The 72,089-nt window shown below is 47.8% G+C and overlaps 1 protein-coding gene across 1 annotated transcript; it reads left to right on the top strand.

Moving 5' to 3' along the window:
- Window positions 1-28,917: 28,917 nt before the first annotated feature.
- On the top strand, window positions 28,918-52,073 carry LOC134983488 (gastrula zinc finger protein XlCGF26.1-like). Its single transcript, XM_063949158.1, has 2 exons — window positions 28,918-29,048; window positions 50,251-52,073. Exon 2 carries the CDS (start codon window positions 50,292-50,294, stop codon window positions 51,993-51,995), a length of 1,704 nt encoding a protein of 567 aa, XP_063805228.1. The 5' UTR covers window positions 28,918-29,048; window positions 50,251-50,291; the 3' UTR covers window positions 51,996-52,073.
- Window positions 52,074-72,089: the final 20,016 nt, after the last annotated feature.

Below are 72,089 nucleotides of genomic sequence, written 5' to 3'. Positions count from 1 at the left end.
CACAAATCATGTTCCTTTTATAGTTTTTTCTTGCTGGCTTGTGCAGCGTGTATGCGTCTTGTTCTTGTAACCACTTTCTTACGTCGGATCTTTTAAATTTATTTTTAACCGACCCATAATATTTATCAATGCCGCTAAAACTACCTGGTTTTAACACTGTGTAATATGCATCTTTCATCCGCCTGATTTGACGCGCCGCGTTGCGTGACATTCTGCGACTGGTGCTGCTTGACACTCTGTGACTGGTGTTACGCGAAAATTTTTAATACGGTTTAATATCGAACACTATAAATTTATATAAAATGTAATATAAAATTTTATATTAAGCGATATAAAACACCATCATTTAATATTAAAAGGGGGCGGGTCCTAGGAGAAGTGGGTGTGGTACCTGTCATGTTTGACAGAAAGGTTGACTTTATCTACTCGTAGATGGTACAGGCCTATCTGTATATGAATAGCAGTCTCACTACGTATTCCGCAGATACCGTAGATGGTGCCGGCCTATCTGTATATGAATAGCAGTCTCACTACGGGTTCCGCAGATACCGTAGAGGGTGCCGGCCTATCTGTACGTGAATAGCAGTCTCACTACGTATTCCGCAGATACCGTAGATGGTGCCGGCCTATCTGTATATGAATAGCAGTCTCACTACGTGTTCCGCAGATACCGTAGAGGGTGCCGGCCTATCTGTACGTGAATAGCAGTCTCACTACGTATTCCGCAGATACCGTAGATGGTGCCGGCCTATCTGTATATGAATAGCAGTCTCACTACAGGTTCCGCAGATACCGTAGATGGTGCAGGCCTATCTGTATATGAATAGTCTCACTACAGGTTCCGCAGATACCGTAGATGGTGCAGGCCTATCTGTATATGAATAGCAGTCTCACTACGGGTTCCGCAGATACCGTAGATGGTGCCGGCCTATCTGTATATGAATAGCAGTCTCACTACGTGTTCCGCAGGTACCGTAGATGGTGCCGGCCTATCTGTATATGAATAGCAGTCTCACTACGTGTTCCGCAGATACCGTAGATGGTGCAGGCCTATCTGTATATGAATAGCAGTCTCAATACAGGTTCCGCAGATACCGTAGATGGTGCAGGCCTATCTGTATATGAATAGCAGTCTCACTACGGGTTCCGCAGGTACCGTAGATGGTGCAGGCCTATCTGTATATGAATAGCAGTCTCACTACGGGTTCCGCAGATACCGTAGATGGTACAGGCCTATCTGTATATGAATAGCAGTCTCACTAAGGGTTCCGCAGATACCGTAGATGGTGCAGGCCTACCTGTATATGAATAGCTGTCTCAATAAGGGTTCCGTAGATACCGTAGATGGTGCCGGCCTATCTGTATATGAATAGCAGTCTCACTAAGGGTTCCGCAGATACCGTAGATGGTGCAGGCCTACCTGTATATGAATAGCTGTCTCAATAAGGGTTCCGCAGATACCGTAGATGGTGCAGGCCTATCTGTATATGAATAGCAGTCTCACTACGGGTTCCGCAGATACCGTAGATGGTACAGGCCTATCTGTATATGAATAGCAGTCTCACTACGGGTTCCGCAGATACCGTAGATGGTGCAGGCCTACCTGTATATGAATAGCTGTCTCAATAAGGGTTCCGCAGATACCGTAGATGGTGCAGGCCTATCTGTATATGAATAGCAGTCTCACTACGGGTTCCGCAGATACCGTAGATGGTGCCGGCCTATCTGTATATGAATAGCAGTCTCACTACGGGTTCCGCTGATACCGTAGATGGTGCAGGCCTATCTGCATATGAATAGCAGTCTCACTAAGGGTTCCGCAGATACCGTAGATGGTGCCGGCCTATCTGTATATGAATAGCAGTCTCACTACGGGTTCCGCAGATACCGTAGATGGTGCCGGCCTATCTGTATATGAATAGCAGTCTCACTACGGGTTCCGCAGATACCGTAGATGGTGCCGGCCTATATGTATATGAATAGCAGTCTCACTACGGGTTCCGCAGATACCGTAGATGGTGCAGGCCTATCTGTATATGAATCGCAGTCTCACTACGTGTTCCGCAGGTACCGTAGATGGTGCAGGCCTATCTGTATAGGAATAGCAGTCTCACTACGGGTTCCGCAGATACCGTAGATGGTGCAGGCCTATCTGTATATGAATAGCAGTCTCACTACGGGTTCCGCAGGTACCGTAGATGGTGGCAGCCTATCTGTATATGAATAGCAGTCTCACTACGGGTTCCGCAGATACCGTAGATGGTGCCGGCCTATATGTATTGTAAAGATATAGGGGAACTAATACTGTATTTGTGGTGTTTCAATCTGTACAGCGTTTAATGTACTTTTTATTCCTTCTGTTCCCATGTCTCTCTGGCTTGTGTCACTATTACCCCATGTGTGTGTTCATCCATTAGCCTATATATTCTGTACTATAATCTTACCCAGGTAAATACAGGTTGGCTGTGACCTGGCACCTAGTGCTGCCATGTTATGTTATTGTAGGAGGATGCCAGTCTGGTATGAGGTTATTACAGGTTATCATTGCCATGCCTATTGAGTCCATCTATGATCCTTATATGGTCACCCAGGAAATACATTTGAGGACCAGGTAATGTCTCTTTGAAGCTTCTCCTCCACAGGGGACAATCAGGACTTAAACCAATTTCCCTGTCATTGTTCCTTCTGTTTACTGTCCCCTGTTCCATCCTGGTCTCTGACAGACAACTCGGAGCCTGACCCAGCATGTGGTCAGCAGGAGAAGGCCAGCTGTGGGAGGGAGTAGGGAAATACCTGAGGTGGGATACCACCAATCAGGAACCTGCGTCTCCTCCCCAGGTGAGCGCTGCATGATGGGCATTTGGAAGGTTTTAAAAGAGGTTGCGCAGGTCAGCCCGGCATGTTAGTCGCAGGACTCTGGCTAAGGGGTGATTCTCTGCCAGGGAACCTTGTGGAACGCATCACCAGTGCTGTGTGGAGTTATATGTACTTACTACTGCATGGACTAATCTGCTATCACTGCTGTGTGGACTCAGTGATAGTTCTGCTGTATGGACTTGTTTATCTGGAACTTCTGCACGGAATTGCTGTGGACCTAAATCCTCTACTGGGACTTACTATCTGGACTGCTACCTGTATACTGTTTCTGGGCTATATTTACGTCTGTTTCCTGTGAAATATCTATTCCTGTGTGCAGTGAGAAATAAACCATCACTTTGGTTTCATCTGCTCTGTGTCTGAGTGATTAGAGGAACCCCGTATCCTCACATTTGGCGGCAGCGGTGGGATCATTCAGACACCAACCAATGAGCCCAGAAAGCAGCATTGGAGTGAAAATTAACTATCCGCTAAGAAGGCCAGTCTTGCAAGGAGTATGGAAGTTGCCCAAGTCGGGACATATGTAGCAGAGATCCAGGAAGCAAGGAAGTTGGGTGTGGACCAGGAGCAACCCCGTATATTGGTGCTGAGTGATGGGGGCATGCTATTTGCAAAACCATCTGAGGTGGACTTTATTAAGGAAAGTCAGGAGAACTTCCCAGATGTGGTAGGAGAATGGTCCAAGGAAACTGGGGTGAGTTACTATACCACTTCACTGCCTGAGCAGCAGACATTACAGGAACCCTCAGACCTTGCTGTACTGTTCCAGGAGCAGCCAATAGGGCTTCCTGAGAATGCAATGACTGTACGGAACACCCACACCGCAGGCCAGTCAGCAGGGCACAGTGTAAGCTATGACTCTGACCCGCTTTGTCAAGAATTGCAGGAAGTCCTTGGTCGGTGGATCCAAAAGAAAGGGCTAGAGCCAGTAAAAGCAAGGATGCTTGAGATTTTACCCAGCCTTCAAGAGTGGGTGTCCAAGTGGAAGCCACCACCGCAGAGAAAGCCAGAAAGTGTGCTGAATCAGGGGCCAAGGAGACCCAGCCATCGAGGATCAGATATACCACACTTCAGACAAATCTGGAAGCGGCGCCACCGATGTGGACAAGGGGGGCATCTCCGTCGGGAGTGTCCCAGGAAGAAAGGTCAATCCGACCATTCATCACCCATGGGGGTTGTTGGCAGGAGCCACCCCCGGGAAAACAAACACTACCACCCTGATGCGCCAGAGGCGAGGAGGGTATGTGCCACTTGCAATGTTGTAGCCAGTGGAAGGGAGAGCAACAGGCAGAGGAAGGACTTCCACCCCTGCACACCAGCGACAACCAGGTACCAGCAGCCTATTTTTTCTATTTCCGGGCCTCTGAGGGTGAGTAACCAAAACCATCCTGAGGGTGGGTTAGTCCTGGTGGGGGAAGAAAAGTTTAGACTTCAGGAAGCTCAGTTGCAAGATCCAGAACTAGAAGGCATGCAGCGTTTAGCAGATATGTCAGTTGAGAGAGGGGTGGTAGAGGATTGTGCGTGGGTGGATGGATTACTGTATACAGTGTCCAGCACAAATCATAAGTACAGGCTGGTAGTCCCACCTGAATATCGGGGTCGGTTCCTAGCTCAAGCCCATGGGTCAGGTGGTACCAATCACCGGGGAAAAGGGAGAACACTAGCCCTGCTCAGGCAGCATTTCATGTGGTTAGGATTAGCAAGGGATGTAGACCGCTACATAGCCAACTGTGCAGACTGCCAGAATAAGTTAGGACAGGGATACATCAGCAACAGTCAGACACAAGTAGAAGGTAGGCAGCATAGACAGCAGGACTGGGAAGACTGCGCACTGGTACTGTCAGTAGCCCCAGTAGTGGATAGGGAGCTGCAGGATTCCCGCAAGAAGCCGATCCATAAGTGGATGCAGACCAGGAAAATGGTCAACTCCAGAGCAGAAGAGAACTGGGGGAGATGGAGGCAGAGGCAGGTAGGACCCCAGGTAACCATGGAAAAGCAGTGGGGAGGTCACTCAGGCAGTAGGGCTCAGAGTAGCTGCTGGAGAAAGAAACCAGGACTTCCCACAGAGGTTCAGGGAATTGACCGGTGCTGGAGGCTGCGAGAATATAACACAGTGCCACAAGTGAATGCTGGAGGCTGCACACAGCCCAGCAGGAAATCGGTTCAACTTGCGGGGGACTACATAATACCTACCACAGTGTCTGCTGAAAGTACTGAGGCTCAGGTTTTAAAAGGTGATCGATGGGCAGCCTTGTACACAGGTGTTCTGGGCCCAAAGACAATTGCTACCAGGAACCCCTAACTGGGAATCTGGTGGAGTACTCAAAAACTGTGAACTGCTACTCATAATTCCACTAGATCCAAATGGCTGCACTAAACTCTTCCGGTAGCATGGCCCTCAGCACTTGTGATCCAGGTGAGATACTGGCTTTTGAGGGGGGAGCGCTGGCACAGGACCAGCCTGTGCTGGTGACTCCCCTGCAGCCACCAGCTGAATTGTTTCTGATGAAGGGTCCATCCTCAGCACTGGGTATTGAGACCACGTGCTGTACGGAGATTTGCCCGCCCCCTAGTTGGGGTTTGAGGAAGGAAGGACTGGACAGAGTTGCAGAAGTGCTGGGGGCAGAACCCCAACATTGGCCTGCCTTTAGGCAGCTGTTCCTTGTGCAAGGGGGGGAAGTGGAAAGTACTCCATGCCCCGTTGTGCCAGAGGCACAGGTTTTAGTACACCCACTACGTGTGCCGGGTGTAAAAGTTTGCAATGTTGCGGAGTGGGGATACCCAACACCTGAATTGCTAAATCCCCTGCTGGTGAAAATGAATGTGTCATATTGTAATATTGTCCTTGCTGGTTGTTTAACACTACTGCCTCTTACCACATGGGTCTGGTGTGACATCACCCTGTGGGACTCAGGTGGTACACACATGCATGATATTCTCTCCCCTGCACCCACCGCTCCTGGGTGGTAATGCTTCCTCAACACTTAAGAACAGAAATAAAAAGTAGAGGAAGGAATGTAAAGATATAGGGGAACTAATACTGTATTTGTGGTGTTTCAATCTGTACAGCGTTTAATGTACTTTTTATTCCTTCTGTTCCCATGTCTCTCTGGCTTGTGTCACTATTACCCCATGTGTGTGTTCATCCATTAGCCTATATATTCTGTACTATAATCTTACCCAGGTAAATACAGGTTGGCTGTGACCTGGCACCTAGTGCTGCCATGTTATGTTATTGTAGGAGGATGCCAGTCTGGTATGAGGTTATTACAGGTTATCATTGCCATGCCTATTGAGTCCATCTATGATCCTTATATGGTCACCCAGGAAATACATTTGAGGACCAGGTAATGTCTCTTTGAAGCTTCTCCTCCACAGGGGACAATCAGGACTTAAACCAATTTCCCTGTCATTGTTCCTTCTGTTTACTGTCCCCTGTTCCATCCTGGTCTCTGACAGACAACTCGGAGCCTGACCCAGCATGTGGTCAGCAGGAGAAGGCCAGCTGTGGGAGGGAGTAGGGAAATACCTGAGGTGGGATACCACCAATCAGGAACCTGCGTCTCCTCCCCAGGTGAGCGCTGCATGATGGGCATTTGGAAGGTTTTAAAAGAGGTTGCGCAGGTCAGCCCGGCATGTTAGTCGCAGGACTCTGGCTAAGGGGTGATTCTCTGCCAGGGAACCTTGTGGAACGCATCACCAGTGCTGTGTGGAGTTATATGTACTTACTACTGCATGGACTAATCTGCTATCACTGCTGTGTGGACTCAGTGATAGTTCTGCTGTATGGACTTGTTTATCTGGAACTTCTGCACGGAATTGCTGTGGACCTAAATCCTCTACTGGGACTTACTATCTGGACTGCTACCTGTATACTGTTTCTGGGCTATATTTACGTCTGTTTCCTGTGAAATATCTATTCCTGTGTGCAGTGAGAAATAAACCATCACTTTGGTTTCATCTGCTCTGTGTCTGAGTGATTAGAGGAACCCCGTATCCTCACATGTATATGAATAGCAGTCTCACTACGGGTTCCGCAGATACCGTAGATGGTGCCGGCCTATCTGTATATGAATCGCAGTCTCACTACGTGTTCCGCAGATAGCGTAGATGGTGCAGGTCTGTCTGTATATGAATAGCAGTCTCACTAAGGGTTCCGCAGATACCGTAGATGGTGCAGGCCTACCTGTATATGAATAGCTGTCTCAATAAGGGTTCCGCAGATACCGTAGATGGTGCAGGCCTATCTGTATATGAATAGCAGTCTCACTACGGGTTCCGCAGATACCGTAGATGGTACAGGCCTATCTGTATATGAATAGCAGTCTCACTACGGGTTCCGCAGATACCGTAGATGGTGCAGGCCTACCTGTATATGAATAGCTGTCTCAATAAGGGTTCCGCAGATACCGTAGATGGTGCAGGCCTATCTGTATATGAATAGCAGTCTCACTACGGGTTCCGCAGATACCGTAGATGGTGCCGGCCTATCTGTATATGAATAGCAGTCTCACTACGGGTTCCGCAGATACCGTAGATGGTGCAGGCCTATCTGCATATGAATAGCAGTCTCACTAAGGGTTCCGCAGATACCGTAGATGGTGCCGGCCTATCTGTATATGAATAGCAGTCTCACTACGGGTTCCGCAGATACCGTAGATGGTGCCGGCCTATCTGTATATGAATAGCAGTCTCACTACGGGTTCCGCAGATACCGTAGATGGTGCCGGCCTATATGTATATGAATAGCAGTCTCACTACGGGTTCCGCAGATACCGTAGATGGTGCAGGCCTATCTGTATATGAATCGCAGTCTCACTACGTGTTCCGCAGGTACCGTAGATGGTGCAGGCCTATCTGTATAGGAATAGCAGTCTCACTACGGGTTCCGCAGATACCGTAGATGGTGCAGGCCTATCTGTATATGAATAGCAGTCTCACTACGGGTTCCGCAGGTACCGTAGATGGTGGCAGCCTATCTGTATATGAATAGCAGTCTCACTACGGGTTCCGCAGATACCGTAGATGGTGCCGGCCTATATGTATATGAATAGCAGTCTCACTACGGGTTCCGCAGATACCGTAGATGGTGCCGGCCTATCTGTATATGAATCGCAGTCTCACTACGTGTTCCGCAGATAGCGTAGATGGTGCAGGTCTGTCTGTATATGAATAGCAGTCTCACTACGGGTTCCGCAGATACCGTAGATGGTGCAGGCCTATCTGTATATGAATAGCAGTCTCACTACGGGTTCGGCAGATACCGTAGATGGTGCAGGCCTATCTGTATATGAATAGCAGTCTCACTACGGGTTCCGCAGATACCGTAGATGGTGCCGGCCTATCTGTATATGAATAGCAGTCTCACTACGGGTTCCGCAGATACCGTAGATGGTGCCGGCCTATCTGTATATGAATAGCACTCTCACTACGGGTTCCGCAGATACCGTAGATGGTGCCGGCCTATCTGTATATGAATAGCAGTCTCACTACGGGTTCCGCAGGTACCGTAGATGGTGCCGGCCTATCTGTATATGAATAGCAGTCTCACTACGGGTTCCGCAGGTACCGTAGATGGTGCCGGCCTATCTGTATATGAATAGCAGTCTCACTACAGGTTCCGCAGATACCGTAGATGGTGCAGGCCTATCTGTATATGAATAGCAGTCTCACTACGTGTTCCGCAGATACCGTAGATGGTGCAGGCCTATCTGTATATGAATAGCAGTCTCACTACAGGTTCCGCAGATACCGTAGATGGTGCAGGCCTATCTGTATATGAATAGCAGTCTCACTACGTGTTCCGCAGATACCGTAGATGGTGCAGGCCTATCTGTATATGAATAGCAGTCTCACTACGTGTTCCTCAGATACCGTAGATGGTGCCGGCCTATCTGTATATGAATAGCAGTCTCACTACGGGTTCCGCAGATACCGTAGATGGTGCAGGCCTATCTGTATATGAATAGCAGTCTCACTACGGGTTCCGCAGATACCGTAGATGGTGCAGGCCTATCTGTATATGAATAGTCTCACTACGTGTTCCGCAGGTACCGTATATGGTGCAGGCCTATCTGTATATGAATAGCAGTGTCACTACGCATTACGCAGATACCGTAGATGGTGCACGCCTATCTGTATATGAATAGCAGTCTCACTACGTGTTCCGCAGGTACCGTAGAGGGTGCCGGCCTATCTGTACGTGAATAGCAGTCTCACTACGTGTTCCGCAGATACCGTAGATGGTGGCAGCCTATCTGTATATGAATAGCAGTCTCACTACGGGTTCCGCAGATACCGTAGATGGTGCCGACCTATCTGTATATGAATAGCAGTCTCACTACGTGTTCCGCAGATACCGTAGATGGTGCAGGCCTATCTGTATATGAATAGCAGTCTCACTAAGGCTTCCGCAGATACCGTAGATGGTGCCGGCCTATCTGTATATGAATAGCAGTCTCACTACGTGTTCCGCAGGTACCGTAGATGGTGCAGGCCTCTCTGTATATGAATAGCAGTCTCACTAAGGCTTCCGCAGATACCGTAGATGGTGCCGGCCTATCTGTATATGAATAGCAGTCTCACTACGTGTTCCGCAGATACCGTAGATGGTGCCGGCCTATCTGTATATGAATAGCAGTCTCACTACGTGTTCCGCAGATACCGTAGATGGTGCAGGCCTATCTGTATATGAATAGCAGTCTCACTACGGGTTCCGCAGATACCGTAGAGGGTGCCGGCCTATCTCTATATGAATAGCAGTCTCACTACGTGTTCCGCAGATACCGTAGATGGTGCCGGCCTATCTGTATATGAATAGCAGTCTCACTACGTGTTCCGCAGATACCGTAGATGGTGCCGGCCTATCTGTATATGAATAGCAGTCTCACTACGTGTTCCGCAGATACCGTAGATGGTGCAGGCCTATCTGTATATGAATAGCAGTCTCACTACGGGTTCCGCAGATACCGTAGAGGGTGCCGGCCTATCTGTATATGAATAGCAGTCTCACTACGTGTTCCGTAGATACCGTAGATGGTGGCAGCCTATCTGTATATGAATAGCAGTCTCACTACGGGTTCCACAGATACCGTAGATGGTGCCGGCCTATCTGTATATGAATAGCAGTCTCACTACGGGTTCCGCAGATACCGTAGATGGTGCCGGCCTATCTGTATATGAATAGCAGTCTCACTACGGGTTCCGCAGATACCGTAGATGGTGCCGGCCTATCTGTATATGAATAGCTGTCTCAATAAGGGTTCCGCAGATACCATAGATGGTGCCGGCCTATCTGTATATGAATAGCAGTCTCACTACGGGTTCCGCAGATACCGTAGATGGTGCCGGCCTATCTGTATATGAATAGCAGTCTCACTACGGGTTCCGCAGATACCGTAGATGGTGCAGGCCTATCTGTATATGAATAGCAGTCTCACTACGTGTTCCGCAGGTACCGTAGATGGTGCCGGCCTATCTGTATAGGAATAGCAGTCTCACTACGGGTTCCGCAGATACCGTAGATGGTGCAGGCCTTTCTGTATATGAATAGCAGTCTCACTACGTATTCCGCAGATACCGTAGAGGGTGCCGGCCTATCTGTACATGAATAGCAGTCTCACTACGTGTTCCGCAGATACCGTAGATGGTGCAGGCCTATCTGTATATGAATAGCAGTCTCACTACTGGTTCCGCAGGTACCGTAGATGGTGCCGACCTATCTGTATATGAATATCAGTCTCGCTACGGGTTCCGCAGATACCGTAGATGGTGCCGGCCTATCTGTATATGAATAGCAGTCTCACTACGGGTTCCGCAGGTACCGTAGATGGTGTCGGCCTATCTGTATATGAATAGCAGTCTCACTACAGGTTCCGCAGATACCGTAGATGGGGCCGGCCTATCTGTATAGGAATAGCAGTCTCACTACGGGTTCCGCAGATACCGTAGAGGGTGCCGGCCTATCTGTATATGAATAGCAGTCTCACTACGTGTTCCGCAGATACCGTAGATGGTGTCAGCCTATCTGTATATGAATAGCAGTCTCACTACGGGTTCCGCAGATACCGTAGATGGTGCAGGCCTATCTGTATATGAATAGCAGTCTCACTACGGGTTCCGCAGATACCGTAGATGGTGCAGGCCTACCTGTATATGAATAGCTGTCTCAATAAGGGTTCCGCAGATACCGTAGATGGTGCCGGCCTATCTGTATATGAATAGCAGTCTCACTACGGGTTCCGCAGATACCGTAGATGGGGCCGGCCTATCTGTATAGGAATAGCAGTCTCACTACGGGTTCCGCAGATACCGTAGATGGTGCAGGCCTATCTGTATATGAATAGCAGTCTCACTACGGGTTCCGCAGATACCGTAGATGGTGCAGGCCTACCTGTATATGAATAGCTGTCTCAATAAGGGTTCCGCAGATACCGTAGATGGTGCCGGCCTATCTGTATATGAATAGCAGTCTCACTACAGGTTCCGCAGATACCGTAGATGGGGCCGGCCTATCTGTATAGGAATAGCAGTCTCACTACGGGTTCCGCAGATACCGTAGAGGGTGCCGGCCTATCTGTATATGAATAGCAGTCTCACTACGTGTTCCGCAGATACCGTAGATGGTGTCAGCCTATCTGTATATGAATAGCAGTCTCACTACGGGTTCCGCAGATACCGTAGATGGTGTCGGCCTATCTGTATATGAATAGCAGTCTCACTACGGGTTCCGCAGATACCGTAGATGGTGCAGGCCTACCTGTATATGAATAGCTGTCTCAATAAGGGTTCCGCAGATACCGTAGATGGTGCCGGCCTATCTGTATATGAATAGCAGTCTCACTACGGGTTCCGCAGATACCGTAGATGGTGTCGGCCTATCTGTATATGAATAGCAGTCTCACTACGGGTTCCGCAGATACCGTAGATGGTGCAGGCCTACCTGTATATGAATAGCTGTCTCAATAAGGGTTCCGCAGATACCGTAGATGGTGCCGGCCTATCTATATATGAATAGCAGTCTCACTACGGGTTCCGCAGATACCGTAGATGGTGCCGGCCTATCTGTATATGAATAGCAGTCTCACTACGGGTTCCGCAGATACCGTAGATGGTGTCGGCCTATCTGTATATGAATAGCAGTCTCACTACGGGTTCCGCAGATACCGTAGATGGTGCAGGCCTATCTGTATAGGAATAGCAGTCTCACTACGGGTTCCGCAGATACCGTAGATGGTGCCGGCCTATCTGTATATGAATAGCAGTCTCACTACGGGTTCCGCAGATACCGTAGATGGTGCAGGCCTATCTGTATATGAATAGCAGTCTCACTACGTGTTCCGCAGATACCGTAGATGGTGTCAGCCTATCTGTATATGAATAGCAGTCTCACTACGGGTTCCGCAGATACCGTAGATGGTTCCGGCCTATCTGTATATGAATAGCAGTCTCACTACGTGTTCCGCAGATACCGTAGATGGTGTCAGCCTATCTGTATATGAATAGCAGTCTCACTACGGGTTCCGCAGATACCGTAGATGGTGCAGGCCTATCTGTATATGAATAGCAGTCTCACTACGTGTTCCGCAGGTACCGTAGATGGTGCCGGCCTTTCTGTATATGAATAGCAGTCTCACTACGTGTTCCGCAGATAACGTAGATGGTGCAGCTCTATCTGTATATGAATAGCAGTCTCACTACGTATTCCGCAGATACCGTAGATGGTGCCGGCCTATCTGTATATGAATAGCAGTCTCACTACGGGTTCCGTAGATACCGTAGATGGCGGCTACCTATCTGTATATGAATAGCAGTCTCACTACGGGTTCCGCAGATACCGTAGATGGTGCCGGCCTATCTGTATATGAATAGCAGTCTCACTACGGGTTCGGCAGATACCGTAGATGGTGCCGGCCTATCTGTATATGAATAGCAGTCTCACTACGGGTTCCGCAGATACCGTAGATGGTGTCGGCCTATCTGTATATGAATAGCAGTCTCACTACGGGTTCCGCAGATACCGTAGATGGTGCAGGCCTACCTGTATATGAATAGCTGTCTCAATAAGGGTTCCGCAGATACCGTAGATGGTGCCGGCCTATCTGTATATGAATAGCAGTCTCACTACGGGTTCCGCAGATACCGTAGATGGTGTTTGCCTATCTGTATATGAATAGCAGTCTCACTACGGGTTCCGCAGATACCGTAGATGGTGCAGGCCTACCTGTATATGAATAGCTGTCTCAATAAGGGTTCCGCAGATACCGTAGATGGTGCCGGCCTATCTGTATATGAATAGCAGTCTCACTACGGGTTCCGCAGATACCGTAGATGGTGCCGGCCTATCTGCATATGAATAGCAGTCTCACTAAGGGTTCCGCAGATACCGTAGATGGTGCCGGCCTATCTGTATATGAATAGCAGTCTCACTACAGGTTCCGCAGGTACCGTAGAGGGTGCAGGCCTATCTGTATATGAATAGCAGTCTCACTACGGGTTCCGCAGATACCGTAGATGGTGGCAGCCTATCTGTATATGAATAGCAGTCTCACTACGGGTTCCGCAGATACCGTAGAGGGTGCCGGCCTATCTGTACATGAATAGCAGTCTCACTACGTGTTCCGCAGATACCGTAGATGGTGCAGGCCTATCTGTATATGAATAGCAGTCTCACTACTGGTTCCGCAGGTACCGTAGATGGTGCCGGCCTATCTGTATATGAATAGCAGTCTCACTACGGGTTCCGCAGGTACCGTAGATGGTGCAGGCCTATCTGTATATGAATAGCAGTCTCACTACGGGTTCCGCAGATACCGTAGATGGTGCAGGTCTGTCTGTATATGAATAGCTGTCTCAATAAGGGTTCCGCAGATACCGTAGATGGTGCAGGTCTGTCTGTTTATGAATAGCAGTCTCACTACGGGTTCCGCAGATACCGTAGAGGGTGCCGGCCTATCTGTATATGAATAGCAGTCTCACTACGTGTTCCGCAGATACCGTAGATGGTGCAGGCCTATCTGTATATGAATAGCAGTCTCACTACGGGTTCCGCAGATACCGTAGATGGTACAGGCCTATCTGTATATGAATAGCAGTCTCACTACGGGTTCCGCAGATACCGTAGATGGTGCAGGTCTGTCTGTATATGAATAGCTGTCTCAATAAGGGTTCCGCAGATACCGTAGATGGTGCAGGTCTGTCTGTTTATGAATAGCAGTCTCACTACGGGTTCCGCAGATACCGTAGAGGGTGCCGGCCTATCTGTATATGAATAGCAGTCTCACTACGTGTTCCGCAGATACCGTAGATGGTGCAGGCCTATCTGTATATGAATAGCAGTCTCACTACTGGTTCCGCAGGTACCGTAGATGGTGCAGGCCTATCTGCATATGAATAGCAGTCTCACTACGGGTTCCGCAGATACCGTAGATGGTGCCGGCCTATCTGCATATGAATAGCAGTCTCACTACGGGTTCCGCAGATACCGTAGATGGTGCCGGCCTATCTGCATATGAATAGCAGTCTCACTACGGGTTCCGCAGGTACCGTAGATGGTGCAGGCCTATCTGTATATGAATAGCAGTCTCACTACGGGTTCCGCAGATACCGTAGATGGTGCAGGTCTGTCTGTATATGAATAGCTGTCTCAATAAGGGTTCCGCAGATACCGTAGATGGTGCAGGTCTGTCTGTTTATGAATAGCAGTCTCACTACGGGTTCCGCAGATACCGTAGAGGGTGCCGGCCTATCTGTATATGAATAGCAGTCTCACTACGTGTTCCGCAGATACCGTAGATGGTGCAGGCCTATCTGTATATGAATAGCAGTCTCACTACGGGTTCCGCAGATACCGTAGATGGTACAGGCCTATCTGTATATGAATAGCAGTCTCACTACGGGTTCCGCAGATACCGTAGATGGTGCAGGTCTGTCTGTATATGAATAGCTGTCTCAATAAGGGTTCCGCAGATACCGTAGATGGTGCAGGTCTGTCTGTTTATGAATAGCAGTCTCACTACGGGTTCCGCAGATACCGTAGAGGGTGCCGGCCTATCTGTATATGAATAGCAGTCTCACTACGTGTTCCGCAGATACCGTAGATGGTGCAGGCCTATCTGTATATGAATAGCAGTCTCACTACGAGTTCCGCAGGTACCGTAGATGGTGTCGGCCTATATGTATATGAATAGCAGTCTCACTACGGGTTCCGCAGATACCGTAGATGGTGCAGGCCTATCTGTATATGAATAGCAGTCTCACTACAGGTTCCGCAGATACCGTAGATGGTGTCGGCCTATCTGTATATAAATAGCAGTCTCACTACGGGTTCCGCAGGTACCGTAGATGGTGTCGGCCTATCTGTATATGAATAGCAGTCTCACTACGGATTCCGCAGGTACCGTAGATGGTGCAGGCCTATCTGTATATGAATAGCAGTCTCACTACTGGTTCCCCAGATACCGTAGATGGTGCAGGCCTATCTGTATATGAATAGCAGTCTCACTACGTATTCCGCAGATACCGTAGATGGTGCCGGCCTATCTGTATATGAATAGCAGTCTCACTACGGGTTCCGTAGATACCGTAGATGGCGGCTACCTATCTGTATATGAATAGCAGTCTCACTACGGGTTCCGCAGATACCGTAGATGGTGCCGGCCTATCTGTATATGAATAGCAGTCTCACTACGTGTTCCGCAGATACCGTAGATGGTGCAGGCCTATCTGTATATGAATAGCAGTCTCACTACGGGTTCCGCAGATACCGTAGATGGTGCAGGCCTATCTGTATATGAATAGCAGTCTCACTACAGGTTCCGCAGATACCGTAGATGGTGCAGGCCTATCTGTATATGAATAGCAGTCTCACTACAGGTTCCGCAGATATCGTAGATGGTGTCGGCCTATCTGTATATGAATAGCAGTCTCACTACGGGTTCCGCAGGTACCGTAGATGGTGTCGGCCTATCTGTATATGAATAGCAGTCTCACTACGGATTCCGCAGGTACCGTAGATGGTGCAGGCCTATCTGTATATGAATAGCAGTCTCACTACTGGTTCCGCAGATACCGTAGATGGTGCAGGCCTATCTGTATATGAATAGCAGTCTCACTACGTATTCCGCAGATACCGTAGATGGTGCCGGCCTATCTGTATATGAATAGCAGTCTCACTACGGGTTCCGTAGATACCGTAGATGGCGGCTACCTATCTGTATATGAATAGCAGTCTCACTACGGGTTCCGCAGATACCGTAGATGGTGCCGGCCTATCTGTATATGAATAGCAGTCTCACTACGTGTTCCGCAGATACCGTAGATGGTGCAGGCCTATCTGTATATGAATAGCAGTCTCACTACGGGTTCCGCAGATACCGTAGATGGTGGCAGCCTATCTGTATATGAATAGCAGTCTCACTACGTGTTCCGCAGGTACCGTAGAGGGTGCCGGCCTATCTGTATATGAATAGCAGTCTCACTACGTGTTCCGCAGATACCGTAGATGGTGCAGGCCTATCTGTATATGAATAGCAGTCTCACTACGGGTTCCGCAGATACCGTAGATGGTGGCAGCCTATCTGTATATGAATAGAAGTCTCACTACCGATTCCGCAGATACCGTAGATGGTGTCGGCCTATCTGTATATGAATAGCAGTCTCACTACAGGTTCCGCAGATACCGTAGATGGTGCAGGCCTATCTGTATATGAATAGCAGTCTCACTACGGGTTCCGCAGATACCGTAGATGGTGGCAGCCTATCTGTATATGAATAGCAGTCTCACTACGTGTTCCGCAGGTACCGTAGAGGGTGCCGGCCTATCTGTATATGAATAGCAGTCCCACTACGTGTTCCGCAGATACCGTAGATGGTGCAGGCCTATCTGTATATGAATAGCAGTCTCACTACGGGTTCCGCAGATACCGTAGATGGTGGCAGCCTATCTGTATATGAATAGAAGTCTCACTACCGATTCCGCAGATACCGTAGATGGTGTCGGCCTATCTGTATATGAATAGCAGTCTCACTACAGGTTCCGCAGATACCGTAGATGGTGCAGGCCTATCTGTATATGAATAGCAGTCTCACTACAGGTTCCGCAGATACCGTAGATGGTGTCGGCCTATCTGTATATGAATAGCAGTCTCACTACGGGTTCCGCAGGTACCGTAGATGGTGTCGGCCTATCTGTATATGAATAGCAGTCTCACTACGGATTCCGCAGGTACCGTAGATGGTGCAGGCCTATCTGTATATGAATAGCAGTCTCACTACTGGTTCCGCAGATACCGTAGATGGTGCAGGCCTATCTGTATATGAATAGCAGTCTCACTACGTATTCCGCAGATACCGTAGATGGTGCCGGCCTATCTGTATATGAATAGCAGTCTCACTACGGGTTCCGTAGATACCGTAGATGGCGGCTACCTATCTGTATATGAATAGCAGTCTCACTACGGGTTCCGCAGATACCGTAGATGGTGCCGGCCTATCTGTATATGAATAGCAGTCTCACTACGTGTTCCGCAGATACCGTAGATGGTGCAGGCCTATCTGTATATGAATAGCAGTCTCACTACGGGTTCCGCAGATACCGTAGATGGTGCAGGCCTATATGTATATGAATAGCAGTCTCACTACGGGTTCCGCAGGTACCGTAGAGGGTGCAGGCCTATCTGTATATGAATAGCAGTCTCACTACAGGTTCCGCAGATACCGTAGATGGTGCAGGCCTATCTGTATATGAATAGCAGTCTCACTACGGGTTCCGCAGATACCGTAGATGGTGGCAGCCTATCTGTATATGAATAGCAGTCTCACTACGTGTTCCGCAGGTACCGTAGAGGGTGCCGGCCTATCTGTATATGAATAGCAGTCTCACTACGTGTTCCGCAGATACCGTAGATGGTGCAGGCCTATCTGTATATGAATAGCAGTCTCACTACGGGTTCCGCAGATACCGTAGATGGTGGCAGCCTATCTGTATATGAATAGAAGTCTCACTACCGATTCCGCAGATACCGTAGATGGTGTCGGCCTATCTGTATATGAATAGCAGTCTCACTACCGATTCCGCAGATACCGTAGATGGTGCAGGCCTATCTGTATATGAATAGCAGTCTCACTACGGGTTCCGCAGATACCGTAGATGGTGGCAGCCTATCTGTATATGAATAGAAGTCTCACTACCGATTCCGCAGATACCGTAGATGGTGCTGGCCTATCTGTATATGAATAGCAGTCTCACTACGGGTTCCGTAGATACCGTAGATGGTGGCAGCCTATCTGTATATGAATAGAAGTCTCACTACCGATTCCGCAGATACCGTAGATGGTGCAGGCCTATCTGTATATGAATAGCAGTCTCACTACGGGTTCCGCAGATACCGTAGATGGTGCAGGCCTATATGTATATGAATAGCAGTCTCACTACGGGTTCCGCAGGTACCGTAGATGGTGTCGGCCTATCTGTATATGAATAGCAGTCTCACTATGGGTTCCGCAGATACCGTACATGGTGTCGGCCTATCTGTATATGAATAGCAGTCTCACTACGGGTTCCGCAGGTACCGTAGATGGTGTCGGCCTATCTGTATATGAATAGCAGTCTCACTATGGGTTCCGCAGATACCGTACATGGTGTCGGCCTATCTGTATATGAATAGCAGTCTCACTACCGATTCCGCAGATACCGTAGATGGTGCAGGCCTATCTGTATATGAATAGCAGTCTCACTACGGATTCCGCAGATACCGTAGATGGTGGCAGCCTATCTGTATATGAATAGAAGTCTCACTACCGATTCCGCAGATACCGTAGATGGTGCAGGCCTATCTGTATATGAATAGCAGTCTCACTACGGGTTCCGCAGATACCGTAGATGGTGGCAGCCTGTCTGTATATGAATAGAAGTCTCACTACCGATTCCGCAGATACCGTAGATGGTGTCGGCCTATCTGTATATGAATAGCAGTCTCACTACCGATTCCGCAGATACCGTAGATGGTGCAGGCCTATCTGTATATGAATAGCAGTCTCACTACGGGTTCCGCAGATACCGTAGATGGTGCAGGCCTATCTGTATATGAATAGCAGTCTCACTACGGGTTCCGCAGATACCGTAGATGGTGCCGGCCTATCTGTATATGAATAGCAGTCTCACTACGGGTTCCGCAGATACCGTAGATGGTGCAGGCCTATCTGTATATGAATCGCAGTCTCACTACGGGTTCCGCAGATACCGTAGATGGTACAGGCCTATCTGTATATGAATAGCAGTCTCACTACGGGTTCCGCAGATACCGTAGATGGTGCCGGCCTATCTGTATATGAATAGCAGTCTCACTACGGGTTCCACAGATACCGTAGATGGTGCCGGCCTATCTGTATATGAATAGCAGTCTCACTACGGGTTCCACAGATACCGTAGATGGTGCCGGCCTATCTGTATATGAATAGCAGTCTCACTACGGGTTCCACAGACACCGTAGAGGGTGCAGATCTATCTGTATATGAATAGCAGTCTCACTACGGGTTCCGCAGGTACCGTAGAGGGTGCAGGCCTATCTGTATATGAATAGCAGTCTCACTACAGGTTCCGCAGATACCGTAGATGGTGCAGGCCTATCTGTATATGAATAGCAGTCTCACTACGGGTTCCGCAGATACCGTAGATGGTGGCAGCCTATCTGTATATGAATAGCAGTCTCACTACGGTTTCCGCAGGTACCGTAGATGGTGCCGGCCTATCTGTATATGAATAGCAGTCTCACTACGGGTTCCGCAGATACCGTAGATGGTGCCGGCCTATCTGTATATGAATAGCAGTCTCACTACGGGTTCCGCAGATACCGTAGATGGTGCCGGCCTATTTGTATATGAATAGCAGTCTCACTACGGGTTCCGCAGATACCGTAGATGGTGCCGGCCTATCTGTATATGAATAGCAGTCTCACTACTGGTTCCGCAGGTACCGTAGATGGTGCAGGTCTGTCTGTATATGAATAGCAGTCTCACTACGGGTTCCGCAGATACCGTAGATGGTGCCGGCCTATCTGTATATGAATAGCAGTCTCACTACAGGTTCCGCAGGTACCGTAGATGGTGCCGGCCTATCTGTATATGAATAGCAGTCTCACTACGGGTTCCGCAGATACCGTAGATGGTGCCGGCCTATCTGTATATGAATAGCAGTCTCACTACGGGTTCCGCAGATACCGTAGATGGTGCAGGCCTATCTGTATATGAATAGCAGTCTCACTACGGGTTCCGCAGATACCGTAGATGGTGCAGGTCTGTCTGTATATGAATAGCAGTCTCACTACGGGTTCCGCAGATAGCGTAGATGGTGCTGGCCTATCTGTATATGAATAGCAGTCTCACTACGTGTTCCGCAGGTACCGTAGATGGTGGCAGCCTATCTGTATATGAATAGCAGTCTCACTACGGGTTCCGCAGATACCGTAGATGGTGCCGGCCTATATGTATATGAATAGCAGTCTCACTACGGGTTCCGCAGATACCGTAGATGGTGCCGGCCTATATGTATATGAATAGCAGTCTCACTACGGGTTCCGCAGATACCGTAGATGGTGCCGGCCTATATGTATATGAATAGCAGTCTCACTATGGGTTCCGCAGATACCGTAGATGGTGTCGGCCTATCTGTATATGAATAGCAGTCTCACTACGGGTTCCGCAGGTACCGTAGATGGTGCAGGCCTATCTGTATATGAATAGCAGTCTCACTACGGGTTCCGCAGATACCGTAGATGGTGCCGGCCTGTCTGTATATGAATAGCAGTCTCACTACGGGTTCCGCAGATACCGTAGATGGTGCCGGCCTATATGTATATGAATAGCAGTCTCACTACGTGTTCCGCAGATACCGTAGATGGTACAGGCCTATCTGTATATGAATAGCAGTCTCACTACGGGTTCCGCAGATACCGTAGATGGTGCCGGCCTATCTGTATATGAATAGCAGTCTCACTACGTGTTCCGCAGATAGCGTAGATGGTGCAGGTCTGTCTGTATATGAATAGCAGTCTCACTACGGGTTCGGCAGATACCGTAGATGGTGCCGGCCTATATGTATATGAATAGCAGTCTCACTACGGGTTCCGCAGATACCATAGATGGTGCCGGCCTATCTGTATATGAATAGCAGTCTCACTACGGGTTCCGCAGATACCGTAGATGGTGCAGGTCTATCTGTATATGAATAGCAGTCTCACTACGGGTTCCTAAGATACCGTAGATGGTGCCGGCCTATATGTATATGAATAGCAGTCTCACTACGGGTTCCGCAGATACCATAGATGGTGCCGGCCTATCTGTATATGAATAGCAGTCTCACTACGGGTTCCGCAGATACCGTAGATGGTGCAGGTCTATCTGTATATGAATAGCAGTCTCACTACGGGTTCCGCAGATACCATAGATGGTGCCGGCCTATCTGTATATGAATAGCAGTCTCACTACGGGTTCCGCAGATACCGTAGATGGTGCCGGCCTATCTGTATATGAATAGCAGTCTCACTACGGGTTCCGCAGATACCGTAGATGGTGTCAGCCTATCTGTATATGAATAGCAGTCTCACTACAGGTTCCGCAGATACCGTTGATGGTGCAGGCCTATCTGTATATGAATCGCAGTCTCACTATGGGTTCCGCAGGTACCGTAGATGGTGCCGGCCTATCTGTATATGAATAGCAGTCTCACTACGGGTTCCGCAGATACCGTAGATGGTGCCGGCCTATCTGTATATGAATAGCAGTCTCACTACGGGTTCCGCAGATACCGTAGATGGTGCCGGCCTATCTGTATATGAATAGCAGTGTCACTATGGGTTCCGCAGGTACCGTAGATGGTGCCGGCCTATCTGTATATGAATAGCAGTCTCACTATGGGTTCCGCAGATACCGTAGATGGTGCCGGCCTATCTGTATATGAATAGCAGTCTCACTACGGGTTCCGCAGATAGCATAGATGGTGCCGGCCTATCTGTATATGAATAGCAGTCTCACTACGGGTTCCGCAGATACCGTAGATGGTGTCGGCCTATCTGTATATGAATAGCAGTCTCACTACGGGATCCGCAGATACCGTAGATGGTGCCGGCCTATCTGTATATGAATAGCAGTGTCACTACGTGTTCCGCAGATACCGTAGATGGTGCCGGCCTATCTGTATATGAATAGCAGTCTCACTACGGGTTCCGCAGATACCGTAGATGGTGCCGGCCTATCTGTATATGAATAGCAGTGTCACTATGGGTTCCGCAGGTACCGTAGATGGTGCCGGCCTATCTGTATATGAATAGCAGTCTCACTATGGGTTCCGCAGATACCGTAGATGGTGCCGGCCTATCTGTATATGAATAGCAGTCTCACTACGGGTTCCGCAGATAGCATAGATGGTGCCGGCCTATCTGTATATGAATAGCAGTCTCACTACGGGTTCCGCAGATAGCATAGATGGTGCCGGCCTATCTGTATATGAATAGCAGTCTCACTACGGGTTCCGCAGATACCGTAGATGGTGTCGGCCTATCTGTATATGAATAGCAGTCTCACTACGGGATCCGCAGATACCGTAGATGGTGCCGGCCTATCTGTATATGAATAGCAGTGTCACTATGAGTTCCGCAGGTACCGTAGATGGTGCCGGCCTATCTGTATATGAATAGCAGTCTCACTACGGGTTCCGCAGATACCGTAGAGGGTGCCGGACTATCTGTATATGAATAGCAGTCTCACTACAGGTTCCGCAGCAGCCGGACTAAGGGGTGTGTGCACAGCGTTCGTCCCTATATTACACCTAGGGCTGCTCCAAATCCAATTAACATTCCTTGGGCATGTACGGAGTGCTGGGGTGGAGCTTCACTTACGACTCGTATGCGAATTGGATGTCCAGCCGTTACTCCCCCCATACCTTCTACCTCCTCCTTACTGAACAACGCTGGCCGCCTCCTGTATCACATCCCCCATTTCGTAGGCTGCGACTCTTTCCTCTTGTACTGCGTAGGACCACCCACCTGATGGGCACGTCTTTCACTGTCCGCCACCGCTGCTTATGTATAAAGGGACACCCAGTGACCCTAGAGGAGCCGTCACTTGCCGTCGCTAACTAGCGGTACGCCCGGTCGGTGCAGCGTGACCGAATCTCCTGTCTCCGCGGCCAGGTCACTCCCCGTTTCTTCTGCCGAGCTGCCCCTGCTTGTATCCAGGCCGCCGTCACACCACCAGTTCAGGCCAGGCTCAGGGACTCAGGACTTCACCCGCTGCCACCCGTCCACTCTCCGCCCTCTGCACCACATCGCCTCTAAACTCCGTTTATTGGTCAGTCCTTTTTCCAGTTAACGGTCGCTCTCCTCGGATGCTGTATCCTCCTCCCCCAGCACGCGAACACCACTTTGTCCTGGCGCGTGGGCTTCTAGAAGAATTTTCTCCAGTCCCCTCGTGCCCATCTAGTCCCATTGTCCCTCTGATCCCATAGTACAGGGTGCATTGAAATAGGATCACCCTCAAGGGCATATAACTACCATATAAATTTCATTTATTTACACTCATACAAATCATAGCATCATACTAGGGAGCTACACTTATATCTATAGTAATAATACAGTGACATGACTGGGGAGGTGAGGGGATCCGGGAGTGTCACAGTGACATCACTTATATCTGTAGTAATAATACGGGGACATGATTGGAGGTGAGGGGGGATCTGGGAGCGTCACAGTGACATCACTTATATCTATAGTAATAATACAGAGACATGACTGGGGAGGTGAGGGGATCTGGGAGCGTCACAGTGACATCACATATCTATAGTAATAATACAGGGACATGACTGGGGAGGTGAGGGAATCTGGGAGCATCACACTGACATCACATATCTATAGTAATAATACAGGGACATGACTGGAGAGGTGAGGGGTTCTGGGAGCGTTACAGTGACATCACTTACATCTATAGTAATAATACAGGGACATGATTGGGGAGGTGAGGGGGATCTGGGTGTGTCACTGTGACATCACATATCTATAGTGATAATACAGGGACATGACTGGGGAGGTGAGGGGATCTGGCAGTATTTACAGGGATATTGATGCCTCCCCCATTTCACAGGATTGCACAGTAGTGAAGAAGACATCCAATGAGTGTGAGACACCCAGCAGCCATCCCCGTTTGTCAGAAGGACTAAGCAGAACCCAGAGCTCCATTACGGTGCCTCCACCTCACTCACTGATACATGAGAGACACAGTGACCAGAAGATCCTTGAACTCACCAACAAGATAATTCATCTGCTGACTGGAGAGGTGACTGCTTGGAATGGGACATTATACAGTAACACCAGGGGATGTGTCTGGGTGATGACTGGAGAGATGACTGCTGGGAATGGGACATTATACAGTAACACCAGGGGATGTGTCTGGGTGATGACTGGAGAGGTGACTGCTGGGAATGGGGCATTATACAGTAACACCAGGGGATGTGTCTGGGTGATGACTAGAGAGGTGACTGCCGGGAATGGGGCATTATACAGTAACACCAGGGGACGTGTCTGGGTGATGACCGGAGAGGTGATTGCTGGGAATGGGGCATTATACAGTAACACCAGGGGACAGTAACACCAGGGGATGTGTCTGGGTGATGACCGAAGAGGTGATTGCTGGGAATGGGGCATTATACAGTAACACCAGGGGATGTGTCTGGGTGATGACCGGAGAGGTGATTGCTGGGAATGGGGCATTATACAGTAACACCAGGAGACGTGCCTGGGTGATGACTGGAGAGGTGACTGCTGGGAATGGGACATTATACAGTAACACCGGGGGATGTGTCTGGGTGATGACTGGAGAGGTGACTGCTGGGAATGGGACATTATACAGTAACACCAGGGGATGTGTCTGGGTGATGACCGGAGAGGTGATTGCTGGGAATGGGACATTATACAGTAACACCAGGGGATGTGTCTGGGTGATGACTGTAGAGGTGACTGTTGGGAATTGCACTTTATACAGTAACACCAGGGAACATGTCTGGGTGATGACTGGAGAGGTGACTGCTGGGAATGGGGCATTATACAGTAACACCAGGTGATGTGTCTGGGTGATGACTGGAGAGGTGACTGCTGGGAATGGGACATTATACAGTAACACCAGGGGATGTGTCTGGGTGATGACTGGAGAGGTGACTGCTGGGAATGGGACATTATACAGTAACATCAGGGGACGTGTCTGGGTGATGACTGGGGAGGTGACTGCTGGGAATGGGACATTATACAGTAACACCAGGGGATGTGTCTGGGTGATGACTGGAGAGGTGACTGCTGGGAATGGGACATTATACAGTAACACCAGGGGATGTGTCTGGGTGATGACTGGAGAGGTGACTGCTGGGAATGGGATATTATACAGTAACACCAGGCGATGTGTCTGGGTGATGACTGTATCATTGTGTGTGTCAGGTTCCTATAAGGTGTCAGGATGTCACTGTCTATGTCTCCATGCAGGAGGGGGAGTATATAGAGGAACACAGGGGTCTGTACAAGGACGTGATGATGGAGAATCACCGGCCCCTCACATCACTGGGTAAGAGGAGACTGTCATGTATTGTACAGGGGAGAGCAGGTATGGGGGCCCCTATATACACACATCACCTGATAATCACATATATACACTGTACTCAGTCACTGTGTGTCTCCTACAGATGGGCCCAGTAACAGAGATACCCCAGAGAGATGTCCCCGTCCTCTGTATTCCGAGGATTGTACAGAGGAGAATCACAGGATCCCACAGGAGGATCAGGTAGGTGGGATATAGGGTCTCCCCAATATACAAAAGTGACTGTCACTATATGATCTGTAGAGGAGCTGTGCGTCTTATACACTGATGTTATGCTGAATAATCTCACTGTATGCAAATGTCAATATAGTGGTTTTTGTTTCTCATACGTCCTAGAGGATACTTCGGTCCACTTCATGACTATGGGGTATAGACGGTTCCGCAGGAGACATGGGCACTTTAAGACTTTTCAAGGGTGTGAACTGGCTCCTCCCTCTATACCCCTCCTCCAGACCTCAGTTTTAGAAATGTGCCCAGGCAGACTGGATGCACTACAGGGAGCTCTACTGAGTTTCTCTGAAAAGACTTATGTTAGGTTTTTTATTTTCAGGGAGGACTGCTGGCATCATACACAGGCACTGCAGGGCGCTGGGGGGCACCCTGGGCAGCATATAACCTACAAAACTGGCAGAAATAGGACATAAGATGCCGAGGCACAGTCCTACCCCCGCCAGTATAATAAATTTACCTCATAAATGCTGAGGAGAGATGCGCCATTGCGGGGGCGGAGCTTCCTCCTCAGTCAGCCAGCACACTGCTCAGCGCCATTTTCTCTCTCTCCTCAGGCTGCAGAGACAACGCTGGTCCTCCTCCACTACTGAATACAAGTATCAGGGTGCAAAACGGGGGGACACAGTGAAATTGGTGCTTTAAAGCTATATACATCATAAAAAGCGCTGCATGTGAGTGGGCATTTTGTGTTTTCACAGACATTGTGTTACTGATGCTGGGTTTGTGAACTGGCTGCTCCTTTCTGTGTCCCTCTGACAGATTTTACTGTGGGTCTGTCCCATATAAGCCCCGGAGTGTCTGTGGTGTGGTTGTGCACGTGTTTGACATGTCTGAGGCAGGGAGCTCTCCCCTGAGGGAGCCATTTTAGGGACACAGAGTTGTAATGTGGTGGCGCTGCCAGCACACCATGGTGGTCATTCCGAGTTGTTCGCTCGTTGCCGATTTTCGTTATTTTGCGATTATCCGCTTACTGCGCATGCGCAATGTCCACAGTGCGACTGCGCCAAGTAAATTTGCTATGCAGTTAGGTATGTTACTCCTGTCATTACGAGGGTTTTTCTTCGTTCTGGCGATCGTAATGTGATTGACAGGAAGTGGGTGTTCCTGGGCGGAAACTGACCGTTTTATGGGTGTGTGAGAAAAAACGCTGACGTATTTTGGAAAAACTCGGGAGTGGCTGGAGAAACGGGGGAGTGCCTGGGCGAACGCTGGGCGTATTTGGGACGTCAAACAGGAACGATACTGACTGAAATGATCGCACTGGCAGAGTAAGTCTCGTGCAACTCAGAAACTGCTAAGAAGTGTGCTAATCGCAATATTGCGAATCCGTCGTTCGCAATGTTGAGAAGCTAAGAGTCACTCCCAGTTTGCGGCGGCTTAGCATGTGCAAAGCTGCTAAAAGCAGCTAGCGAGCGAACAACTCGGAATGACCACCCATGAGCCTGAATTGGTGAAAGAATTACGTGATCGTGTGCATCATATCAGTAAGAGATTGGATAAGTCTGAGTCTCATGCAGAGAGCTGGAGAAAATCAGTGGAAGATGTGGCTTTTTTATGGTTCTGCCTTTTCATCCACAAGGGACCCCTCTGGGTCACATAAGAGACCATTTGCTCAAATAATACATACTGATACCGACACGGACTCTGATCCCTGTGTCGATGATAGTGATTCCAGGGGTAATAGATCCTAATTTGGTAAAAAGCATTCAATACATAATTGTTGCTATAAAAGTTACGGAAGCCCTTCCTGTACCTCAGGAGACGGCTTAGTTTTATAAAGAAAAGAAAATTAATGTAACTTTCCCTCCTTCTCAGGAGCTAAATACTCTATTTGGGTGAGTTTGGATAAACCCAGAAAATAAATGTCAGATTCCCAAAAGGATTCCAGTTGCTTATCCTTTCCCGGCAGATGACAGGAAAAGATGGGAGTCACCCCCCGTGTTAGACAGTACCCTGTCAAGGTTATCTAAAAGGTGATTCTCCCTGCGCCTGGGACGGCTTCACTAATGGAGCCGGCAGACTGCAAGTTGGAGACTACGTTAAAATCTATTTATGTGGCCAATGGTACGCTGCTCAGGCCTACCATTGCATTGCTCTCGCACTGGCGGCCACTCAGGTAAACTAAATTACCCCATATATACCCCTACTTACAGCTATACAAATCCACCAGTGAGCAAGCCTATCCTAAGGTGAAACGGTCCGTCTGGCTGATCAAGTGGGATCAATGTGGGACTGCACAGCCCACTCCCAGGAAAGCAACACTTTGGTCTAGTAAGCGCCCATTCTGGGCAACAAGATCTTTGATACTTCAATTCAATTATATATTCTTTTTCCCAACTATCATTATTTACATAAAAAAGGTCTTTTTTCATTATCAAGTTTTGATCACATGCATTGTTAAGCTGCAAAAGTGCAACAACCTGAGTGCAAGGATGCATATAAATTTTTCTGCAGCAGGAGATAGTTAAACCTCTCCTTTAGTGAGTTATCTCTGTCACAAGGCAGAATAAGATACTTTGTCTTTTTTCTGCACACTATTAGTCTCAGATTTTTTGACATTTGCCAGTAATACACCTATGTGATCCACAAGCAATATTAACCATTACCTCTTAATTACCTCTCTGTTCATGAGCATCTCCCATGCTTTATACTCATTAAGCTATTCTTGTATTTTCGTGAGTAATTATTGTGAAAATGTGCATTAATATGGAATAGTATTGTACTAAATATGATAATGTGCACTAATATGGTATAGTATTGCACTAATTGTCGTTCTCACATCAGGGGATAATTAAACATCGACATTATAACAATATCTTCATTGCAAATGGTATATCATATCAGCACTCTTTATTGTATGAACTACAAATCAACTGAGTGTTTTGATGTCATTTCTACACTAGGGGATAATCAAACCTCTACATTAGAACAATACTTCTATCGCAAATTGTATATTATATCAGCATTTTCTACTGTATATACTGCAAACCAATTCATTATAGGCCAATAATATTGAAGAGAACATTGTTAGCACATTATTCTATTATTAATATCAGTTAAAAACTATCTCCATATGTTCTCTCAAATATACAGCCTGTAATTTTCATGCTCTCTCATCCATTCATTTGGAAAGCAGAAGCATCTTGGTAGTCATACTCTCTCATTCAGCAGATTACGGCCATACTCCACAGGATACGCCTGATCCCGTTCGATCTTGGAAGCAAATCTGTGGCAGGCCTGGTCAGTAACTGTGTGGGGGACCAGCAGCGAACACCAGGTGCAGTAAACAACCCAGCTGAACAGCAGAAGTAAGACACACCCCCCCTTTATTTCTTTTTCTTCTCTTTATCTTTCTTCATCACGAAATTTAGGATTATTCCACTAAATTAAATATAAACGCAATATTTCGGTCTGCAGAAATCATCTTTATTAACAATTTTTCTTTATTATTATACGCATTTTGCTCTGTCATTACTCAACCAGCATTTATAGACTTTCTGCTTTTAGCATAAGTCAAACGACACCATATTTACCAAGCAAAAGCCTTTCTGGGTACACGGCTGCCTAAACATAGAGCAGTAAGTGTATATTAACCTCCATAGGCAACATTGTATTCCAAGTATTCATAACACGAAGGTGATCATATCAAAGCACATTTCCTGTTGGGATATAAAAATATAATTGATTATAGACCAACTTTTGATTAAGTATAAAAATATTTTTCACCAAGGCGCTTATTACTAAAATTCTTTTACATATTCTATCAAAATTAATATATCTGTCATGCATAAATTTGTAAACTGTGTCACTTTATTTTAAATATAATTAATAAAAGTTACGTTTTAGATGTCTAACATTTGAATAAGAGTGCCCCAACATAGAGTCTTTCTCCTCTCCTTTTGATATCTCAAATCTACTGACTCTGGGAGCACCACCGACGGGCAATTGGCACACCCTGTGTACATTATTAGCTTAAAGTCGGTCACAGACCAAGAATCCTTAGCGATCAAGATCTGTATCAATAACCTGTTGCGGAACTACCCCCATGAGATTTATCCTACCATTGCATTGCGCATGGGTGAGTAGTGCTATTAATGATCAGATAACCTGTCATCGGAAATTGACACAATAGATAGAGACGAGATACTCCTAACGTTAGGTCATATCAATAGACGCTGCTGCATACATGCCATGAAAGATATTGGGCTCTTGGGTACAAAAGCCGCTAACATGGCAGTCTCAGCTCAGAGGGCGTTGTGGATTCACCAGTGGAATGCTGATGCAGATTCCAAAAGAAATATGGAGGCTCTCCCGTATAATGGTGAGGCCTTGTTTGCAGTTGGGCTGGATGCGTTAGTCTCTGCGACTACCGCAGGTAAGTCGACATTCTTGCCTTATGCTCCTGTGCAGGCGAAAAAGAAACATCACTCTCAGATGCAGTCCTTTCGGCTAAAAAAAAAAAAAAAAAGTCTGCAGCGTCTCCATGATAGAAAGAGCAGAATTCAACCCCTGCTTCTGCCAAATCTGCAGCATGACGTTGGGGCTCCCTTGCGGGAGTCCGCTCGGATGGAAGCACGTCTGAAATTTTTCAGTCAGATCTGGCTTCTATTCTGGCCTGGACCCATGGGTCTTACAAATAGTGTCCCATGGATACAAACTGGAGTTTCAAGAGGTCCCCCCCCATGCCGTTTTTTCAAATCGACCTTGCCAGCTTCTCTTCCAGACAGAGAAGTAGTGACAGCTGCAATTCAAAAATGATGTCAGGATCAGGTCATTGTCCTGGTACCCTTGTCACAGCAAGGAGAAGAGTTTTATTCAAGCCTCTTCGTAGTTCCGAAGCCGGACGGCTCGGTCAGACCAAATTTAAACCTGAAAAATCTGAATCTCTACCTGAAAAGGTTCAAGTCAAGATGGAATGTCTGAGAGCAGTGATTTACAGTCTGGAGGAAGGGGACTTCATGGTGTCCGTAGACATTACATGTACCCATTTATCCTCCTCACCAAGCTTATCTGAGATTCGCAGTACAGGATTGCCGTTACCAGTTCTAGACGTTGCCGGCACCGAGGGTATTCACCAAGGTGATGACAGAGATGATGGTCCTCCTTCGACAACAAGGAGTCAATCTAATTCCTTACCTGGATGAGTTCCTGATAAAAGCGAGATCCAGGGAACAGTTAGTGCAGAACATTGAACTCTCCCTGTCAATACTCCAACAACATGGTTGGATTATGAATTTTCAAAATTCACAATTGGACGACGACAAGATTGTCCTTTCTGAGGATAATACTGGACACAGAAGTACAGAGGGTATTTCTTCCAGTAAAAAAAAGGCTCTGGAAATCCAGAGAATGGTCAAACATATTCTGAAACCATCAATGTATTCGGTTGTTGGGGAAAATGGTAGCGACCTACAAGGCCATACAGTTTGGCCGATTCTATGCCAGAGTATTCCGGTGGACCTGTTGGACAAGTGGTCCGTATCCCACCTACACATGCACCGGAAAATAATCCTGTCCTCCAAAGCTAGGATTTCGCTCCTGTGGGGGTTACACAGTTCTCACCTGTTAAAGGGACGCAGGTCTGGGATTCAGGACTGGGTCCTAGTAACCATGGATGGAAGTCTCCGAAGCTGGGGAGCTGTCACACAGGGGGAAAGTTTCCAAGGAAAACAGTCAAGTCAGGAAACCTGCCTTCACATAAACGTCCTGGAATTGAGAGCCATTTACAATGGCCTTCTACAAGCGGCACATCTTCTTCAAGCTCAACCCGTGCAGATCCAGTCGGACAATGTAACAGCAGTCGCGTACATAAACCGTCAGGGCGGAACGAAAAGCAGAGCGGCAATGGCAGAGGTGACAAAGATTCTCCTCTGGCCTGAAAGACATGCAAGAGCTCTGTCAGCAAGTTTCATTCCGGGAGTGGACAACTGGGAAGCAGACTTCCTCAGCAGACACAATCTCCATCCAGGAGAGTGGGGCCTCCACCAAGAAGTCTTCGCAGAGGTGACAAGTCTTTGGGGAATTCCTCAAGTAGACATGATGGCATCTCGTCTCAACTAGAAGCCTCAGAGATATTGTTCCAGGTCGAGAGACCCTCAAGCAATAGCAGTGGATGCACTGGTGACCCAGTGGGTGTTTCGGTCGATATATGTCTTCCCTCCATTTCCAATAATATCAAAAGTTCTCAAAATCATAAGAACAACAAGGGTTCGAGCAATCCTCATTGCACCAGACTGGCCAGGGAGGGCTTGGTATCCAGATCTTCAGGAGTTGCTCATAGAAGATCCTCTGCCTTTTCCTCTTCGCGAGGACCTGCTGTAGCAGGGGCCGTGCGTGTATCCAGGCTTACCGCAGCTACGTTTGACAGCAGGGCTGTTGAGTGCCGGATCCTAGCCCGAAAGGGTAGTCCCAAAGAAGTCATCCCCACTCTTATCATCCCCAGGAAAGGAGTAGCGTCTAAACATTACCACCGTATTTGGAGAAAATATGTATCTTGGTGTGAATTCAAGAAGGCTCCTACGGAAGAGTTGAGTTAGGACGTTTTCTCCATTTTCTGCAGGCTGGTGTGGATGCGGGCCTTAGATTTGTTTCAATCAAAGTCCAGATTTCAGCTTTATCAGTTTTCTTTCAAAAAACAATTGGCCTTCCTTACAGAAGTTCAGACATTCATGAAAGGGGTTCTGCACATCCAGCCTCCATTTGTGCCTCCTGTGGCACCATGGGACCTTACTGTGGTATTGCAGTAACTTCAATCAAATTGGTGTGAACCTCTACAGGAGATAGAGTTGAAGTTTCTCACTTGGAAAGTGGTGATGCTTTTGGCCTTGGCATTCGCAAGGCAGGTGTCTGAGTTGGGGGCCTTGTCTCACAAGAGACCTTACCTGATCTCCCATGAAGATAGGGCAGAGTTGAGAACTCGCCAGCAATTTCTTCCAAAGGTGGTTTTCTTCTTTCCATGTAAACCAACCTATTGTGCTGCCAGTAGTTACTGACACGTTCACTGAGTCAAAGTCTGTAGATGTGGTTAGAGCTTTGAAGATTTATGTAGCTAGAACAGCTAGGTATACTCCCAACAAGATTGGGGGTCCTGCTTCTAAGCAGGCTTTTGCGCGCTAGATCAGAGGAACGATTCAGCACGCTCATTTCACGGCAGGATTGCCGATACCGAAGTCGGTAAATGCCCATTCTAAAGGTGGGCTCGTCCTGGGCGACTGCCCGGGGGGTCTTGACATAACTTTTGGCGAGCGGATACTTGGCTAGAGTCAAACACGTTTGCTAAAAGTTTGATACCTTGGCCGATGAGGACCTCAAGTTTGGTCAATCGGTGCTGCAGTGTCATCCGCACTCTCCCGCCCGTACTTGAGCTTTGGTATAACCCCATGGTACTGAAGTGGACCCCAGCATCCTCTAGGACGTATGAGAAAATAGGATTTTAATACCTACCGGTAAATCCTTTTCTCTTAGTCCTTAGAGGATGCTGGGCACCTGACCCAGTGCGTACTTTACCTGCAGTTGTTAATTTTGTAGTTACATAATAAGTCACCATTAACTTCCCTATCCAGTTACATCCCCTCTGTACAGTCCACATAACCTCACATTTTGTCTTCCAACATTGCTGGGTCATCATATCATACAACCCACTAAGAACCTAGAAATCTGGGCAACCATTATGTAACTGGTAGCATCTATCCTCATGTATCAATGCCTATTTCCCCATAGATTGTAAGCTTCCTACCTCTATGTCTGTCTGTCCTTGCCCAGTTTTGTTCTATAATTGTTGTTCTAATTGTAAAGCGCAACGGAATATGCTGCGCCATATACGAAACTGCTAATAAATAAATTAACATAAAAGTAAATCCTTTCCTCGAAATGTCCGTCGCCCTGGGCACAGTTCCTATACTGAGGTCTATAGGAGGGCATAGACGGGGGAGCCAGTTCATACCCTTTCAAAAGTCTTAAAGTGCCCATGGCTCCTGCAGAACCGTCTATACCCCCTGGTACTGAAGTGGACCCCAGCATCCTCTACGGACTAGGAGAAAAGGATTTACCGGTAGGTATTAAAATCCTATTTTTTTTTTAGGTAGAACGTCTATCTGATATTAAAACAGAAGATACAGAGGGAGTAGAAGAGACGTATGTGACTGATATAAAGGCAGAAGATACAGAGGGAGAAGAAGAGACGCATGTGACTGATATGAAGGCAGAAGATATAGAGGGAGAAGAAGAGACGCATGTGACTGATATGAAGGCAGAAGATATAGAGGGAGAAGAAGAGACGTATGTGACTGATATAAAGGCAGAAGATATAGAGGCAGAAGAAGAGACGTATGTGACTGATATAAAGGCAGAAGATATAGAGGGAGAAGAAGAGACGTATGTGACTGATATGAAGGCAGAAGATATAGAGGGAGAAGAAGAGACGTATGTGACTGATATAAAGGCAGAAGATATAGAGGGAGAAGAAGAGACGCATGTGACTGATATGAAGGCAGAAGATATAGAGGGAGAAGAAGAGACGTATGTGACTGATATAAAGGCAGAAGATATAGAGGCAGAAGAAGAGACGTATGTGACTGATATAAAGGCAGAAGATATAGAGGGAGAAGAAGAGACGTATGTGACTGATATAAAGGCAGAAGATATAGAGGGAGAAGAAGAGACGTATGTGACTGATATAAAGGCAGAAGATATAGAGAGAGAAGAAAAGACGTATGTGACTGATATAAAGGCAGAAGATATAGAGGGAGAAGAAGAGACGTATGTGACTGATATAAAGGCAGAAGATACAGAGGGAGAAGAAGAGACGTATGTGAGGGGTGATCAGCAGTGTAAGGAGGAGGAGATCCCTACAGATATCAGCACAGGTGAGTAATAAACACTTATTACAGAAAATAATCACATATTCTCTTTGCTCTGTCACTACAGCAATCTCTTATCCTACACCCTCCTCTGTCAGTATAAACTAATGAGGAATATGTATTTTCCCAGTAGGGGAGTCAGGAGCCATCAGCCCCTATTATACTCCTGCTCTCCCCTCACATCATGTCACTGTGTGTTACCAGCCCAGAGATCTGACCAGTCTCCTCCCCACACTCTCTGGTGTATCTCATACATCAGGAGCCATCAGCCCCTATTATACTCCTGCTCTCCCCTCACATCATGTCACTGTGTGTTACCAGCCCAGATATCTGACCAGTCTCCTCCCCACACTCTCTGGTGTATCTCATACATCAGGAGCCATCAGCCCCTATTATACTCCTGCTCTCCCCCTCACATCATGTCACTGTGTTACCAGCCCAGAGATCTGACCAGTTTCCTCCTCACACTCTCTGGTGTATCTCATACATCAGGAGCCATCAGCCCCTATTATACTCCTGCTCTCCTCCTCACATCATGTGTGTTACCAGCCCAGAGATCTGATCAGTGTCTTCCCCACACACTCTGGTGTATCTCATACATCAGGAGCCATCAGCCCCTATTATACTCCTGCTCTCCTCCTCACATCATGTGTGTTACCAGCCCAGAGATCTGACCAGTCTCTTCCCCACACTCTCTGGTGTATCTCATACATCAGGAGCCATCAGCCCCTATTATACTCCTGCTCTCCCCCTCACATCATGTCACTGTGTTTTACCAGCCCAGAGATCTGACCAGTCTCCTCCCCACACTCTCTGGTGTATTTCATACATCAGGAGCCATCAGCCCCTATTATACTCCTGCTCTCCCCCTCACATCATGTCACTGTGTGTCTCCAGCAGCCATACTGTGTGCTAGCAGTACATCTGCCTATGGTATTATATGCCCTGAGAGTGTCACTATTAGCACACGCCGGTCTGTATATAAACCACTTTTGTCTTATGTTCTAGAAGATGCTGTGGTCCACATTAGTACCATGGGGCATAGATGGGCGCACCAGGAGCTAGCGGCACCCCAAGAGTCCAACAGTGTGGGCTGGCTCCTCCCTCTATGCCCCCCGACCCACCAGACCCAGTTTAGAAAATGTGCCCGGAGGAGCCGGTCACAGCTAGGGGAGCTCTACTGAGCTTCTTTAGTAAAAACATTTTTAGAGATTGTTTTCTCTGACGTCCTAGTGGATGCTGGGGACTCCGTAAGGACCATGGGGAATAGCGGCTCCGCAGGAGACTGGGCCCAAATAGAAAGCTTTAGGACTACCTGGTGTGCACTGGCTCCTCCCCCTATGACCCTCCTCCAAGCCTCAGTTAGATTTTTGTGCCCGGCCGAGCTGGGTGCAATCTAGGGGGCTCTCCTGTGCTTCTTAGAAAGAAAGTTAGAATTAGGTTTTTTATTTTCAGTGAGACCTGCTGGCAACAGGCTCACTGCTACGAGGGACTAAGGGGAGAAGAAGCGAACCTGCCTGCTTGCAGCCAGCTTGGGCTTCTTGGCTACTGGACACCATTAGCTCCAGAGGGACCGAACACAGGCCCAGCCTCGGAGTCCGGTCCCAGAGCCGCGCCGCCGGCCCCCTTACAGAGCCAGAAGCAAGAAGTGGTCCAGAAAATCGGCGGCAGAAGACATCAGTCTTCATCAAGGTAGCGCACAGCACTGCAGCTGTGCGCCATTGCTCCTCATGCACACCTCACACTGCGGTCACTGATGGGTGCAGGGCGCTGGGGGGGGGGCGCCCTGAGCAGCAATACTGATACCGTGGCTGGCAAACTGGCACCATATATAGCTCCAGAGGCTATATAGGTGCTTTTTAACCCCTGCCAGAATCCATAAAAATGCGGGAGAAAAGTCAGCGAAAAAGGGGCGGAGCTATCTCCCTCAGCACACTGGCGCCATTTTTCCCTCACAGCTCCGTTGGAGGGAAGCTCCCTGGCTCTCCCCTGCAGTTAATACACTACAGAAAGGGTTAAAAAGAGAGGGGGGGCACAATTTAGGCGCAGTATACATTATATATGCAGCTATAAGGGAAAACACTTTTTATAGGTGATATCCCTGTGATATATAGCGCCCTGGTGTGTGCTGGCATACTCTCCCTCTGTCTCCCCAAAGGGCTTTGTGGGGTCCTGTTCTCTGTCAGAGCATTCCCTGTGTGTGTGCTGTGTGTCGGTACGGCTGTGTCGACATGTATGTGGAGGATAATGATGTGGAGGCGGAGCGAATGCCTGTAAATGTGATGTCACCCCCCTGCGGGGTCGACACCGGAGTGGTTGGACTTATGGAAGGATTACGTGAAAGTGTCAACTCCTTACACAAAAGGTCGACGACACAGAACAGCCGGCTACTCAGCTTGTGCCTGTTCCAGCGTCTCAAATGTCATGGGGGGCTCTAAAAATGCCCGCTACCTCAGATGGCAGACACAGATATCGACATGGATACCGTCTCCAGTGTCGACGACGATGAGACTAGGGTACCCTCCAAATAGGTCCACTCGTTACATGATTGAGGCAATGAAAAATGTATTACACATTTATGATAATACCCCAGGTACCACATAAAAGGGTATTATGTTGGTGAGAGAAAACTACCAGTAGTTTTTCCTGCATCTGAGGAATTAAATGAGGTGTGTGAGGAAGCGTGGTCTTCCCCCGGTAAGAAATTGATAATTTCTAAACGGTTATTGGCAGCGTACCCTTTCCCGCCAGAGGATAGGTCACGTTGGGAAACACCCCATAGGGTAGATACAGCGCTTACACGCTTATCAGAAAAGGTGGCACTACCGTCTCCGGATACGGCCGCCCCGAAGGAACCTGCTGATAGAAAGCAGGTGGTTACCCTAAAAGATATAGTCACACACTCGGGCATTATATTGCGACCAGCCATTGCTTCGGCATGGATGTGCAGTGCTCCCGCTGCATGGTCAGATTCCCTGTCGGAAAATAACTATGGATAGGGACAATATTTTGCTGAAAATAGAGCATATAAAAGACGTGGTCTTATACATGCGTGATGCACAGAGGGATATTTGCCGGCTGGCATCAAAAATAAGCGCTAGGTCCATTGCCGCCAGACGGGGTTTATGGACTTGGCAATGGTCAGGCGATGCCGACTCGAATCGGCACATGGAAGTTGCCCTATAAGGGGGTAAAACTGTTTGGGGATGGTATTTCAGACCTCGTTTCCACAGCTACTGCTGGGAAATCGATTTTTTTTTTTTGCCAGAGGAAAAAGCTGCAGCACACAGCTAGTTCCCAAGAGCAGAAGTCCTCTCCTGCGTCCGGTAGGTCCACAGCATGGTGCTGGGGCTGCTCAGGCGGACCCGGGTACGGTGGGGGCCCATCTCAGAAATTTCAGCGGCCAGTGGGCTCTCTCACATGGATCCCTGGGTCCTTCAAGTAGTATCTCAGGGGTACAGGCTGGAGTTCGAGACGTTCTTCCCCCCGCCGTTTCCTAAAATCTGCCTTACCGGCAACTCCCTCTGCCAGGGAGGCGGTGTTGGTGGCTATTCAAAACTATAATCACAACAAGTGATTGTTAAGGTGCCCCTCCTTCAGCAAGGAAGGGGTTACTATTCCACAGTGGTTGTGGTATCGAAACGGTTCGGTGAGACCCATCTTAAAATTAAAATACTTGAACTTTTATATCAGAAGATTTAAGTTCAAGATGGAATCGCTCAGGGCGGTTATTACGAGCCTGAACGAGGGGGATTACAGGGTCTCCCTGGACATCAAGGATGCGTACCTGCATGTCCCCATTTACCCTCCTCACCAGGAGTACCTCAGATATGTGGTACAGGACTGTCACTATCAGTTCCAGACGCGGCCGTTGGAGTTGTCCACGGCACCGAAGGTCTTTACCTAGGTAATGGCCGAAGTGATGATACTCCTTCGCAAGAAGGAAGTTTTTATTATCCCGTACTTGGACGATCTCCTGATAAAGGCGAGGTCCAAAGAACAGTTGGTAGTGGAGGTAGCACTCTCTCGGGAAGTGCTACAACAGCACGACTGGATTCTCAATATTCCAAAGTCACAGCTGGTCCCGACGACATGTCTTCTGTTCCTGGTAATGTTTCTGAACACAGACCAGAAAAGAGTGTTTCTTCCAGTGGAAAAAGCCGAGGAGTTGTCATCTCTAGTCAGAGACATCCTAAAACCAGGACAGGTGTCGGTACATCAATGCACACGAGTCCTGGGAAAAATGGTAGCTTCGTACGAAGCATAATTCCATTCGGAAGGCTCCACGCAAGGACGTTCCAGTGGGACCTGTGGGACTAATGGTCCGGGTTCCATCTACAGATACAACAGCAGATAACCCTGTCAGCAAGAAACAGGGTGTCGCTGCTGTGGTGGCTGCAGAGGGCTCATCTACTAGAGGGCCGCAGATTCGGAATACAGGACTGGGTCCTGGTGACCACGGATGCCAGCCTTCGGGGCTGGGGTGCAATCACACAGGGAAGAAATTTCCAAGGAGATTTCGCTTCACATAAATATTCTGCAGCTAAGGGCCATTTACAATGCTCTAAGCCAAGCAAGGCCCCTGCTTCAGAACCAGACGGTACTGATCCAATCAGACGACATCACGGCAGTCGCCCATGTAAACCGACAGGGCGGCACAAGAAGCAGGATGGCGATGGCAGAAGCCACAAGGATTCTCCGATGGGCGACCTACACCCAGGAGAATGGGGACTTCATCCAGAAGTTTTCCAAATGCGGGTAAACCGTTGGGAATGACCACGGGTGGACATAATGGCGTCCCGCCTCAACAAGAAGTTGAAAAGATATTGCGCCAGGTCAAGGGACCCTCAGGTGATCGCTGGGGACGCTCTAGTGACACCGTGGGTGTACCAGTCGTTTATGTGTCTCCTCTACCTCTTATACCCAAGGTACTGAGAATAATAAGAAGGCGAGGAGTGAAAACCATACTCGTGGTTCCGGATTGGCCATGAAGAGCTTGGTACCCGGAACTTCAAGAGATGCTGGCAGAGGACCCTTGGCCTCTGCCGCTCAGACAAGACCTGCTGCAGCAGGGACTCTGTCTGTTCCAAGACTTACCGCGGCTGTGTTTGACGGCATGGCGGTAGAACACCGGATCCTAAAGGAAAAGGGTATTCCGAAGGAAGTCATCCCTACCCTGATCATAGCCAGGAAGGATGTCACCGCAAGACATTATCACCGCGTTTGGCGAAAATTTGTTGCTTGGTGGGAGGCCATGAAGGCCCCGACGGAGGAATTTCAACTATGTCGATTCCTGCTCTTCCTGCAAGCAGGGGTGACGTTGGGCCTCAAATTGGGGTCCATCAAGGTCCAGATTTTGGCTCTGTCGATTTTCTTCCAGAAAGAACTGGCTTCACTGCCTGAAGTTCAGACTTTGGTTAAAGGAGTACTACATATTCAGCCTCCTTTTGTGCCTCCTGTGGCACTTTTTGGATCTCAACGTGGTGTTGGATTTCCTAAAGTCGCATTGGTTGAGCCACTTAAAACCATGGAGCTAAAGTATCTCACGTGGAAAGTGGTCATGCTGTTGACCTTGGCCTTGGCCAGGCGTGTGTCAGAATTGGCGGCTTTGTCATGTAAAAGCCCTTATCTGATTTTCCATATGGATAGGGCAGAGTTGAGGACTCGTCCTCAGTTTCTCCCGAAGGTGGTCTCAGGTTTTCACTTGAACCAACCTATTGTGGCGCCTGCGGCTACTAGGGACTTGGATGATTCCAAGTTGCTGGACGTAGTCAGGGCCCTGAAAATGTATTTTACCAGGACGGCTGGAGTCAGGAAAACTGACTCGCTGTTTATCCTGATGGCACTCAACAAGCTGGGTGCTCCTGCTTCTAAGCAGTCTATTGCGCGCTGGATTTGTAGCACTATTCAGCTGGCGCATTCTGCGGTAGGATTACCGCAGCCTAAATCAATAAAAGCCCATTCCACAAGGAAGGTGGGCTCATCTTGGGCGGCTGCCGGAGGGGTCTCGGCTTTACAACTTTGCCGAGCAGCTACTTGGTCAGGGGAGAACACGTTTGCAAAATTCTATAAATTTGATACCCTTGCTGAGGAGGACCTGGAGTTCTCTCATTCGGTGCTGCAGAGTCATCCGCACTCTCCCGCCCGTTTGGGAGCTTTGGTATAATCCCCATGGTCCTTACGGAGTCCCCAGCATCCACTAGGACGTCAGAGAAAATAAGAATTTACTCACCGATAATTCTATTTCTCGTAGTCCGTACTGGATACTGGGCGCCCATCCCAAGTGCGGATTGTCTGCAATACTTGTACATAGTTATTGTTAACTAAATCGGGTTATTGTTGTGAGCCATCTATCCAGAGGCTCCTCTGTTATCATGCTGTTAACTGGGTTTCATATCACAAGTTGTACATTGGTGTGGCTGGTATGAGTCTTACCCGGGATTCAAAATCCTTCCTTATTGTGTCAGCTCTTCCGGGCACAGTATCCTAACTGAGGCTTGGAGGAGGGTCATAGGGGGAGGAGCCAGAGCACACCAGGTAGTCCTAAAGCTTTCTATTTGTGCCCAGCCTCCTGCGGAGCCGCTATTCCCCATGGTCCTTACGGAGTCCCCAGCATCCACTATGGACTACGAGAAATAGAATTATCGGTGAGTAAATTCTTATTTTTTTACAGGGAGGTTGCTGGTAACAGCCTCCCTGCATCGAGGGACTGAGGGGGGGGGGGAGCAGTGTCCGCCCTGCGGGGTCTGAGCCACTGTCTCCGCTGACTGGACACTGAGCTCCAGAGGGGATAGATCGCTCCCCGCCACAGGGGAACGCTCGCCCCAGCAGCATGCCGCCAACCACTTGCAGAGCTGAAGAGTCATCCGCCCCTCGCAAGCGTGGAGCCGATGTGAAGATGGCGGCAACAGGGTAGGTAGCACAGTACTAACTGCGCTTCGGGGCTCAGCGGCGCTGTGAGGGGCGCCCTGAGCCGACGCCTACACCCTATACTGGCCACACAGCCTGTCGGTGTCCCTGGATCTCAGCTAGCACCAAAAATCCTTAGGCCAGTATAATCTTCAAGAGCGGGAAGACAGCGCCATTACGGGGGCGAAGCTTCTCCTCAGAGCGGACCCAGCAGCGTTCAGTGCCATTTTCCTGTCTGCATCCACACTGCCTGTGAAGAGGAGTCCCTTCACAGCACCTCCAGCTATCTGTACGGTAGAAGGGGGGGAAGGCTGTATATAGGCAGGGTCACCTATTAATGGACACAGTCAGTGCTGGTTTGGGGTCTCCCTATACCTGTAATAGCGCTGTGTGTGGGTTGGCTCCAATCTCTGCGTCTCTCTGCCATTCTTGGGGGGGAAACTCTGTCTGCCCAGTACCTTGTGTGTATGTGGGGTGTGTGGGGTGTACAAGCAAACATGTCTAGACTCTGTCTCCTATGCTGCAGAGAATATATCTTCTCAGGAAGATCCCATCCCATGTAATCAGGATTGCACTGTTGTAGCGCAGATCCCGGCTAGGGAACTGGAGTGGTTAGCCTCTCTTAGGGGGGTTATTTCTCAGATTTCTGAAAGGGTTGCTAGGACTGATACTGCCACTCAGGTATTACAGTCCTCTATGGCTGTATGACCCGGTCCTGCTCCCTCGGGGTCCCCTGCGGTACATTCTCACACACGTGATCTTGCCCACATTACGCAGGGTGACACGGATACCAATTCTGACATGGCAGACGGTGATGGGTCGAGGGGGATGGCATCACTTGCCAAGGGGGTGCAGTAGATGATTGAGGCCATGCGGGATGTGTTGAGTTGAGGAGGCCTTTTTCACGGACAGTAAGCTAACCTTCCCGGCATCTAAGGAATTAAATGCTATATTTGAAAAATCCTGGGAAAACCCGGAGAAAATATTCCAGATTCCTAAAAGGGTTCTGGTTGCTTTTCCCTTCCCGGAGGATGATAGAAAAAAATGGGAGACCCCGCCTATAGTTGACGCGTCTGTCTCCATGCTGTCAAAGCAGGTGGTCTTACCTGTCCCGGGATCCACCGCGTTGAAAGACCAAGCAGATCGCAAGGTTGATGCTACGCTCAAATCCATTTACACGGCGACGGGGGTGATCCTGCGGACTACTATTGCCTGTGCATGGATTTGAAAAGCAATAGCAAAGTGGTCAATCACTCTGCAGGAGGACTGGACTACGATGGATAGAGGTGACGTTGATTTGTTTTTACGTAACATACAGGATTCTGCAGGGTCCCTAGTAGAATCCAAGACGGATCTGGGTCCCATGGCTGCGGGGATCTCCGCCATGTCCGTCTCGGCTCATAGGGGTCTCTGGCTGCTCCAGTGGTCTGCGGACGCGGAATCCAGGAAAAGTGTGGAGAACCTACCCTACACAAGTCAGGCTCTTTTTGGGGAGGCGCTGGATGCGTAGATTGCCACGGCTACCGCGGGTCTCCTTTTCTTCCATCCGCTGCACCGGCTACGAAGAAACCTCACGTCACAGTCCTTTCAACCCGCTAGTACTAAAAAGAACAAACCCTCTCACACCTTCTTTAGAGGTGGTCGAGCCAAATCCCAGGTTCCCAGGACCAGAAGCCTGCTTCTGGTGCCTCAAAATCTTCAGCATGATGGTGGACCGCCTAGCCTGGAAGTCGGTCAGGAGGGAGCGAGACTCCGACATTTCAGCCACATCTGGATGTCATCCGGCCTAGATCCCTGGGTTCTGGATATTGTGTACCGGGGGTACAGGCTGGAGTTTCAAACTCTTCCACCTCACCGATTCTTCAAGTCAGGCTTGCCGGCTGACAGGGAAATCCTTCTGGAAGCCATAAAAAAATTGGTAATGTCAGAAGTCATTGTTCCAGTTCAGCCTCATCAGCTGAACAAGGGTTACTATTCAAACCTTTTTGTGGTACCGAAACCGGATAGTTCGGTCAGGCCAATTTTGAACTTGAAATTGTTAAACCCTTCTCTAAGGGAGTTCAAGTTCAAAATGGAGCCTCTGAGAGCGGTGATCTCAGGTCTGGCGGAGGGGGAGTTCCTGGACATCAAGGATGCATACCTCCACATTCCGATTTGGTCGCCGCATCAGGCTTATCTCAGGTTTGCACTGTTAGACGATCACTATCAGTTTCATGCACTGCCATTCGGTCTCTCCACAGCACCGTGGGTCTTCACCAAGGTGATGGCAGAGATGATGGTTCTCCTCCGCAAGCAGGGGGTGAACATAATTCTATATCTGGACAACCTGCTGATCAAGGCATCATCCAGGGAGAAGTTGTTAAGGTCCATTGATCTCACGACGCATCTGCTCTGTTAGCACGGTTGGATCCTGAACCTTCCCAAGTCTCATCTGGAGCCGACAAGGAGGCTGTCTTTCTTGGGGATGATCCTCGACATGGAGGTGCAGAGGGTGTTTCTCCCAGTGGAGAAAACGTTGGTACAGTCAATGGTCCGGGATGTCTTGAAGCCTACCCAGGTATTGGTTCATCAGTGTGTCTGCCTTCTGGGGAAGATGGTTGCCTTATACGAGGCTCAGCAGTACGGAAGGTTTCATGCTTGGTCCTTTCAACTGGATGTCCCGGACCAGTGGTCGGGATCTCACCTACACATGCACCAGAGGATACGTCTGTCACCGAAAGCAAGGATTTCACTCTCTGGTGGCTGCAACTGCCTCACCTTCCGGAGGACCGAAGGTTCGGGGTTCAGGACTGGATCCATCCAACCATGGATGCAAGTCTCAGAGGTTTGGGAGCAGTCGCTCAAGGGGAGACCTTCCAAGGAAGGTGGTCAAGTCATGAATCCTTTCCAATAAACATCCTGGAGCTAAGAGCCGTGTACAGCGGCCTTCTGCAAGCAGCACTCCTTCTACAGGATCGGGCTGTTCAGGTGCAGTCGGACAACGTGACCACCATGGCCTACATAAACCGACAAGGCGGAACGAAGAGCAGGGCTGCAATGTCAGAGGTGAAAAGAATCCTCCTCTGGGCAGAAATACACGCAGTGGCAATGTCAGCAATCTTTATTCAGGGATTGGACAACTGGGAAGCAGACTTCCTCTGCAGACACCATCTCCATCCAGGACAATGGGACTTCCACCCGGAGGTGTTCGAGGAGGCATCCGGTTGGTGGGGGGTTCCCCACATAGACATGATGGCCTCCTGCCTCAACAAGAAGCTGCAGAAGTACTGTTCCAGGTCGAGAGACCCACAAGCAGTGGCGGTGGATGCACCAGTAACACCGTGGGTATTCCCGTCAGTGTATGGGTTCCCTCTACTTCCTCTCATTCCAAGAGTTCTACAGCTTGTAAGAAGAACAAAGGTTCTGGCAATCCTCATTGCTCCAGACTGGCCAAGGAGGGCTTGGTATGTGGATCTGCTGGATCTACTGCTGGAAGATCCAGTGCCTCTGCCTCTTCGGGAGTATCTTCTAATACAGGGGCCATTCGCTTATCAGGACTTACCACGGCTACGTTTGACGGCATGGTGGTTGAGCGCCAGATCTTAGCTCCAAAGGGTATTCCGATTGCAGTTATTCCTACCCTGATACAGGCTAGGAAGGGGTAACGTTTAAACATTACCATCGCATTTGGAAAAAATGTGTATCTTAGTGTGAATCCATGAAGTTTCCTGCGGTGGAGTTTCAACTTGGACGGTTTCTCCTATTCCTGCAAACAGGAGTGGATATGGGCCTGAGATTGGGATCCCTCAAGGTACAGATTTCGGCTTTATCCATTTTCTTCCAGAAACAATTGGCTGCTCTCTCTGAGGTTCAGACCTTTTTGAAGGGGTTCTGCACATCCAGCCTCCCTGTGTGGCGCCGACGGCACCCTGGGATTTGGACATGGTGTTGCATTTCCTGCAATCAGATTGGTTTGAGCCTCTACAGGAGGTTGAGGTCAAGTTTCTCACGTGGAAAGCTGTCACTTTGCTGGCATTAGCTTCTGTGCAACGTGTGTCTGAATTGGGGGCTTTGTCCTGTAAAAGTACGTAGGGCGGAACTCAGGACACGTCAACAGTTCCTTCCTAAGGTTGTGTCGGCTTTTCATATCAACCAACCTATTGTGGTGCCAGTGGCTACTGACTCCTCAATTGCTTCAAAGGCCTTGGATGTTGTGAGGGCTTTGAAGATCTATGTGAAGAGGTCTGCTCGTCACAGAAAGTCGGACTCTCTATTTGTCCTGTATGATCCCAAGAAAATTGGGTGTCCTGCTACTAAGCAGAATATTTCTCGCTGGATCAGGTTCACCATCCAGCATGCATGTTCTATGGCAGGATTGCCGTGTCCAAAATCTGTAAAGGCCCACTCCACTCGTAAAGTGGGCTCTTCCTGGCCGGCTCTCCGGGGTGTCTCAGCTTTACCGAGCGGCTACTTGGTCTGGGTCGAACACGTTTGCTAAGTTTTACAAGTTAGATACTTTGGCCTCTGATGACCTCAAGTTTGGTCAAGCACAGTTCTGCAGGAGCCTGTGCGCTATCCTGCCCATTCTGGGTGCTTTGGTACATCCCCATGGTACTAATATGGACCCCAGCATCCTCTAGGACGTAAGAGAAAATAGGATTTTAATTACCTACAGGTAAATCCTTTTCTCGTAGTCCGTAGAGGATGCTAGCCGCTCGCCCAGTGCTTCTTTATCCTGCAGTGGTTTTTTGGTTCAGTACTGCCTGGTTCCTAGGTAAGTTCTGCGTTCTTTACTGTTTCAGTACTGTTTCAGCTGTTGCTGAGTTTTCCGGCATGTTAGCCGGATTTGCCTTGTTGTGTGAGCTGGTATGAATCTCACCACTATCTGTGTATTTCCTTCTCTCGAAGTATGTAGTCTCCTCGGGCACAGTTTCTAGACTGAGTCTCGTAGGAGGGGCATAGAGGGTGGAGTCAGACCACACTATTAAACTCTTAAAGTGCCAATGGCTCCTGGTGGACCCATCTATACCCCATGGTACTAATATGGACCCCAGCATCCTCTACAGACTACGAGAAAAGTATTTACCGGTAGGTAACCAAAATCCTATTATTTCTCTAAGAAATCGGGGATGTCTGGTGTTAGGGGGACATATATATTATGAATCTTCCCAACTAGAATCAAACATCTGCCGTTGCAATCCACCCACTTGCTTTCCAGGTGAAAGGGGCAGGATCTATTAGAAAGGATGGCTACACCACAGGAGATAGAGCATGCTGGGTAGTTATTGGTAAACTGAGGGGGAGAGTGCAATGGAACATGTGATTCCTGAGTGGCTACCACCGCCGCCTTCTGGTCAGCGAAATATTTTATTGCGAGACGTCTCTTACGGGGAGAATGAGGACCTTTTACATTAAGACTTAAAAACGTCACCGTGATAGAGAGAGATCAGATCATGGTATGAAACCTCTAGGTTCATCTGTGTAAAGTCCAATAGAGTTTGTAGGGTGTGTGCATACTTCAAACTATCAAATCACAGAAGAAATAAAATAGGGAACAAAAATGGGAGACAAACAAAAATAGCGTCCATAAAGAAGCTAGAGATTCCGTCACTAGGGTACCGTGACAGAAAGGTGGATAAAGGTGGTGGTCGGGCCTAAAAGGGAAACCCACCGACTACCCCAGGTAGCCATACGAGAGTGCAAAATCTAGTCATCATAGTAACAATTGTACAAAGAAATATCAAATATAGCATAACATACTGTACTACTATTCTTAATCTCAATGTAACCAAAGGAGGTAAAGGCCAAGAACATGTCCTGATATCCAATTTATGTACTACCAACACTGTTATAAGAGCAAAAAGATGTTAAAGACGAATCAGTCATGCTTTACCTGAACACCTAAGCTTTCTAGAAAGGTATTCTGAAACGTAACAGTGGAAAGAATATAAGACCATATAGCAATTTAATAGCACAGGAAATAAAGAGTAAAAAATATATGTTTTAAACTAATAACAGGAGCAAATAAATCTGGCCCAAAAATATATCCATGCCAAGTAACTTGGGAGTTGGCACATGTTACAGTAGGAAACAAACTCTGAGTGTCTGCAAAAGTCTTACTACTTTAGCATATTACTTCGAGACGGAAGACAACTCCTACGGGATTGGTTTAGGTTAAGTATCATGAAGGACTGTCAACAGGAATATCCCACTTTTTCAGAATAGCAGGAGAAATATCTGGAAATATCTGCAGATAATCCAGGCACTCAGCTGTGGATGAGGAAGACAAAGCAGCCTGTAGAATGCGTTCTTTAATATGAAAAAAGTTGACTCTGAGCAGAGTGTCCCTCGGTGCTTGGATAGGGGCCTATTTGGACTTTGAGAGTTTATGTATCCTATCAATAAGAAGGTCCGTGGCAGAAGCCTTCAGTGAAAGTTTCTGAAAAGAGAACCGTGGCATAATCATAGAGCTCAGCATTTGTAACAGAATCCGGAACGCCCATTATTCTGATATTATTTCTCCGAGACCTGTATTCTAAATCAATGACTTTATCACGAATAGAGACCGGGTCTTCCTGAAGGGTGTCGTGCTGAAATCAGATCTTTGTGAGACGCAACAATCTCTTTCATCTTAGTCTGTACGAGTGCCAATCTCACTGATATCAGACCTCAAAGCTTGAATATTAGAGTTAAGTTCTGAGGTAAGTTCAGTCCTTAAATGTAGATAACATAGAATGTATAGAGTGTAGAGTAACAGGATCCTCTAGAGTGTCTTAAGACGTCTTCAGCCATTACAGCCGGGCTGTGCATCTGACAAGAAGAAGCAGATGATGTTGTAGCAGTCTCAGATGGACCACCTGAATTCGAGGTACCAAAGAGATGGACAGGCGGGGCCGATTTGGTACCTTTTAACCTTTTTTGGAGGAATGGTAAGCTGACTACAGAGAGACTGACCTCTCTGAGATAGGAAAATACAAACTATCTATAAATAAAAGGAGCAGTAGTACGCTGTCAGGAGGTTACATCAAGATGACTCAGTTCAAAATGACATTTAGTCTGGATGACGGTGGTATCCGAGCCAAAATTTCAAGTAAACCTGATGTAATGCAACTCAAATAACACAGTAATGACCGACATATTCTACTAGAGGTCAGTGTGACCACAGACGTGAAGTACTCCGCACAGAGAGACACAAATGGCAAAATATATTCAGTGGATAAATCCACAAAATAATATACTGTGAGGTTGTAATCAGAGTGTAATGAGCTGTACTCAGACGATACTTGATACTGGGCTCTGCATGTAGACTGAGAGGAAGTAGATTATAGTGGTACCATATAAATAGAAGGTAGTTTCACCTCCAGGCAAATGCTTCAATTTAGTGTAGTGACCCCGGTCCAGCCGTCAGGACATTTATTTAGCAGCTTATATAAATTTTACACCTTATTGAAAGCAGAAGGCAAAGCATGTGATGGCTGGGCACCAGGATCCAAAATGGCAGCCACCGCACTTCCCAATATCACCACCGGGCTCCAGTGACTATGGGCAGCCCGTTCTGTCCCCAGCAGTAGTGGGAGCTGTGCACCTGTGTGATCGGGAGAGCAAGTGCTCCCTCCTGAGCCAAAAGCTCCTCCAAGTTAGGGGTCCGGAGCGTGCAGGAAAGACTGGGCACACTTAGCCCCAGACTACAGCCCATGACTTCAGCAGCGTCACTAGGCTGCGGCAGTGAACAGTGCCCGGAGTGAGCGGAGCGAGTGGCTTTTGCACAGTAGGAGTGGGGGACTTAATAAATTGGGTCTTGGTCCCAGTGGCGGCTGAGAGCTATCAGGTAAGGTAGATAAGAAGCCTCTTAGTGAGGAGATATCCAGAAAGCACGTCTGGATGGACCACGCTCCTCTTATTTATTATTTTATATACTAACAGGGGTGACAGGTGTGGTACATCCCTGCAAAGGCAGATCCAATCTCTTTCTCATCAGACTCTGCTGTCTCCCCTGCACTCTCACTCAGATGTTCACTGCTGTCAGTAGCACACGTATGAGAAGCAGAAGTATGGCGGCAGCTGTATAGATCCTGATATGTAATTCTCTGTATCATACTTACTGTACACACATCATCCTTATTACTATTGAGAATATAGAGGTAAGACACTGATGATGGAGATGTAAGAGTGGATTATAACCTAGCAGATGATGATTGCAGTGTATTATATGGTGTATTGCATGTAAAATACCTTGTACCACACCTACTCTGCTGTAGCAATATACCTTATATAAGGGTGAGTAACACATGTACAGGCTAACCAGCGTATGAGCACACACATAAAGGAATGCTACCTTACCAGTGCTTCCTGGAGTAACGTTAGGAGACATTTCTCTGATCCATCAGCTCATATGACTGATGTTATTATTCATCTAGAATCTCCAATTCATACGATATGTTCCCCATCCATTGTTTTACATTGGTGCTGACATAGGACTTGGCGAGTGACTACATCTCCATTTATACTTCATGGTTAGTTACCAGTACAAGAGAGAGATATATCTAAGTCTTATTATAATATTACATTTGTTATTGTGAGTGTTCTCAGAAGGGTGGACAAAATGATAGTCTGAGACACAATATTATAAAGCCTTCATAAAAAGTTATGTTTTATTATATACACACATTTACAATTAAGTGTCCCAGAGAGTCGACTTCAATTGTTTACAAGATTAATATTGATACAGGAAAATTAATATTTCCATAATGTATTTTATTTCCAGCAGATGGACACACAAGCAGGAATATCTCAGAAGGTCATTTAATGTTATCCCCGGATTGTGACGTAAAAGATTATGACAGTAGACAGGATTCCCCAGGAGATAACCCCATTACCCCAATTATTCATCCAGCTCTATCAGCTGATCCCTCTGATCCTGGGAAATGTTCTCCTGATCTCTCTGATATTGGTGCATCTGTTACAGCTCTGACAGTAGATACAGTGTTTCCCTGTTCTATAGATGCCAAATGTTTTACACAGAACACAAAGCTTATCACCCATCAGGCAGCTAAGGCAGGTGAGAAGCCATTTCCATGTTCTGAATGTGGGAAATGTTTTACACAGAAATCATATCTTGTTAAACATCAGAAAAGTCACACAGGTGAGAAGCCATTTTCTTGCTCTGAGTGCGGGAAATGTGTTACACGAAAATCACAACTTGTTGCACATCTTAAAAGACACACAGGTGAGAGGCCATTTCCATGTTCTGAGTGTGGGAAATCTTTTATACAGAAATCACATCTTGTTAAACATCAGCGAAGTCACACAGGTGAGAATACATTTCCATGTTCTGAGTGTGGGAAATGTTTTACACCCAAATCGTGTCTTATTATACATCAGAGAAGTCACACAGGTGAGAAGCCATTTCCTTGCTCTGAGTGTGGGAAATGTTTTACACGGAAATCAAATCTTGTTAAACATCAGCAAAGTCACACAGGTGAGAATACATTTCCATGTTCTGAGTGTGGGAAATGTTTTACACATAAATCATATCTTATTGAACATCAGAGAAGTCACACAGGTGAGAGGCCATTCCCATGTTCTGAGTGTGTAAAATGTTTTGGACACAAAGCAGATCTTATTAAACATCAAAGAAGTCACACAGGTGAGAAGCCATTTTCTTGCTCTGAGTGCGGGAAATGTGTTACACGAAAATCACAACTTGTTGCACATCTTAAAAGACACACAGGTGAGAGGCCATTTTCATGTTCTGAGTGTGGGAAATCTTTTATACAGAAATCACATCTTGTTAAACATCAGCGAAGTCACACAGGTGAGAATACATTTCCATGTTCTGAGTGTGGGAAATGTTTTACACCCAAATCGTGTCTTATTATACATCAGAGAAGTCACACAGGTGAGAAGCCATTTTCTTGCTCTGAGTGTGGGAAATGTTTTACACGGAAATCAAATCTTGTTAAACATCAGCAAAGTCACACAGGTGAGAATACATTTCCATGTTCTGAGTGTGGGAAATGTTTTACACATAAATCATATCTTATTGAACATCAGAGAAGTCACACAGGTGAGAGGCCATTCCCATGTTCTGAGTGTGTAAAATGTTTTGGACACAAAGCAGATCTTATTAAACATCAGAGAAGTCACACAGGTGAGAAGCCATTTTCTTGCTCTGAGTGCGGGAAATGTGTTACACGAAAATCACAACTTGTTGCACATCTTAAAAGACACACAGGTGAGAGGCCATTTCCATGTTCAGAGTGTGGGAAATCTTTTATACAGAAATCCCATCTTGTTAAACATCAGCGAAGTCACACAGGTGAGAATACATTTCCATGTTCTGAGTGTGGGAAATGTTTTACACCCAAATCGTATCTTGTTATACATCAGAGAAGTCACACAGGTGAGAAGCCATTTCCATGTTCTGAGTGTGGGAAATGTTTTACACAGAAATCGCATCTTTTTAGACATCAGAAAAGTCACAGGAGAGAATCCATTTTTTTGCTCTGAGTGCGGGAAATGTTTTACACATAAATCATATCTTGTTAAACATCAGCAAAGTCACACAGGTGAGAATACATTTCCATGTTCTGAGTGTGGGAAATGTTTTGCACATAAATCATATCTTATTAAACATCAGAGAAGTCACACAGGTGAGAAGCAATTTCTATGTTCTGAGTGTGGGAAATGTTTTAAACAGAAATCACATCTGGTTAGACATCAGAAAAGTCACACATGTGAGAATCCATTTTCTTGCTCTGAGTGCGGGAAATGTTTTACACGGAAATCATATCTTGTTATACATCAGCGAACTCACACAGGTGAGAATCCATTTCCATGTTCTGAGTGTGGAAAATGTTTTGGACACAAATCAGATCTTATTAAACATTATAGAAGTCACACAGGTGAGAAGCCATTTTCTTGCTCTTAGTGGGAAATGGTGTTTAAGTAAATCACATCTTGTTATACATCAGAGAAGTCACACAGATGAGAGGCCATTTCCATACTCTGAGAAGTAAATCAGCTCTTGTTGCACACAATAGACATCGCTCAGGTGAGGAACCATTTTAATCTTCTGGAGTATACTTATCATTGCCCTGTGTTGTTCTTCAAGGTTCTTATCCTATCTCCTATGCTTTTTGCAATATACATGCTACCGCAGGGTGAAATAATCAGATGTCATGCCCTCATCTACTACTGCTATACAGATGACCTGTCTTTTGCTCCGGGTACTGAGAACCCAGTACCAATCCTAAATGGTTGTCTAGTTGAGCTCCAGGTATGGGTGATGCCAGTTGACTGTGACTCAGTCCTGGTGAAACATGTCATTATGATAGAAGCTCACCAACAAAGGGCAGGGCTACAACTCAGCTTTGCAAACCAATGCTTGGGGGTTCAGAGTTACAAAATGCTGATCCTGTGTGGAATCTTGGTGTCCTGGATTGTGGAGTGACACTTAGATATCAGGTATCAGCCACAATCAGATCCTCATCCGAAGAACATAGCCAGACTCCAGCACTTATTTCCCTCAGAAGATCTACCTACAGTCATACATGTACTTGTATCATCACGCATAGACTACTGCAATGTCCTCTACCTGGGTCTCCCAGCAAAAGAATTGCACCGCTTGTAGCCTGTACAGAATGTAGCAGCCAGGCTGTTACCTAACCAGCCCGTTCCTGCCACATAACACCCATTCTCTGCTCCCTTCCCCGGCTGCCTGTAAGATGGTGACTCTATTACATAATCTTACTGACTCAGCCCACCATGACCAGGGTCCATGGTACCAGAAGCAGCTTCTGCCTCTTTACTGCCCTGCTTTCTAACTTCCACCTGCAGATGTAGGACTTAACGGTACTACCAAGAATCCCCAAGCAGTGCTGAGATGTCAGGGGGGAGACAGGGTGGGTGGCAGTAGTGGGGAGGGGAGACAGGGCGTGCGACAGTTCGCAGCCACCAGGAGAATAAAATTCTGGCTTTCTTAACTGGGTGGGTGGCAGTAGTTGGGGGAGACAGGACTGGCAGTAGTGGGGGGAGACAGGGTGGGTGGCAGTAGTGGAGGAGACAGGACGGTGGCAGTAGGGGGAGGCAGGTGGATGGCAGTAGTGGGGGAGAAAGGTTGGTACTAGTGGGGGCAAAGTCAGGGCAGGTGGCAGTAGTGGGGGAGAAAGGGTGGTGGCAGGCAGTAGTGGGGTGCGACATGGCGGATGGAAGTAGTAGGGGGGGGGGGACAGGGCGGATGGTCGCAGTGCAGTACCAGGGGGTGCTGGAGGCAGTAAAGAGGTGTATGGGTCCAGTACAGAATCCGTTGATAATTAGACTTAATGATTATTTTGCTTCCTTATGTCTAATCCCTTGTATGTGTTACTGTTATTTGCTGTGTCAGCCTTTATGTGTGTTCTGTGTAATAATCCTGAAAGTAGTGCTGCTACCGATCTCATATCATTTGTAGTAACTTGGAAAAGATGAGATATGAGATGCACTCTGGAAGCTTATAGGGGGTTAATAAGAGATGAGCGCAGATGTGACATCACGCAGCCCCCCGTAAAATGGTCCTGGCCCCCCGTGTTCGCGCCTCAGGGATGTGGCCACAATGTGTGTCTGCGCGGCCGCTGCGCACTTGAATTTTGTCACCACCAGCAAACCGCTGCGGGACGCTATTGCGGCTGGGTCTGAATGACCCCCATAGGGTTTTGGCTCTCCTGATCTGTTTTACTTACCTGCAATACTATAATGTTACTTGAATTGTTTCTGTGCTTTAAAGGATATTTTATCCATGTTGTGGAGAGTAAAGTATTTTTTAATTTGAAAATATAGAGAAAAATCTGTGTATTAAAGATATGAAATAAAGTTGTTTAAAAACAAAAGATTTCCATTGAGTCTTTTTATGTGTCTGTGTATTATCTTATTTCCAGATAATTTTTGCTATGGTGACAGAAACAATTTCCTGTTAATGTGTCACTTGTATTGTTACTTTTGTGTCCAGTGGGTGGGCTCGGAAATGTTATCCTTTTCCTCGCAGCCCCAGTTGCTGGAGAAAATGAAGGAGGAGCTGTTGATGGGTCACGTTCCGCTTGAGTTGACAATTTTCTCACCAGCAGGTCTTTCCACCTCTGCAGACTTGTGTCCGGAAAGAGAGATACAACGTAGGCTATGTTAAACACCAAGAGAATGATTATTATGCTTCCTTATGTCTAATCCCTTGTATGTGTTACAGTTATTTGCTGTGTCAGCCTTTATGTGTGTTCTGTGTAATAATCCTGAAAGTAGTGCTGCTACCGATCTCATATCATTTGTAGTAACTTGGAAAAGATGAGATATGAGGTGCACTCTGGAAGCTTATAGGGGTTAATCAGAGATGAACCCAGATGTGACATCACGCAGCCCCCCCGGAAAATGGTCCAGGCCCGCCCGCATTTACCCCTAGGGATGCGACCACAATGTGTGTCTGCACAGCCGCTGCGCACGTGCATTTTGCCACCACCAGCAAACTGCTGCGCGGCGCTATTGCGACTTGGTCTAAATGACCCCCATAGGCTTTTGGCTCCTGATATGTATCTGTTTTACTTATCTGCAAAACTGAAACCCTGAATTGTTTCTGCTTTAGAGGATATTTCTCTTATGTCATAGAGGTCCACTAGGAGCCATGGGCACTTTAAAAGTTTCACAATGTGGGCTGGCTCCTCCCTCTGTGCTCCTCCTACCAGACTCAGTTTAGTTAATGTGCCCGGAGGAGCCGGTCACAGCTAGGGGAGCTCCTAGGAGTTTTCTTAGTTTTATTGTTTTCTAGAGTCTAATTTTTTACAGGAGGCTGTTTGGCACCAGTCTGCCGGCTTCGTGGGTCTTAGGGGGGAGAATGGCCGAATTAATATAGAGTTACTGGCTCCATTACTCCGCTGACAGGACACTGAGCTCCTGAGGGAAATGTCCGCAAGCCCCACCATGGCGACCGCACACTCCCGCAGCACGCTGCCACCCCTACAGAGCCTGAAGAGTGGTGAGTACAGCGCCGAATTCCCGGTTAGTGGGTCGCCGGTGGGTATGGCGGCACAATGGTGGGAGAGCAGCTCTGGTTTCAGGCTGCGCTCCTGGAAGACTCAGCAACACATTAACTGTATGTCAGCGCTATGAGGGGCGTTCTGAGCCAGCAAGACTACCCTGCACTGGTCTGACTGGGGCTGTGTCCCGCTGTCAGACATAATACCACGAGGCCAGTATAAACAAAAGTGTGGGAAGCCGCACGCCATTACAGGGGGGGGCGGGGCTTTCACTCAGGGCAGACCCAGCAGCTCACCAGCGCCATTTTCTCCCTGCAGATCTCACTACAGGATCCTGACAGGAAAGCGCTGCCCCTCCAGACAACTCCAGCTTGCCTCTGCGGTACCAGGGGGTTATAGAGGGGGAAGTGTAATTAAATGGTACTAGCTACCCTATTAAGGGTAATTAGTCAGCGCCGGGCTTTTATACTATTAGCCAGATAGGGCGCTGTGTGGCTGGTTCCTCATACTCTGTGACACTCTGAAGGTACTCTGGGGGAAACTGACATTTTCCTGTGTGTGTGTGCGCATATTTCTCACATTACCATGTCAGGGGACTGTGGGGGTCATTCTGAGCACAGCTACAATCAATCACACTGACATGCGGGGGGGACGCCCAGCACAGGGCTAGTCCGCCCCGCATGTCAGTGCCGGCCCCCCACAGAAGTGCAAAGGCATCGCTCCTGGCCAGCACAGCTTTAGCCGAGAGCTTGTCATCGCTCCCCGGCTCGCTGCGGCCTACCACCCGTTCGGTCCAGCAATGCCTGCGTTGGCCGGACCGCTCCCACAAAACGCCGCCGTTCCGCCCCCTCCCGCCCAGCGACTGCCTCTGCCTGTCAATCAGGCAGAGGCAATTGTATCCCTGATACGGCCTTCAGCTGCCTGGCCGGCGCATGCGCAGTAGGGACCCGTTCGCTTGGCTGTGACAAAAAGCAGCGAGCGAACGGATCACAATGACCCCCTGTGTGTCTTGTACTGCAGAGTGTTATCTTCTCCAGGGGAGTCCCTGCTGTGTACTCAAATCAGTACACCTCAGGCTTCTGGATCTGAACCCGTTTGGGTGGACTCCATAAGGGGTATGATATCAAATATCTCTACCAGATTATCCCATACTGAGAGACGCAGGTTTTTGAGAACATCTGTGCAGGATCTGATTAGGGATTCAGCCCCCACAACTGCGCCTCTCACCCCACCCACGTGTCCACAAAAGCGTATACTGGCCCAGATAATGCATGCTGACACTGATACCGACGCCTCAGATACAGGGGATGGTGAGGTGGATCTGGGGGGAGATGCAGCTCCTGCCCGAGGGGTACAAGCTATGATTGCGGCCATTAGGGATATTTTGCAGATAACTGAGAAGGTTCCTGTTCAGGAAGAGGAATATTATTTTAATGTAAAAAAGAAATCCTCGGTTACCTTCCCTGCATCAAAGGAGTTAAACTCCCTATTTGAAGGAACCTGGGAAAACCCAGAGAAGAAATTCCAAATCCCTAAAAGGCTGCTCATTTCTTTCCCTTTCCCTCAGGAGTATATGAAGAAGTGGGAAACCCCACCTATTGTGGACGCTTCTGTGTCTAGATTGTCAAATAAAGTTGTTTTACCTGTTCCTGGTACAGCCTCCTTAAAGGAGCCGGCTGACCGCAAGATTGAGACTACGCTCAAATCACTATACACTGCTACAGGAGTGGCTCAGAGACCCACTATTGCTTGTGCGTGGATTCTAGGGCCATAGTAAAGTGGTCAGGCACCTTACTAGATGATTTAGAGTCCATAAATGGGAGTGACATTGACATCTTTTTACATCACATACAGGATTCCGCAGGCTTCATGGTGGAGGCCATGAAGGAAATTGGCCTGCTTAATGCAAGGGCCACAACACAGAGGTATTGTTTCTGCAGGCAAAGGGAATAGGAAGCATATCCACAGCAACAGAAGATAATTCAGATCAAAACCAAATAAAAATAGGCAGAGAGAAGAACATAGCTAGGAACAGAAAAAGCACAAACAAAACTCTAAAAGCTATGTGTGCAAATGCTAGGAGCTTAGGAAATAAAATCCCAGAACTAACTGCAATAATGACAAGGGATGATCTAGACATTGTGGCAATTACAGAGTCATGGTACAATGAAAATCATGACTGGGACATAGCTATACCGGGATATACTTTATTTAGGAAGGACAGAATTGGAAAAATCGGAGGAGGGGTAGCAATGTATGTAAAAAATGCCATTAATACTACATTAATACAAAGTATTGAAGAAAAACCTGAGGCCCTTTGGGTGACCATAGAAACAGGGGAAAAGTTGATTATTCGTATTGGCGTGATATACAGGCCACCAGGTCAGGAAGAGGAACTTGACAAGAACCTATTGCAGGACATAACTAAAATGGCATTAAAAGGAGAGGTAATAATCATGGGAGACTTTAATCTTCCTGATGTAAACTGGGAGGTGTCTGTTGCTAGTTCCACTAGAAGTAGGAACATTTTAAATTCCCTTCAGGGAGCATCCCTCCACCAATTGGTGAGGGAGCCCACTCAGAAAGACGCAATATTAGACTTAATACTTACAAATGGAGACAGATTATCGGACGTAAAAGTGGGTGAAAACCTGGGATCCAGTGATCATCAAGCAGTATGGTTCAGCATTAAGACAGAGACTGACTCGTCCCATACAAAAACAAAGGTGTTGGATTTTAGGAAGGCTGATTTTGTAGGGATGGGAAAATGTGTAAGTGATTCTTTGGCAGAGTGGAGGAACTTGGAAACAGTGCAAGAGAGGTGGAAAACATTAAAATGTGCAATATTGAAGGCAACAGACCTTTGTATCAAAACTGTTAGGAAAAACACAAGGAAAAGGAAGCCAGTGTGGTTTGCAAAAGAAGTAGCAAATATTGTGAGAGCAAAAAAGATGGCTTTTAGGAAATATAAGCAGACAAAATAATGAAGACAAAAAGATATATCTTGTTAGACAGAAGGAGACAAAGAAGGTAATCAGATGTGCAAAGGCACAAGCTGAGGAGAAAATGGCCCAGTCAGTGGGTAAAGGAGGCAAAACTTTTTTTAGGTATATAAGCGAAAAGAGAAAAACAAAAGGCGGTATTATAAAACTAAAGACGGACACTGGGAGTCTTGTTGAAGGAGACAATTTAATAGCAGATCATCTTAATGATTATTTTTGCTCAGTATTTACTACTGAAAGAGAGGGGAAGGGGCCACAGTTAAGTTGCAGGGATATTCAGGAAAATGAAACAAGTACATTTACAGAGGAGAAGGTCCTAACAGAACTCTCAAAGCTGAAAGTGGACAAATCTATGGGGCCAGATGGGATACATCCAAGGATATTAAAAGAACTTAAAGAGGTGCTTTTAGCACCATTGACAGAATTATTCAACCAGTCATTAGCTACAGGAGAAATTCCAGGGGACTGGAAAAGAGCAAACGTAGTCCCACTGCACAAAAGTGGAAGCAAGGAAGAGGCAAACAACTACAGACCAGTGAGTCTTACATCAGTAGTAGGGAAATTGATGGAAACACTCTTAAAAGAAAGAGTTGTAGATTATCTCAAATCCGGCAATTTACTGGATCCCAAACAGCATGGATTCACTGGGGGGAGATCATGTCAAACAAATCTTATTGACTTTTTTGATTGTGTGACTAAAGTGATGGATAAAGGTGGAGCCATGGATATAGCTTATCTAGACTTTAGTAAGGCTTTTGACACAGTTCCACATCGCAGACTGCTAAATAAACTTGAAAGTTTGGGATTGGATATTAGGATTATTGAATGGATAAAATCTTGGTTGAAGGCTAGAAAACAGAGAGTTGTGGTAAATGGAGTGCATTCACAGGAGGGAAATGTTACCAGTGGAGTACCCCAGGGATCTGTACTTGGACCAGTGCTTTTTAATATCTTTATTGGTGACATTGCAAATGGCATTAAAGGGAAAGTATGCCTTTTTGCAGATGACACAAAGGTATGCAACAGGGTAGACACACCAGGTGGGGTAAAACAAATGATTGAGGATCTAGGTAGACTAGAGGAATGGTCAAGAGTCTGGCAATTACAGTTTAATGCCAAAAAATGCAAAATCATGCACTTGGGTCTCAAAAATCCTAAAGCTAAATACAGTATTAATGGCACTATACTGGAAACTACTGAGGAGGAAAGGGATCTAGGAGTCACTATTTCAGATGACTTAAAAGCAGGTAAGCAATGTAACAAGGCAATGAGGAAGGCTAGTCAGATGCTTGGCTGCATTGGGAGAGGAATCAGCAGCAGAAAGAAAGAAGTAATAATGCCACTGTATAGGTCATTGGTACGGCCTCATCTAGAATACTGTATTCAGTTCTGGAGGCCATATCTTCAAAAGGATATTAATACATTAGAAACTGTACAAAGGAGGGCAACTAAAATGGTGCATGGCCTACATCACAAAACATACCCAGAAAGACTAAGAAATCTCAATATGTATAGTTTGGAGCAGAGAAGGGAAAGGGGGGACATGATAGAAGCTTTCAAATATATGAAGGGTTTTAACAAAGTCCAGGAGGGAAACATTCTCCAAATGAAGAGAAGCAATAGGACACGAGGACATGCACTGAGACTGGAGGGGGGGAGGTTCAGGGGAAATTTGCGGAAAAATTATTTCACAGAAAGGGTAGTGGACAAGTGGAATAGCCTCCCATCAGAGGTGGTAGAGGCTAAGACAGTAGAGCAATTTAAACATGCATGGGATAGACATAAGGATATCCTTACAAAGAAATAAGGATCAAATAAGGTTAGTGATAAAAAAATAAGGGGCAGACTAGATGGGCCAAGTGGTTCTTATCTGCCGACAAATTCTATGTTTCTATGTAACTGTGGCAGTTTCGGCATGCAGGGGACTGTGGCTAAGCCAATGGACTGTTAACACAGAATCCAAGAAAAGTGGAGATCCTGCTATTCACAGGTGAGGCCCTGTTACGTGGATATCCAAGGCAGCTGCAGGTAAGTCGACATATCTTTCTTTCGCAACTACACCGGCTAGGAAATCATATCCTACACCTACACTGCAGTCCTTTTGGGCTGCAAAGTTTAAAAAGAAGTCCCAGGGTTCCTCCACTTCCTTTAGAGGAGGTTGAGGAAAATCCAGAAAACTGGCAGTGACAGGTTCCCAGGAACAGACCTCAGGTTCTGCTTCCTCAAAACCTTGAGCATGACGGTGGACCTCATTGCCTGGAGACCAGGCAGGTGGGAGCAAGGTTAAAAGATTTCAGTCACATCTGGGCGACATCATGCCTAGACCCCTGGGTAAAAGATATTGCCCAGGGATACAGATGGGAGTTTCAATAACTCCCACCTCACAGATTCATCAAATCAGGTTTACCAGCTTCTCAGGAGGACAGTACAATCCTGCAGGAGGCTATTCAAAAATTGGTGCAAACACAAGTCATTGTTCCAGTTCCACCTCAACTACAGAACAGTGGTTATTACTCCAATCTGTGGTACCGAAACTGGGCGGTTCGGTAAGACCGATATTGAACCTAAAATCATTGAACCCTTGAGGGTATTGAAATTCAAGATTCAGTCTCAGAGCAGTAATCTCAGGTCTGGAGGAGGGGGAATTCCTGGTATCCCTTAATATCAAGGATGCGTATCTTCACATTCCGATCTGGCCGCCTCACCAGGCTTATCTAAGGTTTGCACTACAGGACTGTCTCTATCAGTTCCAGGCACTGCCATTTGGCCTCTACTGCACCGAGGGTATTCACCAAGGTCATGGCAGAGATGATGCTCCTCCGCAAGCAGGGAGTGAACATAATTCCATATCTGGACGATCTACTGATAAAAGCATTTTCCAGGGAAAGGTTGTTGCAGAGTACTACTCTCTCAACTCATCTACTTCAGGATCATGGATGGATTCTGAACCTTCCAAAAATACGTTTGGAGCAGACAAGGAGACTTCCCTTCTTAGGGATGATACTCGACATGGAAGTTCAGAGAGTGTTTCTTCCATTGGAAAAAGTGTTGGTGATCCAGTCAATGGTCCAGGATGTCCTGAAGCCAGCCCGGGTATCGGTTCATCAGTGCATTCGCCTTCTGAGGAAGATGGTAGCCTCCTACAAGGCACTGCAGTACGAAAGATTCCATGCAAGATTCTTCCAGCTGGATCTCCTGGACAAGTGGTCCAGATCACATCTTCACATGCACCAGCGGATACGCCTGTCACTGAAAGCCAGAATTTCACTTCTCTGGTGGCTGCAGACTTCTCACCTGATCGTAGGCCACAGGTTTGGGATTGAAAATTGGATTCTTCTAACCACATATGCAAACCTTAGAGGTTGGGGAGCAGTCACCCCAGGAGGAAAACTTCCAAGGAAAGTGGTCAAGTCAGGAAGCCATCCTTCCAATAAACATTCTGGAACTAAGGGCAGTATACAATGCCCTTCTACAAGCGGCATATCTTCTAAGAGATCAAGACATTCAGGTTCAGTCGGACAATGTAACGGCGGTGACCTACATAAACCAACAGGGCGGAACGAAGAGCGAGCTGCACTGTCGGAGGTAACAAGAATTATTCTCTGGGCAGAAAGACATGCATTGGCTCTGTCGTCAATCTTCATTCCAGAAGTGGACTACTGGGAAGCAGACTTCCTCAGCAGACACAATCTCCATCTAGGAGAGTGGTGCCTCCACCTGGAGGTGTTTGCGGAGGTTACAAGCCAGTGGGGAGTACCTCAGATAGACATAATGGCCTCTCGTCTCAACAAGAAGCTCAGGCGGTACCGTTCCAGGTCGAGATACCTGCAAGCAGTGGCCGTGGATGCGCTGGTAACTCTGTGGTTGTTTCAGTTAGTATATGTGTTCCCTCCACTTCTACTCATCCCAAGGATTCTCAGTAGAATCAAAAGAACAAGGCTTCAGGCGATCCTCATTGCTCCGGACTAGCCAAGAAGGGCTTGGTACGCGGATCTTCTGGAATTACTCATAGAGGATCCGAGGCCTCATCTCTTTGTGAGGACCTGCTGCAACAGGGACTGTTTGTTTATCAAGACTTACCACAGCTACGTTTGATGGCATGGAAGTTGAGCGCCAGATCTTAGCTTGGAAGGAGATTCTGAACAGGGTGATTCCTACTCTGATCCAAGCTAGGAAGGGAGTAACATCTAAGCATGTATCTTGGTGTGAATCCAAAAAGTTTCCTGTGGTAGAGTTTAAACTGGGGCGTTTCCTCTTCTTTCTGCAAGCTAGTGTGGATGTGGGCCTACACCTAGGCTCCATAACGGTCCAGATTTCGGCCTTGTCCATTTTCTTTCAGAAACAATTGGCTGCTCTCCCTGAGGTTCAGACATTCTTGAAAGGGGTTCTTCAAATCCAACCGCCCTATGGCACCTTGGGATCTTAATGTGGTGTTACAGTTCCTGCAATCGGATTGGCTTGAGCCTTTACAGGAGCTAGATGTAAAGTGTCTTACATGGAAGGCTGTCACACTGTTGGCCTTGGCATCAGCAAGTCGTGTGTCAGAATTGGGGGCATTGTCGCACCAGAACCCCTACTTGGTTTTTCATGAAGATAGTGTTACGATCCAGATGCTCAGGACAGGGGAGATCTTATGCAGTCCAGAGCACCAGGACGTGATGTAGGGATAGGGAAATGGAATGGAAATAGCCCCTAGCACCCTACCTCCGTTGTCTTACCCGTGTTGTCAATTCACGCCTGAATAACTGGTTTCTTGGGCCCACGGCAGCCGCGTTTGAAGGGCGGATTAGGTCTGCCCAACTCCCAGGTCTTAAAGGGAGACAAAGTGTGAACTGAGACAGGGTAATAACAAGGGGACCTCTAACTGAAACAACCAAGCTAGGGGCTACTAACTACCTAAAAACTAAACGTATGTGCAGCACGCCGCCAAAGGAAAAAGAACTACAAAGGATATCACTGTCCACTCCCCCACACAGCACCACCGAGTTCCGGGGAGGACAGTGAGAGCGGAAACCTCTGCAAAAGCACCAACTCAAAGAAACGCAAATACTAAGCGGCCTAGGCCGCAACACGCGGCAGAAGCCGCTACTCACGAAACCGGGCGAGAACCCCAGATGACATTAACAGGTTTACAAGGACCAGAAGGATTCCCAGGACCGGCTTCAGAACTCCAGAATACAAGAGGGCAGGGAGCAGGATCGACCAGATGCAGCTGACCAAGAACAAACTTCTACAAGGCAGGAACAGCATACAGGAAGCTATCACCGGCATTTGTGTGAGACACTGTGGAGGCATATAACAGGGAACCCTCCAATGGCAGTACAGAGCTTAATTGATAAATGTCGTGCAGCTGCCTTGCTGCACGACCAGAGGAGAACAGGTGAGTAATCTTATGGCAACGGGGAACGCGGTCCACCTGTGGCGTCCCCGTTGCCATGGACCCGGCGGCCCTGCACGCACGGCGCCCTAGCATTGCCAGGGACCCGGCAGCTATCGTGCGCACGGCGTCCCGGCATTGCTAGGCGCCGTGTGGAAGCAGGGAGAGAGAGAGGCGTGGCGGCCGTGACCGCTGCTCTGTCAGGGCACGGCCGAACACAGCCGCACCTAACAGTACCCCATCCCCCCTTGAGGAGGGGTTAAAGAACCCCTAGAGCCGGGTTTCTGAGGAAACTCCTGAAAGAATATCTTCTTAAGTTTAGGAGCATGTAAATCCTTATCCAACACCCAAGACCTTTCTTCAGGGCCATAACCTTTCCAGTGGACCAAAAAATAAAGCCGGCCACGAGAAAGCTTAGAATCTAAAACCTTCTCCACCAAGAACTCTTGTTGCCCCTGAACATCCACCGGAAGTCTAACCCGGGAAGTCCTCCGAGGAAATCTCCTGGAAGAAAAATACTGTTTCAAAAGGGAACAGTGAAAAGTATTGCCAATTTTGAGTGATCTCGGCAAACGTAGCCGAAAAACAACTGGGTTGACTTTCTTAATAATAAGGAATGGTCCAATAAATTTGGGTCCCAATCTAGCCGAGGGTTGTCGGAGCTTGATGTTGCGTGTTGACAACCACACCTTATCTCCCACCTTAACAGTGCAAGGACGTCGGAGCCTATCAGAAAATTTATTTTCTCGGAAGGCAGCTTTCTTCAGGGCAAAGTGCACCTTTCTCCAAATCGTTCTGAGATGGGAGGTTAAGGTCAACGAGGAGACTGGAGAATGAGGGAAAAAAGATTTGGCTCTAGGATGAAAGCCAAAGACCGAAAAGAATGGGGACTCCTTGGTGGAAGAATGACAAGAGTTATTATAGGCAAATTCAGCTAAAGGAAGAAATTCAGACTAATCATTCTGAAGTTTGGCCGAATACAACCGTAAATACTGTTTTAATGACTGATTAACTCGTTTGGTTTGTCCGTTAGATTGTGGATGGTACCCAGATGTTAAAGAGCGTTTCATATTTAATGAGGCACAAAAACGTTTCCAGAAACGGGCGATGAATTGCGGACCCCGATCAGAGACAATATCCCTGGGCAACCCATGGAGCCTGAACACATGGCGGAGAAACAAGACTGCCAACCCTTGAGCAGAGGGCAATCGGGGAAGAGCAATGAAGTGAGCCATCTTACTAAAACGATCTACTACCACCCAAATGACTCGAAATCCGGCTGAAAGAGGAAGGTCCACCACGAAATCCATGGATATATGTGACCATGGCCTGAGAGGAACGGCTAAAGGTATGAGTTGCCCAATCGGCAAAGAACGAGAAACCTTATGCCATGCATAACCTGACAGAATGGACAAATTCCCTTACATCTTTAGAAAGATTAGGCCACCACACCGAGCTAAAGACTAACTCCAAGGTCTTAGTCATACCTGGATGACCAGAGACTTTGTTGTCATGAAATTCCGCTAAAACATTGCCTCTCAGAAATTCAGGGATGAAGAGACGATCAGCAGGAGTAAGTTTGGGAGCCTGCCGTTGAAGCTGGACTGAGTAAATAAATCCTGTGTGTGGCCTGCCCGGATGACAGATGATGGAACTATGGGGGTAGTAGCAGGATGGTTATTGTGAACCGGAAGAAAACAACGTGACAGGGCATCAGCTTTCGTATTCTTGGAACCGGGCCTGAAGGTGGTGATAAACCTGAAACTAATAAAAAACAATGCCCAACGTGCCTGCCGAGCATTAAGCCGTTTAGCTGACTCAATATACTGCAGGTTCTTATGGTCAGTAAACACTGTAATGGTATGCCTAGCTCCCTCCAGCCAATGCCTCCACTCCTCGAAAGCCCATTTAACTGCCAGCAATTCTCGATTACCAACATCATAGTTGGGTTTTGCAGGGGAGAATTTCCTGCACATGAAGGCACAAGGGTGTAATTCCTGAGACTCCGGGTCTTCCTGAGAAAGGATAGCCCCCACTACAACCTCTGGAGGCATCTACCTCAACTATAAAGGGGAGCTCCGGGTTAGGGTGCCTGAGATCAGGAGCTGAGACAAAGGCCTGCTTCAAGGCCAGAAAGGCAGACTCCACTTCAGGCGACCAATTGGAAGGGTCCGCTCCTTTTTTAGTCAATGCTACTATAGGAGCGACCAAATCAGAAAAGGAATGAATGAACCGCCTATAATAATTAGCAAACCCTAAAAAGCGCTGAATTGCTTTTAAATTCGTGGGTTGCGCCCAATTAAGGATGGCCTGGAGTTTTTTCGATTCCATGAAAAATCCCTGGGGAGAAATAATATATCCCTAGAAGGACACTTCTGTGATGTGGAAATCACATTTCTCCAGTTTAGCGTATAAATAATTCTCCTGTAGTTTTTGAAGGACCAGTCGCACATGGGTAATATGTTGTTCCATAGACTCAGAGTAAATCAAAATGTCATCTAAGTAAACGACTACGAACTTCCCTAGAAAGTCACGAAGAACATCATTAATGAGGTCTTGAAATACCGCAGGAGCATTTGACAACCCAAACGGCATCACCAGGTATTTATAATGACCCGACTGTGTGCTGAAAGCCGTCTTCCACTCATCCCCAGATCTTATTCGGATGAGATTGTAAGCTCCTAAGATCGATCTTAGAGAAGATGACGGCAGAGCGTAACTGATCAAACAGTACTGAAATCAATGGCAGAGGATAGGTGTTTTTAACAGAAATTTTATTCAGAGCCCGAAAATCAATACATGGTCTGAGCGACCCATCTTTTTTCTCAACAAAAAAGAACCCTTCACTCAATGGAGATTTCAAGGGCCTAATGAAGCCTTTTTTCAGGCTCTCCTGAATATAATTATCCATAGCCGTGGTTTCTGGCCCAGACAGGGCATATAGTCTCCCCTTAGGTAAAGTGGCACCTGGGATTAAATCAATAGCGCAGTCATAGGACCGATGGGGAGGCAGAACGTCCGCATTACCCTTGGAGAAAACATCAGCAAAATCCTGATATTCCAAAGGAATAAGTTCTGGGGTAACAGTCGCAACCCAGACTGGATGGGAAATACAATCCTTAACACAAAAGGGACCCCATTGGGAAATCTCCACAGACCGCAAATCTATGGTGGGATTATGAAAGGCAAGCCAGGGGTGACCCAAAACTACTGGAACTGCCGGACAATGTGTAAGGCAAAATTCTATTTTTTCTGAATGTAGGGCCCCCAGTGTCAGTTGTACTGGAGGTGTGCGGTGAGTAATTACCTCATTGGAAAGCGGACCACCATCCAAGCCGTGCATGGTGATACGTTTATCCAAAGGAATCTGCGGAACGCCTAAAGCCTAGGCCGCAACACGTGGCAGAAGCCGCTACTCACGAAACCGGGCGAGAATCCCAGATGACAGTAACAGGTTCACAAGGACCAGAAGGATTCCCAGGACTGGCTTCAGAACTCCAGAATACAAGAGGGCAGGGAGCAGGATCGACCAGATGCAGCTGACCAGGAACAAACTTCTACAAGGCAGGAACAGCATACAGGAAGCTATCACCGGCGTTTGTGTGAGACACTGAGGAGGCATATAACAGGGAACCCTCCAATGGCAGTACAGAGCCTAATTGATGAATGTCGTGCAGCTGCCTTGCTGCACGTCCAGGGGAGAACAGGTGAGTAATCTTATGGCAACAGGGAACGCGGTCCACATGTGGCGTCCCCGTTGCCATGGACCCGTCGGCCCTGCACGCACGGCGTTCCATCGTTGCCAGGGACCCGGCGGCTATCACGTGTACGGCGTCCCGGCGTTGCTAGGCGCCGTGCGGAAGCAGGGAGAGAGAGAGGCACGGCGGCCATGACCGCTGCTCTGTCAGGGCACGACCGAACACTGCCGCGCCTAACAGATAGAGCTGAGCTTAGAACACGTCATCAGTTTCTTCCTAAGGTTGTGTCTGCATTTTATATCGACCAACCTATTGTGGTGCCAGTGGCTACTGACTCCTCAGCTTCTTCAAAGTCCTTGTACGTTGTGAGAGCTTTGAAGATATATGTGAAGCGGACAGCTAGTCACAGGAAATCGGATGCGCTGTTTGTCCTTTATGATCCCAATAAGATTGGGTGTCCTGCTTCTAAGCAGACAATTGCTCGCTGGATCAGGTTTACTATCCAGCATGCTTATTCCACGGCAGGATTGCTGGTTCCAAGATCTGTACAGGCCCACTCTACTCATTCAGTGGGTTCTTCCTAGATGGCTGCCCGGGGTGTTTTGGCTCTACAGCTTTGCCGAACAGCTGCTTGGTCAGATTTGAACACAATTGCTAAGTTCTACAAGTTTGATACTTTGGCCTCTGAGGACCTCAAGTTTGGTCACTCAGTTCTGCAGGACCCTCAGCACTCTCCCTCCCGTACTGGGAGCTTTGGTACATCCATATGGTACTAAATGGAACCCCAGTATCTACTAGGACAAAAAAGAAAATAGGATTTTAATTACCTACCGGTAAATCCCTTTCTCATAGTCCGTAGAGGATGCTGGGTGCCCGCCCAGTGCTTCGTATTCCTGCATAGTTACGTGGGTAAGTATTGGTTCAGCTGTTGCAGTTCATGTTTCATGATTTGTTGGCATGGTTTTCCTTTGGTTATGTGAGTGCTGGTTCAAATCTCACCACTGTGTATTTCCTTCTCTCGAAGTATGTCCGTCTCCTTGGGCACAGTTTCTAGACTGAGTCTGGTAGGAGGGGCATAGAGGGAGGAGCCAGTCCACACTATTAAACTCTTAAAGTGCCCATGGCTCCTAGTGGACCCATCTATACCCCATGGTACTAAATGGAACCCCAGTATCCTCTACGGACTACGACTATTTTTATCCATGTTGTCCATAGTAAAGTATTTAAATATAGAGCAAAATCTGTGTATTAAAGATATGAAATAAAGTTTAAAAACAAAAGATTTCCGTTGAATCTTTTTATTTGTGTATTATCTTATTTTCAGATGTTTTTGTACTTTTGCAGTGGGGGGGTCGGGCCTGACATGCGGGGCGGACTAGCCCTGTGCTGAGCATCCGCCCCACATGTCAGTGTGCCTGATTGTAGCCCTGTGCTGAGCATCCCCCCCACATGTCAGTGTGCCTGATCGTAGCCCTGTGCTGAGCATCCCCCCCACATGTCAGTGTGCCTGATCGTAGCCCTGTGCTGAGCATCCCCCCACATGTCAGTGTGCCTGATCGTAGCCCTGTGCTGAGCATCCCCCCCACATGTCAGTGTGCCTGATCGTAGTCCTGTGCTGAGCATCCGCCCCACATGTCAGTGTGCCTGATTGTAGCCCTGTGCTGAGCATCCCCCCCACATGTCAGTGTGCCTGATCGTAGCCCTGTGCTGAGCATCCCCCCCACATGTCAGTGTGCCTGATCGTAGCCCTGTGCTGAGCATCCCCCCAACATGTCAGTGTGCCTGATCGTAGCCCTGTGCTGAGCATCCCCCCACATGTCAGTGTGCCTGATCGTAGCCCTGTGCTGAGCATCCTCCCCACATGTCAGTGTGCCAGATCGTAGCCCTGTGCTGAGCATCCCCCCCACATGTCAGTGTGCCTGATCGTAGCCCTGTGCTGAGCATCCCCCCCACATGTCAGTGTGCCTGATTGTAGCCCTGTGCTGAGCATCCCCCCCACATGTCAGTGTGCCTGATCGTAGCCCTGTGCTGAGCATCCCCCCCACATGTCAGTGTGCCTGATCGTAGTCCTATGCTGAGCATCCCCCCCACATGTCAGTGTGCCTGATCGTATCCCTGTGCTGAGCATCCCCCCCACATGTCAGTGTGCCTGATCGTAGCCCTGTGCTGAGCATCCCCCCCACATGTCAGTGTGCCTGATCGTAGCCCTGTGCTGAGCATCCCCCCACATGTCTGTGCCTGATCGTAGCCCTGTGCTGAGCGTCCCCCCCGCATGTCAGTGTGCCTGATCGTAGCCCTGTGCTGAGCATCCCCCCCACATGTCAGTGTGCCTGATCGTAGTCCTGTGCTGAGCATCCCCCCCCACATGTCAGTGTGCCTGATCGTAGCCCTGTGCTGAGCATCCCCCCCACATGTCAGTGTGCCTGATCGTAGCCCTGTGCTGAGCATCCCCCCCACATGTCAGTGTGCCTGATCGTAGCCCTGTGCTGAGCATCCCCCCCACATGTCAGTGTGTAGGGCTATGATCAGGTCTGAATTAGTCCCAAACAGTGCTTTTAGAAGGAACACAAGAAGTGTATAGATCGCAATAATCAGAAGTCTGGGACAATGAGGTGAAGAAACCAACGCTGTGGTACTAATGGCCTCAATACAGGTCACTTGGAGGAAGAGACTAGGGTAAGAGCAACAACAATTTTTCAAACACATAAAAAAACTGGTTTGAAAAAACTATAAAAAAACAAGGATGGTCCAGTACAGAGGACTGTGTACTCAGCATGTGTAAGTACATACCACTGGATGAAGCACTGGAATGGGAGGAGGGGGTGGGCTGTGTGGGTCCCAGCAGAAAACAGCTCATCTGTTGAGGGTTTCCCGGTACATAATGCATGGGTTGGTGATGTGGGTGGGGCACACTTGGGAGACAGCGCCTGGCAGGAGGTGTTATCTCACACGCCTCATCAAGAGATTCTTTATTTGCGTGGGAGGTAGCATCAAGAACCAGACGCTTGTAGATCTTTTGATCCTCCTCCATCAGTCGAATCTCCGCCGCGATGTAATTGCCAAACGATTGCTCCAAGTCCGGGGGCCTATTAAGAATCTCCTCGGTGTGAGTGAAAAACTGTTGTGAGCTGGGCGGGGCAGAAGTGGGTTTCCTGATGACCTCCGCTGTGTCAGGGGTTGTGGCTGTGGGGTTGGGTCATCCACTTCAGTTGCCTCGCTCATGGAAGGCTCCACTTCCAGCTCCGGTGTAATATCCTGCAATATAAAACAAAAATGAACTACATGTAAAAATGTGTGGGTACAATACAAATTATTATTATTATTATCCTTTATATGGCGCCACAAGGTTACCACAGCACCCAATTACAGAATACATATATAATCAAACAGGAAAACAGCGACTTACAGTTGATGACAGTATAGGACAAGTACAGGGTAAATACACATAGTTACATCAGCAGATGATACTGGAATAAGTATCAGGTGGCAGAAGACTGCTGGAATTGGTGCAGTTGAAGATTATTAAAGTAAGAAAGGATAAGCACATGAGGGAGGAGGGCCCTGCTCGTGAGAGCTTACATTCTAAAGTGGAGGGGTAGACAGACAGGCATGACACAGATGGGGTACATAGCGAGCGTGAAACAGGGTTAGGATGAGATTTGGCTGGGTTTGGTGAAGAAGTGGGTCTTGAGAGCCCGTTTGAAGTTTTGTAGAGAGGTGGAGAGTCTGAGGGGGAGAGGTAGGGAATTCCAGAGAAGTGGTGCAGCATGTGAAAAATCTTGGAGGTAGGAGTGGGAGGAAGTAATCCATAGGCAGGAGAGTTGGCGTGCATTAGCAGAGCGAATAGGACAGGTGGGAGTGTAAAGGAAGATAAGGTCAGAGATGTAGATGGGATAGGAGTGGGAGAGGGCTTTGTAAGCGAGTGTGAGAAGCTTGAAATGGATTCTGAAAGGGAATGGGAGCCAGTGTAGGTCCAGTAAGAGAGGAGAGGTGGACGTAGTGCGTTTGGTGAGGAAAATGAGCCGGGCAGCAGCATTGAGGATAGATTGGAGTGGAGAGATATTTGTCAGGAATGCCAGTCAGGAGGAGATTACAGTAGTCCAGTCTGGAGATGACCAGTGAGTGGATAAGAGTCTTAGTAGCATCCTGGGTCAGAAAGGGTCTGATCCTGGAAATCATTTTTAGATGAAAATGGCAGGTTTGTGAGAGGTGCTGAATGTGTGGTTTGAAGGAGAGGGAGGAGTCAAGGATTACTCCAAGACAGCGCACTTGGGAGCTAGAGGAGATAGTAGTACCATCAATAGATAATGAGATTGTAGGAGGTGAGGTTATGCAGGAGGGAGAGAAGATGATCAGCTCAGTCTTAGACATGTTAGGTGTAATAAAGCGCTGGGACATCCAAACAGAGATAGCAGAGAGACACTTGGAGATTCGAGTGAGGAGAGAGGTCTGGAGAGGAAAGATAGATTTGGGTGTCATCAGCATTGAGATGATATTGGAAACCAAAAGAACTAATGAGCTTACCTAGT

This window comes from Pseudophryne corroboree, assembly GCF_028390025.1.
Source record: "Pseudophryne corroboree isolate aPseCor3 chromosome 3 unlocalized genomic scaffold, aPseCor3.hap2 SUPER_3_unloc_16, whole genome shotgun sequence".
Taxonomy (NCBI): Eukaryota; Metazoa; Chordata; class Amphibia; order Anura; family Myobatrachidae; genus Pseudophryne; species Pseudophryne corroboree.
The sequence above is the reverse complement of the archived record's forward strand: the minus strand, read 5'-3'. Positions and strand labels throughout refer to the sequence as shown.

Bases quoted from the DNA above. Each gene is read 5' to 3' on its own strand.
- LOC134983488 (XM_063949158.1), top strand. From the start codon at position 50,292: ATGTTATCCCCGGATTGTGACGTAAAAGATTATGACAGTAGACAGGAT.